A 67,927-nucleotide genomic window follows, 5' to 3' on the forward strand; every position below is an offset into this window, starting at 1 on the left:
CTCCCATCACCATGCTTGAATGTAGGCAAGACACACTTCACTTTGTACTCCTCACCTGGTTGCCGCCACACATGCTTGACACCCTCTGAACCAAATAAGTTTATCTTGGTCCCATCAGACCACAGGATAAGGTTTCAGTAATCCATATCCTTAGTCTGTTTGTCTTCAGCAAACTGTCTGCGGGCTTTCTTGTGCATCATCATCAGAAAAGGCTTCCTTCTGGGATGACAGCCATGCAGACCTATTTGATGCAGTGTATGGTATAAGCTCTGACAGGCTGACCCCCCAGCCCTTCAACCTTTGCAGCAATTCTGGCAGCACTCATACATCTATTTCCCAAAGACAACCTCTGGATACGACGCTGAGCGCATGCACTCAACTTCTTTGGTCAACAATGGCGAGGCCTGTTCCGAGTGGAACCTGTCCTGTTAAACTGGGTCTTGACAATCTTCTTATAGTCTAGGCCAGGGATATGCAATTAGTGGATCTCCAGCTGTTACAGAACTATAAGTTCCATGAGGCATAGCAAAACTTTTAGTTTTGCAACAGCTGGAAGTCTGCTAATTGCATATCCCTGGTCTAGGCCATCTTTATGTAGAGCAACAATTCTTTTTTTCAGATCCTGTTCTTTGCCATGAGGGGCCATGTTGAACTTCCAGTGACCAGTAAGAGCGAAAACACCAAATTTAACACACCTGCTCCCTATTCACACCTGAGACCTTGTAACACTAATGAGTCACATGACAAGGGAGGGAAGATGGCTAAAAGGCCTAACTTTCACTTAGTGGTGTACTCACTTTTGTTGCCAGCGGTTTAGAGATGTGTTGAGCTATTTTGAGGGGACAGCAAATTGACACGTTATACAATCTGTACACTCACTACTTTACATTGTAGCAAAGTGTGATTTATTCAGTGTAGTCACATAAAAAGATAATAAAATACTCACTTTTGTGAGATACTGTAGGTTAGGCTCACCCTTACCAACAGGTTACATGTTACAACCGTATTTAGAGAGGAACAGGTTGTTAATTACCCCCTCACCCTCTAGAGCACATTTAAAATTAGGGAGGCTCTTCGTTTGCTGCTCCTGACGATCACAGCTATGACATATGTGTGTTAGTTGTTGTTTGTACTCATAGAACAGCTCATAAAAAATAGTGCACTTTTTTCTTTTGTTAATCCTACTCTAAAAACACACCAACATTACCTGGCACTAATACGAAAAAAATAAAAAAATAAAACCTGACCCTGAACTTATACACTTACCCTGGCACTGACCTAGATCAATCCTTGACCTAGGTATTTTTTTAAATGTTTTCCTTAATTTATTATAATTTTTTTTTCTTTACTTCTCTCTCTGCAAAGGACAGATAATGATAAAATGCCCCTGTCTTGTCCATTCGCAGAGACAAAAAACACAGGGGGGGGGGGGCAGTCAGAGGCTATCAGGTGAGCCGGAATCATCAGTACCAGGTCCTGAAAGTTATAATGGGGCTCTCAGTCAGACCCCGGTCTCTGTGCTGGGAGCACACCCCCAGCACAAAGGGAGATACGCAAATATGCGGCACCACAGAAAAAAGCCCAGTCCAGTGGTAACGCATATCTGCTTACAGTCGGCTTGATGGGTTAACAAAAGGGAACATACCTCCAGGTTTAAAAATGTAGTGCTGCCACAGGCTTGGGCTTGTCATAACCCTGTAGATTTCTCCATCCACACTGAACAGCCTGGATGAAGCAATCTTCCATGCTGGCTAATGTATTCTGACCAGATGCATTCACTGTTCTGACAATTTGCCACCTGGCTCCAACAAAGCCAAAGCTCAAATTTCAGCCAATTCAGTAGGAATATGCCTGGCACTCCTATGCATCTCTTAAATGATAATGGTAGAGATGGTAAGAGCTCACTAGGGCACAAAATGCGGTCATGTGGCGTATATGCCGACTCCTTCTATACCGTGAAAATTAGGGAGATCTGGAAGTGCTGGTGAAGGGCTTCTTAGTTCTATTCTGGCTGCCAATGGTGGCCATTTAGTATTTTGGCCACCTTTTTAACCCCTTTCTGCCCAGTGTGCCTTAAATAAAGTCTGTGTGGGAACAATCGGCCAAACATGTGACCACTGCAACTGGCTGTCACAGTGGTCACTTGATTGGAAAGCCAGTTCTGTTGACTCCTGATCATTACTACAAAACAAAAGCTGTCTGACAGTTCTGTCACGTCCTGGGAGCACACAGTGATCAATCATCATGGGAAGTGTTGCCGGCCATGGGCGCATGTGTGCAGCACCCGTGTAACACAAGAAGCTTTACATTAAAGCAATTATTCCAACATTTAAAGTGTAATTATGCAAGTTTTTTTTACTAGTGTCTAGTTAGGAAACGGACGGCACTAGTAAAAAACACTTGCATAATTTCACTGGATGTGTGAAAAAGGTACATATGAAAAGTATATTGTGCATCTCAGCAATACAACACATGGATTATTGATAGGACATGCCATAGATTATGTGACAAGCAGCACCAAGATAGTATGCATGGCAGCACAAAACCAAAATGGAAAACTAGCAAACATCTCCCTTTCATACAATACACTCCAAGGCCATTGCCGATATCATACACAGTAGAACACTTTACTACAAGTAAATATATTCAAAATATTATAACAATTACTATAAATCACAAAGCCAGGTAAAACAGATAAATACACAGTTGCTATCCATCAATGCAAACTTTTTTTTATATGACGAAGGTTTCTGGTTCTGTTCAGTTTTGTGCAGTCTAAATCTGTTCAGGAGTTTAAGTTTAGCAGTTCGGTGACAAGACTTTCTGTGTTGCAGCTTCCTGTGTGCTGACTGGACAAGAAAAAGTTGATTGGTGCACTTAATATGCAAATTGAAATGCGGTTCACACTGGAGTGGCTTCAATGCCATCTGACTCCGAAGCCGCCCAGCCCAGCGTGACCTCCATACAACTTCTTTAATAGAAGTCAATGCAAGCATCTCCAAAGTCACCCCCAAGTAGTAGAGGAACCTTTTTCTAAGTCGGAGCGACTTGAGTCGCTCTCATTAGAACAGTTCTATTGCACTACAGGTCGCCCCAGTGTGAACTAGCAAACATTCTCACTGAAAGCCCTAAGCTCAGACAGGAGACAACGACGGGGCAAGAAAAAAAAATAAAAAAGCCAACATTCGGCCCGTGTGCATGTCAGTCTGTCCGACAGAAGCCGGCTTCTGCAGGGCGTGCATGCTGAAAAACGAGCAGCCGACCAACTCCCAATCAGCGATCGATCTGATCCAATGGCGGAGAGCGCTGATTGGAGTGTTCTGTCAGGGTGCTGTCCCCCTGTCAGAACACAAAAGTGCAGCATGGGAGATCGATGAACTAACCTCGCATGGTTAGTACAGCGGCTCGGACAGGTTTCTTTTTGCGTGCAACCCGCTGGGTTGCATTAAAAAAGGACTAATAGTGTGTACCAGGCTTTATTCTCGATCTTAAATATTCCTTTAAAGTAGAGCTGCACAATTAATCGTCAGGAATCACTATCGTGATCTTGACTAAAGTGCTTCACAATTCTATCTATGCAAAGAATTCTCTCTGCTCTTCTGAAGCCACAGCCTTTAAAAGAAAAGAAGAGGAAAAATGGGCAGTCTGCCAAGAATCAAAATATTCTTTATCAGTTGAACTTAAGTATAAACATTGTAACAATTTGTCAATGGAATAGACTGTGTGCAAGTGAAAAAATTCGAACCACTTAAACACTAAACCTTTTTCTGACATTTGTTGGTTTCAAGTTAAAATATATATATATTTTTTGCTAGAAAATGACTTGGAACCCCCAAACACACTTACACTAATATATATATATATATACACACACACATATACATATACACACATACATACAGAGGATAAAATGGTTGTTGTTGAAATATTTTATGTCACACTGTATTTGCGCAGCGGTCTTCCAAATGCAATTTTTTTATTTTTTATTAATTTAATGAATTTAAAAAAAAAAAAAAAAAAAAAAAGAAGAAACACACAACCAGTAAAGTTAGCCCGTTTTTTTGTATAATGTGAAAGATTTTACATTGCGAAAATTGTGAACTTTTTATTCTAAGCAAAAAAATAAATAAATCATGATTCTCATTTTGGCCAGAATCGCGCAGCTCTACTTTAAAGGCACCGTGGGCTTGGTTTAAAATGACCGTTTTGTGCATGATGCTTCTGACAAAGGGCAGGCCATGCCAAATCACCAGTATGGAAGAAAAGAAACCCCAGCTGTTAGTAGCTATAAATACTATTTCTACAAACTTAAAATTGAACTGCTGACTTACTATAAACAGGTACTGACCAGTCCAGGGACCCAGAGCCATCATCACCCAGGCCGGTTCTTTGCTGGTCTTCAGTGTGGGAAGCTGGCTGTGATTTCATACTGGCTCACAGGAGGTTGCAGGTGGGGAGGGGGGGGGGCAAACTTCTGCTTGGATCCAGGTGGGAGCTGGTACCTGTCAAAACTAGGTACCTGCTCCCTGAAAAAAAAAATACTAATATAGTGGGGGGAGGAGGAGGAAAAGTAAAACTTCTGATTCTTTTTGTGAAGTTATGCTTTAAAATGGAAATAAAGGGGGCATGCTCCCTCCCTGGCATCTTCTCCTGTGTCCCGGGCTTTGGCCATCTTGCTTGGCCGGTGTGGGATGATGTCACTCCTGTGCAGGAGCTAGTCAAACCTCCAGACACAGTACTGGCTCAGCCACTGTAAGCATAACATAAACAGCTCATTTTACAGTCCTGGTATTGCTATGAGCAGGCAAGTAGGTAGGTTTTGTTACAGAAGTGACATTGTAGGTCTCTTCACAAAAAACAAACAAAAAACTGCCAACTAGACCACTGTGAGTGCAGGCAAGGACAGGGAGCTTGTCCTACCTCTAAAACAATTTTAAAAATGTATGTAAATACTCTAGGACAGGGATATTCAATTAGCGGACCTCCAGCTCTTGCAGAACTACAAGTCCCATGAGGCATATTAAGACACCGACAGTCATAAAGCATGACACCTAGAGGCAGAGACATGATGGGACTTGTAGTTTTGCAACAGCTGGAGGTCCGCTAATTGCATATCCCTGCTCTACAACTATCATACGACTGCCAATGATGCTCTTATAAACACCCTCTTATGCCATGAACTCCCCATGATAAGCTCCAAGGGGCAGAGCGAAACACATTTATATAAGCCTTACCTGTAGCTACCCAGGATATCTCCTAAACCTTAATGGTTTAGGAGATATCCCTGTATTTGCATGTGCCAACGTCATCGGCACATGCGCACTTATGCAAATTGAAGCAATGGCACGTACGTGACGTAGTTTCAGTTAGACTGTGCCGTTACTGGCGGCTCCTGCGTGCAATAGCGACGTCATCGCGGCTCCGGACAATCACAGCGCCAGAGCCCGTAATACTGGAAGTAACCCCTGGGAGGGATGTCGGTCACCAGAGTGGTAAACGAGGACCGCTGCGGGGGGCTTTGAATTTCGGGTATTTCATAATGAGCTAGTCTTGCAGGGTGTTTTTTTTTGTTTTGTTTTTTAGGGTTTACAACCACTTTAAGAATCGAAATTGCGATCTTTTTCCCTCCCCAATCTTCAAAACAGCATGCCACCATTCTTTTTAACAAGTGCAGAGTTCTCACAGCTGGAAAAAAAAAAAAAAAATCTGGGCAGCCTGCCAAGTTTTATCACATTTACGAAAGGAAAAAAACTCTTAAATGAAGGAAGATTAACCATTTAAAGACCAAACCTTTTCTGACATTTATTGCTTACAAGTAAAAATCGTTATTTTCTGCTAGAAATTACTTGAAAAGCCCAAACATAAAATAATAATAATAATAATAAAATTTAGGCAAAGACCCTAGAGAATAAAAAATAAATAAAAAGAAAATGGTGGTTGTTGCAATATTTTATGTCACGCCATATGTGCGCAGCGGTTTTTAAAATGCATTTTTTTTATAAATACACTTTAACCTCTTCGCGCCCGCCCTATAGCCAAATGACGGCCGTAGAGCAGGCGCTTTCGTCCGGGAGGCCGTCCCTGGACGTCCTGTTTACTTCCGCAATGCGCGCCGCCGCGGGCGCACATCGGGGAAGTTCTGTGTTTGCCATCTCTCAGCGCCGCTCTCCCTCCTCACACAGACAGAGTGTGAGAGGGGAGAGATGAACGGCTGCAGCGGCCTTAAGTGTAAAAAAAAAAAAAAAAAAAAAAAAGAAGGGTTAAAAAAAGTGCCATCCTGCCCCCAGTGCCACATAGTGCCATCTGTCATCAGTGCCACGTGTCATTGTCCTGGTGCTCCAGGGCCTTCAAAAGCGTAATAAGTAGTCAACAAGTTAGATGTGTAATTTATGTTCCTAGAACACATGAAGGCGCTCCCTGCATGTTGGGCCTCTATGTGGCCAGGCTGTGAAAAAGTCCCACACATGTGGTATTGTAATACTCAGGAGGAGTAGCAGAATTTTTTTGGGGATGTCATTTGTGGTATACACATGCCATGTGAGAGAAATAACCTATTACAATGACAATTTTGTGGAAAAAAATAAATTGAAAAATCTTAATTTTGCAAAGAATTGTGGGAAAAAAAAATGACAACATCAAAAAGCTCACCATGCCTCTTACTAAATACCTTGGAATGTCTACTTTCCAAAAAGGGGTCATTTGGGGGATATTTGTACTTTCCTGACTTGTTCGGGTCACAAGAAGCGAGATAGGCCACCAGTACATCAGGTGTGATCAATTTTGTGCGATTCGCACCACAGCTTGTAGACTCTCTAACTTTCACAAAGACCAAATAATATCCACTAATTTGGGTTATTTTTACCAAAGATATGTAGCAGTATAAATTGTGGCCAAAATTTATGAAGAAAAATTAATAATTTGCATAATTCTGTCACAGAAACATGCATATTTTTCAAAATTTTCAGTCTTTTTTCATTTATAGTGCAATAAATAAAAACCCCAGAGGTGATCAAATACCACCAAAAGAAAGCTCTATTTGTGGGAAAAAAAGGACAAAAAATGAATTTGGGTACAGTGTTGCATGACTGAGTAATTGTCATTCAAAATCTGAGAGCACCGAAAGCTGAAAATTGGTCTGGGCAGGAAGGGTGTTTAAGTGCCCAGTAAGCAAGTGGTTAATGAATTTTTTTTTATATATATATATATTTATTATATAAAAAAAAAAATGTGATTCTCATTTTAGGCAGAATCCTGCAGCTAAGATCTGGCTGTAATATGGACTGTTATCTCCCCTGGAAAGTTAGAAGAGATCAGGAGCTCAGCAATCAGCCATCCTGAATGAAGACACCGAAGAGCGCCCCCTGTCTGGCAGGCTGTGCTCTACACCAGGGCGCCCATCTCCCCCCCATTGTACACAGCACATTTGTACTCACGTCACACACACCTCCATAGACATACAACACACCGGCCTATGCCTCCTAACTGCTCAGGGCTGGCACACAATGGCCCGCAATCCGCCCCCCCACCTAGCGGTATCCCATTGTTTACACCGAGCCATGTTGATAAACAGCCCACCCACAAAGCGCAGACAAAAGACTGCAATATACACACTTCATCCTCGGCCCCGTCCCGGAAGCACACGCACGCCGCCCGTTTCTTGTACCCGTCCCGGTCATACGTCCGGGTCTGGCTGTTCTTCAGCTTCATCGCTAGTCCCCCGGATCCGAACGGGCTAAAGGACCTGTGCTGACGTCACGATCAGTTGACTGGCCACATGGGTGGGTGGAGCTAGAGGTCTGTCAGTGGGGAGAGGAGCTGCATCGCCATTGGTCACCGCTAGGATTATTTCCGCTCCTGTACAGGGCACGGCCCCTGTCTGCTGAATACAATGTATATCTTTTGTCTCCGTTCTGCCCTTGTCGTTTATATGTGATTACTTGAGTCTTGGTTGTCTACTAGTGTTTTCTCCTTGCCATTTCTACAAGGCAGCACCTGCAAGCCTGGTTATGGCTGCCTGAGTTAAAGATGGAGAACAGACACTCCCAAGACCTGTCATGGCTGGCAGGAGTACGTGAAAATACCAAAAGGCTTTGCTTGAAACATAAAATGTGACCTGCAACCACTTGCTTCCCCCTATTCTGACGCTTCTCTCCTGCCTGTTACATTTTATTTTTCTGCTAGAAAATTACTTAGAACCCCCAAATAGCATATATATATATTTTAACCACTTGCCGCCCATCATATAGCAATATGATGTCTGTAAAGTGGTTGTGATATCCTGATCAGATGTCATACAACATCGCCAGGATATCAAGCCGATCGTTGTGACACACCGCAACACCAATCTAGTTAAAGAGCCTCTGATGGAGACTCTTTACCACATGATCAGCCATGTCCAATCACAGCTGATCACAGTATCAACAGGAAGAGCCATTGATTGGCTTTTCCTCGCTCGTGTCTGTCAAACGCCAGTAGAGGAGAGCCGATCGGTTCTCCTCTACGAGCACGGCCCTCTGATTCCTCTTGTACAAAATTGTAATGTAACTGTAATCAGCGGATCCTGCTCATTAGAGATTTCTAGATTGTAAGCTCTAACGAGCAGGGCCCTCTGATCCCTCCTGTATTGTAACTGTAGTGTCTTCCCCGATGTAAGGCACTGCACAAACTGTTGGCACTATATAAATCCTGTATAATAATAAAAATTACAATCTAAAAGGGAGGATCAATTTATACAAATGGTAACATCTGTGGGTTTTTTTTGGTAAAAAAAAAAAAAGTCTGGGTTCACATGTTCGGCCACGGGACACAGCGGGGGGGGGGGGGGGGGCACTGTGTCCCCGTTCATCGTTTCAGTTCCAAATGCGGACCTGAAACAGAAACAAAGGGCCCTTCTGCTGTGCGCTCTGCGGCTGCCCCAGAGATGTGTAAACAGATTTAATTGAGAGCCGGTCACAGTCTCCTGTCATGCGAATTGGATGCTGGGAAATCCACATTTAATTTGCATCCGTGTCAACCCAGCCTAATAGATGATGTTACACCAATTAAATAGATACCAAACATGCCACACCTTATGTTAAATAATCCATAGGTGATGCTTTAAAAGCCTTTGCAGGTTTACCAGTTTAGATTTACACAGGAGGTTTGGTGCTCGTGGTGATACCTCACATGTGTGGTGCGATCTCTGTTTACATATGCAGTGGGGAAGGCAGGGGGCTTTAAAAAAAAAAAAAAAAAGTGTGTGTGTGTGCGTATGCGCACACACACAAACAATGGATATGAAATGTCTACACACCCCTGTTAAAATTTCAGGTTTCTGTGATGTAAAAAAATGAGACAAAGATAAATCATCTCAGCGTTTTCCCGCATCGCATGACTCCCGCCGGCAGTTCACACTGCCCTATGCGGACTGCTGGGAGTGTCAATGAAATCTTAATGACACCCCCAGATCCGTCCGCATATCGCAGTGCGATCTGCACACTCGCACAGGAATCGGATCGTATGGTGTGAACACCCATGCGATCCGATTCTGCTGCGGACCAAAAAAAGGGTCCCGTGCGAGTTTGCTGCGGGAGCGATGCGAATTCAGCCATACTATCTGTATGGCTGAACTCGCATCGCTACAGAGATCCGATGTGATTTGCACTGCACATTCAGGCTTTCTAAGGGCGTAAATTTTTGATTTCACGCCTCACTACCTATTACAGTTTTGAAGGCCATAAAATGCCAAGATGGCACAAAACCCCCACAAATGACCCCATTTTAGAAAGTAGACACCCCAAGCTATTTGCTGAGAGGCATTTTGAGTCCATGGAATATTTTATATTTTGCCACAAGTTGCGGGAAAATTACAAACTTTAATTTTTTTTTATTTTTTTTTCACAAAGTTGTCACTAAATGATATATTGCTCACACATGCTATGGGCATATGTGAAATGACACCCCAAAATAAATTCTGCTGCTTCTCCTGAGTACGGGGATACCACATATGTGGGACTTTTTGGGAGCCTAGCCGCGTACGGGGCCCCGAAAGCCAAGAACCGCCTTCAGGTTTTCTAAGGGCGTAAATATTTGACTTCACTCCTCACTACCTATTACAGTTTTGAAGGCCATAAAATGCCAAGATGGCACAAAACCCCCACAAATGACCCCATTTTAGAAAGTAGACACCCCAAGCTATTTGCTGAGAGGCATGTTGAGTCCATGGAATATTTTATATTTTGCCACAAGTTGCGGGAAAATTACAAACTTTTTTTTTTTTTTTTTTTTTCCACAAAGTTGTCACTAAATGATATATTGCTCACGCATGCCATGGGCATATGTGAAATGACACCCCAAAATAAATTCTGCTGCTTCTCCTGAGTACGGGGATACCACATATGTGGGACTTTTTGGGAGCCTAGCCGCGTACGGGGCCCCGAAAACCAAGCACCGCCTTCAGGCTTTTTAAGGGCGTTACAGTTTTGAAGGCCATAAAATGCCAAGATGGCACAAACCCCCCCCCAAATGACCCCATTTTGGAAAGTAGACACCCCTAAATTTAGGGGTACACTAGTGAGACTAGGTAATAAATGGCGGGTGCCCTGAAACTATAAAAAAAATAACTAACCAATCAGCGTCACCTGTAACAGTTATATGGTGATCACTGGTGAAAGGGTTAACTAGGGGGAAATCAGGGGGCTTTATGCGGTAGTATATGGGGGTCCCTGGCGCTATAAAAAGCTGCGGCGAACCTAAATACCTACCTGCCTAACTAGCGTCACCTGTGACACTAATACAGCGATCAGAAAAACGATCGCTTATTAGGCTGGGTTCACACTGGAGCGATGCGGGAACGCCACGAATCCGCGGCGGGTTCCCGCATCGCATGCCTCCCGGCGGCAGTTCACACTGCCCTATGCGAACTGCTGGGAGTGTCAGTGAAATGTTAATGACACCCCCCAGATCAGTTCGCATATCGCAGTGCGATCTGCAAACTCGGATCGCATGGTGTGAACACCCATGCGATCCGATTCTGCTGCGGACCAAAAAAAGGGTCCCGTGCGAGTTTGCGGCGGGTGCGGCGGGTGCGACACGAATTCAGCCATACTATCTGTATGGCTGAACTCGAATCGCACAGAGATCGGATGTGATTTGCACTGCAGTGCGGTGCGAATCACATCCATTCTCATAAACCGCTGCAATGTGAACCCAGCCTTAGTGACACTGGCGACGGGGGGTGATCACGGGGTTAAACCTTTATTGGGGGGGTTAGGGGGGTACCTTAGAACTAAAGGGGGCTAACCCGAACTGCCCTAACAGTTATTACAGTCACAAATGACACCCGCCGGGTGATCAGGGGGTTAAACCTTTATTAGGTAATAAATGGCGGGTGCCCTGAAACTATAAAAAAATAACTAACCAACCAGCGTCACCTGTAACAGTTATATGGTGATCACTGGTGAAAGGGTTAACTAGGGGGCAATCAGGGGGCTTTATGCGGTAGTATATGGGGGTCCCTGGCGCTATAAAAAGCTGCGGCGAACCTAAATACCTACCTGCCTAACTAGCGTCACCTGTGACACTAATACGGCGATCAGAAAAATGATCGCTTATTAGGCTGGGTTCACACTGGAGCGATGCGGAAACGCCACAAATCCGCGGCGGGTTCCCGCATCGCATGCCTCCCGGCGGCAGTTCACACTGCCCTATGCGAACTGCTGGGAGTGTCAGTGAAATATTACTGACACCCCCAGATCAGTTCGCATATCGCAGTGCGATCTGCAAACTCGGATCGCATGGTGTGAACACCCATGCGATCCGATTCTGCTGCGGGCCAAAAAAAGGGTCCCGTGCGAATTTGCGGCGGGTGCGGCGGGTGTGGCGGGTGCGGCGAATGGCTGAACTCGAATCGCACAGAGATCGGATGTGATTTGCACTGCAGTGCGGTGCGAATCACATTCGTTCTCATAAACCGCTGCAATGTGAACCCTGCCTTAGTGACACTGGCGACGGGGGGTGATCACGGGGTTAAACCTTTATTGGGGGGGTTAGGGGGGCACATTAGATCTAAAGGGGGCTAACCCTAACTGCCCTAACAGTTATTACAGTCACAAATGACACCAATGCAAAAAAAAAAAAAAAAAAAAAAAAAAAAAAAAGCAATTGGTGTCACTGTGACTGGGGGGGGCAGGGGTAATTGGGGGGTGATCGGGGGGTAAAGGGGGGGTGTGAGTGTGCCTGGCATGTTCTACTGTGTAGTGTAGTGCTTGTGCAACTCACCGATGCTCTCTCCTCGGTGCCGGAACGAAAACTACCGACACGGAGGAGAGAATACATCACTTCCTCTCCTGTGTTTACATTACAGGAGAGGAAGTGATGTCACCGGACAATTTCATTCGCCGGGAGCGATCGCGAGGGGGTGGCCATGAATGAATGGCCGTCCCCTCGTCCGGGATCGCTCCCGAACGAATACCGACCGCCGCAGGCACCGGGCGGGGGCCCGATCGGGCCCCCGACCCGCGGGAGGCAAGGGACGTACATGTAAGCCCTTATGCCTGCCCGTGCCATTCTGCCGACGTACATCGGCGTGCGGCGGTCGGCAAGTGGTTAAAGTGCCTCTGATTAACCCCAAATAAAGTTCAGCTGTTCTAGTAGGTCTTGGTCATGGAGACTGCCAAGAGGCCTACAGCAACATTAAAGGAGCTGCAGGAATATCTGGCAAGTATGGGCTGTGTGGTACATGCCACAACAATCTCCCGTATTCTTCATATGTCTGGGCTATGGGGTAGAGTGGCAAGACGGAAGCCTTTTCTTATGAAGAAAAACATCCAAGCCCAACTAATTGTTGCAAAAACACATGTGAAGTCTCCCAAAAGCATGTGGGAAAATGTGTTATGGTCTGATGAAACCAAGGTTTAACTTTTTGCCCATAATTCCAAAAGGACACCATACCCACAGTAAAGCACGGTGGTGGCAGCATCATGCTTTGGGGCTGTTTTTCTTCAGCTGGAACAGGGGCCTTAGTCAAGGTAGAGGGAATTATGAACAGTTCCAAATACCAGTCAATAATGGCACAAAACCTTTAGTATTCTGCTAGAAAGCTGAACATGGAGAGAAACTTAATCTTTCAGCATGACAACGACCCAAAGCATACATTCAAATCAACAAAGGAATGGCTTCACCAAAAGAAGATTCAAGTTTTGGAATCGCCCAGACCCAAATCCAATTGAAAATACTGTATATGGAATTTCGGTTTAACTTTAAAATCCTTTTGTTTTTGTAGCAAGCCATAAACAGCAAAGGAAGAGGTGTAAGTTCCCTGGGTCCTATGATGTACTCATGCAACATGGCAACAGGGTAACATGGTAACATGGTAACTGGTCAACAGGCTCCAAACTAGAGATGTGCATGATGGGAAAAATTGTTTTGTTTCGTCTTATTCGTCATGTTACGATTTGTTTTCGGAATTTGTTTTGCATATTAGTTATTTTAAAATTAATTTGAATTCAAAATAGAAATATTTTTCAATAAATTCCATATGGTAAAAAGGTGAAATAAGATGATGATGATTCCTAGGGATGGGATAGGATAAAATAGAACAAATATAGCAGTCTTCCAAAATTCTAATATTCGGAAGATGGATATAATCTATTCCATTGTACCCTATTCTATTCCTTTATTTACTATTCTATTCTTTCATATTGTTTTATTCTATTCTCTAAAGCAACCCAAGTAGGAATTATCATCTAATTTCATTTTTATAACTTACTGTATTTATTGCAATATGTTTATAATTCAGATCATGTTTCATTAGAATTTATTTCGGATTCATTGAAATTCATTACTATTGTGATTCAGAAATTCGGATACATCTGAATAATTAAGATTTTGTAAAAAATTCAAATTTCGGAAGATGGCCATATTATTTCTGTCCTAAACTGTTCTATTTTATTCTATCCTATTCTGTTAAGCAGCCCAAGTAGGAATCATTGTCTTTTTTCCACTTTTATATTTTACTGTATTTATTGTAATATATTTTCAATTTGAATTTATTCAAATTTATATGAGTAATTTGTTTAATTATTAAAATTTATTTCAGATTTGTTGAAATTCATTACTATTGTGATTCAGAAAATAGGATTTTTAAAACAGCTTACCTGTAAAAATCCTTTTCGTTGATGTACATCAGGGGACACAGCGCCATAGTAATAACTATGTGGGTTATATCGGCGTTTCAGGTGCTGGACACTGGCACAAACCTTAAAGGCGTGAACTTCCCACATATAACCCCTCCCATTACTGGGAGTCAGTTTTGTAGCCAAGCAATAAAAGTGTATAAGAAGAAGAAGGGAGGGGCCACTGTGTCCCCTGATGTACAGCAAAGAAAAGGATTTTACAGGTAAGCCGTTTTAAAAATCCCATGTTCTTTTCTTACATCAGGGGACACAGAGCCATAGTAATAACTATGTGGCATGTCCCATAGCAATGGCAACTAAAGGGTAAAGGGGGAGACAGAATCAAGCAAACAGGAGGCCAGAGGACTCATACTGCAGCCTGCAGTGTATGCCATGCCCAAAGGCAATATCCTCATGACCTTTAATATCGATTTCATAAAATCGGATAAACATCTGCACCGAAGACCAAGTTGCAGTCTTACAGATCTGAGCCATAGAGGCCTGATGATGCACCACCCAAGAGGCACTAATTGCCCTGGATGTGTGCGCTCTTAATATGAGAAGGAAGAATTTTCTTCTTTAGGCTGAAGCTTGATCAAACCCATTTAGAAAATAGTGGATCTTGAGGCTGCTTGTCCATATCTTGGACCCTCTGGCAGTACAAACAAAACCTGTGTTTTGCAAACCTGAGCGGTCACCTTTAAATAGATTCTGATTGCTCTTACTACATCAAGAGACTGTAGTGCTTTCTCTTCCCCAGATTAAGGCTTCTGGGGAGAAAGAAGGAAGAATAATATCTTGGTTCAAATGAAAACCTGTTACCACTTTTGGTAAGAATTCAGGATGAGGACATCAAACCACCTCACCCTTATGCATAATGAAATATGGCTCTTACAAGACAGAGCCGTTAATTCCAATACTCTTCTAGCAGAAGAAATAGCAAGCAAAAAAAAAAATCTTTCTTGTCAAAGAACCAAGAGAATTTCTCGTAAGGTTCAAACGGCTGATTTAAGGTGCCTTGATAGGGGGATAAACCATGTTACCTCCTGAATAAGCTATGCACCAAGAGTGGGAAGCAAGAGGCCATAGGAAAAGACATTGACACAGCCTGGATCTGTCTCTTGATAAGAGTCAAGGCCAGCTTAATTTTAGATCCCATATGCATGAATCCTGCCTATTGACATACTTCCTGGGGTGCCAACCCCTGGATCCATACCAAGAAACCTATGCCTTCCAGATTCTATAGTAAGTGATTCTGGAAGCCGGCTTCCTGGCATTAGTCAAAGTAGACACTACTGAATGAGATCACCCAAGATCTTTTATAGAGTGGGATTCAACAGTCAAACCTGTTAAACTCCTAGTACATAAAGTAGGATGAAATACTGGACCTTGTGCAAGAAGGTCTGGCTATAATGGCAGAGTCCAAAGGACTTCTACTGTCCTCTTTATGATCTCGATAAATTAAGATCTTCTGGGACCCGGCTGGGGCCACCAGAATCACCTCCTTCTGTTCCTGCTTAAGCCTGCGGAGAAGGCGCGAAAGTAGCAGAGCTGGAGGAAATGCATAGATCAGTGAGAACTGATCCCCTGGGAAGGCTAATGCGTCTGTTCCGCCTGCTAGCGGACCCCTTGTTTGACAAAGTTGTCGACCTTATTAAAGTGGGGTACCCCCTAAAAAAAAAAAATTAAAAGTCAGCAGCTACAAATACTGCAGCTGCTGGCTTTTAATAATCGGACACTTACCTGCCCCAGGGTCCAGCGATGCGGGGGAACGAAGCCCCCCCCTCGCTCCCCGCTCCGCTCTCGCGGCGCCGTCATGCATACTGTGGGCACCCGGCTGTGGCTTCACAGCCGGGCACCCACTGCGCATGCGCGAGCGGCGCAGGGTGCCGTGATACGCCGTACAGTCAACTGGGACACGTGACAGGTCCCAGGTGAATGTGCGGCGCGAGGGGAAGTGATGTCACCAGCCCGGGCAATGAAGAAGGCAGACTACGAGGGACCCCCTAGCAACCGGTATTTAGAGGTGAGTAAAAAATGTTTTTTTTGCCAATTATTTTTTTTTGATTTTTTTAAAGAATTTTAAGTAGTTTTATTTTTTGGGGGGCAACACCACTTTAATGAATCTGGACCCGAATAGGTCCATGTCCGGAGTACCCCATCTGACATATTGCTAGGAAGATGTCAGGGTGAAGAGATCATTCTCCCGGAAAGAATTGTTGGCGTCTTAAGTAGTACACCTGAAATATTAAAATTGCAGATAGGCAAGGAGTGTTGTGTTCTGCTCAAGCTAGAACATTATTCACCTCTTTTTGGGCTGTATGACTTCTCGTGCCTCTAATTTTCCCTAATCGCCTTTCAGGACAGCCACTATGAGAGTATAAACAATCACTTACCAGTTAGGGTGGGACTACAGCTTGCAAAACCTTTCGCCCAAAGGCCTGCTCACCTGCCGACACCAGGTCCACTCTGTAGTGTTTTACGAAAGTGGAGTAGCTGGACCATGTTGCTGCCCTGCAAATCTGTTCTGGCTTTGCTCCTGCTCTTTCTGCCTGGGAGGCTGCCATAGCTCTTGTAGAGTGTGCTTTAATACCTACTGGGCTTTCTTTCCCTGCAACTGAATAAGCCTGCTCAATGGCTACTCTGAGCCATCTAGCGATAGTGCATCGGGACGCCTTACATCCTTTTCTGGCCCCGGAAAACAAAACAAATAAGGAGTCTGACCTTCTAAATTGCTTGGTCAGCTCCTAACATCCAAATGATGAAATTTCAAATCCTTCTCACCTGAGGGATTGGGACAAAATGAGGGTAAAACTATTTCCTGGCTTCTATGAAAGCCGGATGCCACTTTCGGCAAAAAGGCCAGATCGGTCTTTAAAACTATCCGGTCCGGGAAAATAACACAAAAGGGACACTCCTGGCAGTTGTTACCGCTACCAGAAAAACTGTCTTCAAAGTACGCTCTCTTAGTAAACACTCTTCTAAAGGCTCAAAGGGGGGTCCCATTAAGCTTTGTAAAACTAAGGATAAACCCCATCTCGGAAAAGGCAGACCTGGACTGGTCTCTGTCTAGTCAGGGCTCTAAAGAATCTGACTACCCACGGGTTGGCAGCCAGATGCTTTTCTAAATAAACACTGAGGGCTGACACTTGACCCCTGAGGGTACTAATGGATAAGCCCTTATCTGCCCCACACTGCAAAAATTTCAACACTGCAGAGGAGCTCCATACTTGGAAAGAGCTTCCTATGCACCATTTATTGAAACGTAACCAGACCTTTTCATAGATCTGGCGTGTTTCCTTTTTCCTACTGTCAAGGAGGGTAGAAACTAGCCTCTCTGAAAACCCCTTAGCTTTTAATATACCCTCCTCAGTAGCCAGGCTGCTAACTTTCACTGGTGTACTCGTGGACAGAGGACTGGCCCCTGAGAGAGGAGATCGTCCCGAGGGGGCAAGAATAAGGGAGGTTCCACAGCCAACTGTTTCAGTATTGAGAACCATGCCCTCTTGGGCCAATGCGGTGCCACCAGAATCAGAGATGTGCTTTCCATTTGAAACTTTCTCAGAACTGCTGGCAACAACATCAGAGACGGGAATGCATAGCATGTTCTGAAGTGCCAATTCTGGTTCAAAGCGTCCACCCCTAAAGCTCCCTCTCCTCTTCTCAGGGAGAAAAAACAGGGGGTTTTTGCGTTGCTTTTTGACACGAAAAGGTCCACCTTCAGGAAAAAAAATCTCTTCATTATGAGATTGAAGATCTCCTGGTTGAGAACCCAGTCACCCTCCCTTAGCCTCTTTCGGCTGAGAAAGTCTGCTATAACGTTTTTTTCTCCTCTCAGGAAAACTGCTGAGAGTGAAAGAGTGTAGGTCTCGGCCCAGCTCAGGATCTCTGTTGCTAAAGACAACAGGGCTCCGCTTCTTGTGCCAACCTGCTTGTTTAACAGCTCGTCGTCCTCCCAAGTGCCCTGAGCTAGAAGGGAACCCAAATGTGCCCCCCAAACTTTGCCACTTGCATCTGTGATAACTACCCAAGAAACCGGGATGAGCCACAGACGTCGTTGCAACAGGTTCGTCACTTTTCTCCACCACCAGAGGGATCTCTTTACTTGGAGTGGAACATGTACTAGGGTGTCTAGAGCCTCTTGACTGTGGTCCCACACCCCTAGGACGAAGGTCTGTAGGGGACGAAAGTGTAGTCCCGCCCACTGCACTGCTGGGAGGGTAGATGTAAGTAGACCCAATACTGACATCAGAAACCTTATGGAAAACAGTTGGTTGCTCTCAAGAGAGGCCACCGCTCTGTCCAGCTTTTGCACCTTCTCTCTTGCCAGAAAAACTCTCAACAGTGTTGAGTCCAACAGGAATCCTAAATAGGAGATCTGTTGCGAGGGGATCAGGCTGGACTTTTCCAAGTTTAGTAGCCACCCCAGGTCTGTAAAGACCCTTTTGGTTAGGTCGAGATCCTTGACTAACTGTATTGGGGACGCTGAAAATAAGAGCAGGTCGTCCAGGTAGGCTATTATGAATATCCCCTGGAGCTGAAGAAAGGCCGTGGCTTCTGCCAGGACCTTGGTAAAAATGCGGGGTGATGAGGATAGCCCGAATGGCAGGGCCTGAAACTGAAGGTGTATTGTTTCTCCCCCTAGATCTATGGCAAGGCGTAGAAACTTCTGCGAGGCTTCCGCTATAGGGATGTGTAAATACGCGTCCCTTAGGTCCAAAGATACCATGAAACAGTTGCGGGGTAGAAGAGCCCTTGCTGAAAAGATTGACTCCATGCGTAATCTTTTGTATGCCACTGACCTGGTCAGGGGCTTTAAATTCAGAATTAATCTGAATTTTCCTGAAGGTTTTTTTACTACAAAGACATGAGAATAAAACCCCCTTCCCTCTTCCGCTTTTGGGACTCTGAGAATAACATCCTGATTCTCCAATTCCCTCGGCGCTTCCCGCAAGGCCTTGGCCTTTGCCATGCACCTGGGTAGATGCGTGACAAGGAATATTTGTGGGGGCAGTCTTGAGAATTCCAGGAGGTACCCCCCCTTCTTATCACCCCTAAAATAAATTGATTGGGGGATATTGCCTCCCACTGTGGGAGAAAGGCCCCCAGTCTTCCTCCCACTGTAACTGGAACATCATTGGGTTTTACGGGGCTGGTCAGGAGGGTGAAAAATCGCCCCTCCTCTGTCCCTGCCTTTTGGGGCCAGGTTTTCTTTTTTCCCTCTGGTTTTGGGGTTTCCCTGCACCCTTGCGGACGAAAACCCCTTTTTTGATCGTACGGGGGTTTTCCGCTTAGGAAAAAATGCTTTCCTCTTGTCCGCTGTGCGGTTTAGAACAGTCTCTAGCCCTGGGCCAAAAAGGAGGTCCCCCATCAAAGGTATCCCACACAGTTTTACCTTGGAGGCACTATCCCCTGGCAAAGTCTTTAGCCACAGGGCCCTCCTGGCCGAATTGGCTATAGCCGCTGTTCTGCCTGACATGCGGACAGACTCAGCAGAGGTGTCTGCTATGTATGCAACACCTCGCAGCATAGTAGGGAAGGACAACAGTATGGTTTCCTTATCTGTGCCTGCCTCAATATGTTGTTGGATCTGTGAGAGCCAGTGCTCTAAATTGCGAGCCACTACTGTAACTGCCATTTCAGGCTTTAAATTGCCAATAGCTGAGTCCCACGTTTTTTTAAGCAGAGAGTCAATCCTTTTGTCCATGACATCTGCCAAGGCCCCCATGTCTTCAAACACCAGATCCGTGTGTCTGGAGACCTGGGAGAAGGCGGCATCTAATTTGGGACTTTTATTCTAAATGCATGCTAGGTCCTCTGAAAATGGGAATCTTCTTTTAAGAAATCTAGAAAAGAAGGGCTTTCTCTCAGGATCCTGCCACTCATTTTTAACTGTTTCCATCAGTATCTCGTGTACTGGAAACACCGTTCTCTTTTGTTCCCCTAAACCCAAGTACATTTGGTCATGAAGGGTCAGGGGTTTCTTATCTGCCTGGATACCGAGGGTTGTATAAATCGCCTTTAAGAGGTCCTCTACCTCATCAAGGGATAATTTATATCTGGAGGTTTTCCTGGACCCCCCCGTCCTGGTCCTCCCCCTTTGAACCCTCCTGGGAATCGGAAGAGGAACTGTCTGGAAGTCCCCTTCCTGTCCCTGAAGGGACTGCAACCTCTGTCCCCCCTGTTGTAGCAGGTTGAACCGGAGCAGAACTCTGTGCTAGAGGTGGGGTTGTATCCTGGGGAGCTGGACCCGTGGGAAACTGAAACTTTTGAAACAGGGATCTAAATGGAGAAGGTGGATGAGAGCTCTTTGACTGAAGCTGTTAGTCCTGACTCCTGCTCAGGTTCCCTCTCCTTAACAAGGGAGTCTATACAGTCTCTGCACAACACCTTTGTCCAAGATTCCTCTAAAATGTCCCTACAGGAGGCACACTTCTTTTTAGAGCTATGCGTGGACTTAGTTTTTTACGTAGCTTTCTGAAATATAAGTAAAAAAGGAAAAAACAGAAAGAGAAAAAAGTCATTACAAAGTTCAGGATACAACCCTGGGAGTACACTAGACCCTTCTTTAAATGCAGAGATCTGAGCCTCCCCCCCCTGGCCACCCAGAGGGTCTGCCGCACCCCCATTTATAGGAACCATACATGGGGGGGGCAATCCTAGATAGAGAGTACCCCTCCCCAGGGTGCTCTTACCTTAGGAATGCTGGAGGAGCATCAGCTTCCGACATGACTGTAGGTGGCTGCTTACTACCGAGTCTCACGCTGCCTGTGTGTGCGTTCCCGACTCGTCTCCAGCTTGTGCCCGGCCCTCCTATCAGCTCCACGACCCGGAACCGGAAGTCGGTCGTATTCGAGGTCAAGCCTTCGTTTCCGCCGGATACGACGTCGCCCGTCGTTCGGCCCGCTCGGTTCCAAGAAAAAAAGGCGGTCTGTACCCTTGTACAGGGAAATCCGAACGGCTTGCCAGCTGCGTCCCTGTAGACGGGATAAGAGTCCCCCCACAACCTGAAGCCGCGCTCAACTAGGAAGGGGTGGCAATACCTGGTGAGGTAAGTAAGCCAAACGTCAATTCGAACGGCTTGAACCCACTTTCAGGGTTAACAGGGTTCTTGATGAAAAAAGGCCACAGCCTCCCTGACTGACCGGCCTGGTCCCTGCACAGTGTCTCTCTGCCGGAGGAAACACTAATAACTGAGGTCCAGCAGGAGAAGTGAGAATTTATGGGCTGGCGCAGTGTTTCCAGGGGAAGAGAAGGAGACTATCTCTCATAGTGGCTGTCTTGAAAGACGATTAGGGAAATAATTTTATATTTCAAACCGCAGAAATTTCTGGTAAGCGGGAAACTTTGGCACATGGAGATATGCAACTCCCCTCCTTGCAGGATGGACACAGCCGATCGAATTATGAAAGGATCGGATGTTGAAGTGCCAATTCACATCTCTGAGATATAGAATGGGTCTTACCTCTCTGGCTCTGAGACCTTAAAAGGTTTGCGCAAAAAAAAAAAACCTGTTCCACTAAGGGAATCTCTGAGTGCCAGCTTAACCTTTTCTTTTTTTGTTGTTGTTTTCTCTGGAACCTTAGGAGCATTCTTTGAGAAGATGGACACTCTTGCATAAAGAGCGCCGCATCAGCAGCCCCAAGGACCCCACAGGCAGCACCCAAACAGGACCCGAACCCCAGACCTTCAGATCGAAAGCTGACTGGGCCATCCGGGCTCTTGAAACTCTAGATATAACCTAGAGAAGAAAAATCTCAGAAATCCCTTTGCTCTTAACATTGTTCCTGGCAGACTTTGAGAATCGCAGGACCTTTCCCCTCACCCGAACGAGTGGGGGTGCTCCTTCATGAGAAGGCCTTAGCTTTCTGCTTCATGGGCTTTTTGCCCCCAAGATTCTGGTGCTGCCTCTGGGAACTAAGGCATAGGAGAGGCTGCACGATTAAAGGAGAACTGTTTGAACCTCCTTTTACTGGTAAAGAGAGCTTTACCCCTTTTGGATGTACTTATCCACTCTAAATAGACGTACCCCAAGAAGGGACACAGACTGGCTAAGGGTTTCCCCCTGGTGCTTCGGTTGATCAATATTTCAGCCACGGACCTCTGCAAAAATGCACTAGTCCAAGTATAAGCCATAGGGCTTAAACGATCGAGTCCTTCATAGCATCTTTGAGACACAGTGCATCAAATACACCAGCCCCTTGCCGAGCCTGCTGATCAGGCAGAACTTTCAGGTATCTCACACCTTTTCCTTTACCCCTTGGAGTCCATATTTTCCAATGCATTGGCGTGACACCAAAATAGTGGACATTAATGGACCGAGCTACTCCAATTGCAGCCAGAACTGCAAAAGACCTCGTCTTTAAAAGGAAAATCCAACCTTAACTTGCTGGATCCTTTAACATCAGTGCATTATCCACTGGACATGCGAGACTCTGCTCACTGAAGTAATTGCAGCATTAATAGCTGGAACCCCCCCCCCCCCATTTCTTTCAAAGAAATGTTCCCATTCAGAATACATAGCTATGCATGAATAGGAAAAACATCCCCAGGTGGAGTAGGTTCAAATGAACCCTATTAGAGGTAGATAAATCAAGAGCCTGTGCTGCAGGCAACAAATGGGTTAAGTAAGGGAGTAGACAAACACCTGACTTGTGCAGCTACTCCCTCCCTGTTAGGATCTTCCGAAGAGGAAAAATAAGTATATTCCAATATTTGGGAAGATCTACCTGATCCCCAGCTTCCTGCACCTGAACAAAAGGGCCCAGAGGGCTAGATGGGAATCTTCTATGTGAAGTCCTACTATGGAGAGACATCATAGCAATAATCTTTTAAATGGTATAAGAAAAAACCTGTTTTACCTCTCAGGAAAAGAAGATATTCTTTTGTAAGGGTTTTTAGTTTGTTGTATACCATTAACCCCTTAGAAGCCTAAAGCCGCGTACACACGGGCGGACTGTCTGGCCAACTAAGTCCGTCAGACAATCCGACAGACAGTCCGTCCTACTTTTGAATGAACGGACTTGACCACACACGATGAACAGACAGTCCGTTGAAAGCTTGCGCGATGACGTGTACAGCACGTACGACGGGACTAGAAATATGACGTCCAATACACTGCAATGCAACCTTCGGCCGTGTAAATCCTTTCTGAGCATGCGCCATACTTAGTCCGTCCAACTTGCCTACTCACGAGCGGACTGTCCGCTGAAACCAAAGTTGGACGGACAATATTACGGAAATTCCGAAAGACTTAGTCCGCCAGACTGTCCGCTGAAAAAGTCCGCTGAAGCCCACACACGAGCGGACTGTCCGCTGAAATGTGTTTCAGCGGACTAAGTTGGACAGACAGTCCGCCCATGTGTACGCGGCCTTAGAGTTATTCCTGGTCCCTTTGTCACTCATAGCTTACAGTACAAAGCAGAGGCAGTACCAGCAAAAGAATGTTACACTTGCTAGGCTATAGTACAGTACAAAAGCTGCTATTAGTCCTAGCTATATAGTACAATGTTGTCAACAAAAGGGGGATGCCTGTGTCACCAAACCTGACCAGCAACCACTCTGCTCTGTCGCTCCACCACCAGACTGCAGCTTTTCCTGTATAGCTTAAATGACTTTCTCCACGTGTGGCCGGCGTCTGATGCCGTTTAGCCACGGCCCCCCTTCCTCTTTCAACAGGGAAGAGTGCGAGCGCCGGCATCATGGCGGGCAGCAGCTGGGGGTAAATCATCCACCTGACAAGGACCCGTGACCTGCCCAAAAAAGGGGGGAGGCAGCTGGCTGGCATTAAAAGGATCAAAAACCGCCAATCTCGGGGCCCAGGAAGTGATCAGAACCTCGCTTCATACCTGAGGGTCTGAGCTGGCTTGAACGGAGAGGAGAGTGGAACTTCTGCTGTTTCCAGTGTCAGAATTGTGAGTGCTCAATACAGCCCTCCAGTGGTGACACAGACATGATATGACAACACAATACATGGAAGGAGAGATTTCAGAAGAGGGCTATATTCTTTCTATTCTATCCTGTTCTTTCCTATTCAGCAGCCTATCATAAGTAGGAATAACCATCCTATTTCAATTTAATATCTTACTGTATATACAGTGATAACATGGTTCACAAAATTAATTTGTGAAATGACTCTGGTCGCAAACCAAATTGGTTGTGAACCGAGGCAAATTTTCCCATAGGGTTAAATGTAAATCAGGTTAATCCATTCTGAACTTTTTTTGTGTATAATATATATATATATATATATATATATATATATATATATATATATATATATATATATATATATATACACATATACACACATACACACACACACACACACACACATATACATATATATATATATAGTAAAATTATGAAATGTATCTACAAAAAAAAAAAAGGATTTTAAACATGTATTACATACTGTCCTTTTCATACAGCTGACCTCTTTCATGTATACATCTAAAAAGAAGAAAAAAACAAAACAAACTGTAGCTCCTCTTTAATCCTTGTTTGAAACAATCCCAAACCCCAATTTAAATAACTGATCTAGGGGCCAGAAAACAGCACTGTGCATCCAGGAAAAGCTCATCTGAGGGCATGAAAAAGGTGTAGAATTCATATGAACTGTTTTTCCATGATTTCCAATCAAGTGAGCCCACCTTTATGGTAGTCAGGGGACAGAAACCCCTATCTGAGTGGACAGGTTCATTGCTCTTCTCAATTTGAACATGTCAGAGCAGGGAAGATGGTCGCGGCTTGTGTTCATGAACCAAAGCAAATTTTTGTGAACTCTTCTGTTCGTGAACCGAATTGTTTCGTAAACAGAAGAATTTGTGAACCGAGCTATCACTGTATTGCAAAATGTTTCCATTTCAAATTCATTTTCAAATAATTAATTTTGTTATCATTTATTTCAAATTTGTTACTACTGTGATCCAGAAATTCGGTTACATCTGAATTTCTATGCGCAACAAAACAAACTGCACATGTCTAATACAAACAACAAAACATAACAGGTTAGCACCTCACACAAAACCCTGCAAGACTTACTGACCAAAGGTAGCATCATCAGAGATGTGAAAATCCATTTTGTGAAAGGTATAAGACCAGGTAGCAGCCTTACAAATTTGAACTACTGAAGCCCGATGACAAAAAGCACCAACATGCCTTGTAGAATGAGCCATTACTGAAAATGGGGGAACATTGACATTTAGATTGGAAGCTTAAGAAATAAACTGATGGAGCCATCTAGAAATGCTAAATTTGGAAGCTGCATGATCGTTCCTTGGGCCTTCAGTAAGCACAAATGGAGAATCAGATCAAGAATTTCAGCCCTCAAATTTAAGTAAGTCTTGACTGCACAAACCACATCCAAGGTATTAAGAGCCTTGTCTCCTGCCATCTGAGCGCAATGTCCTGCTTAAAAAAGAATTAAGACACCATCTTAGGTAAAAAGGACAGCAGGGGCCGCAAAATTACCTTGTCGTGGTACGGTTCCTTACAGGTAAAAGGAGCAAATTTTTAACTCTCCAAGCCAGAGTAATGGCAAACACCAGGAAAATAAGATACATTTCAAAGTCAAAAAGGCTAAGGGAATATCCCGTATGAGTTCAAATGGAGACTTCTTCAATACAGAAGTACCAATTTGAGGTCCCACAGAGTCTTAAGTGGTGGATCATAATGTGGGACTCCTTGTACAAAAGGCACACAACAGAAATGTAAATCAATAGGTCTCTGGAAGAGGACTGCTAAGGCCAAAATCCAACCCTTGATCATACTTAAGGCCAGTCCCTAAGAAACGCCAGAATGCAGCCTTCTGGATACGGGAGTAGAAAATTCCTCAGACTTGGTGGTCAGCAGGACTAAAATAATCACATAATGCCAGTGGGCAACAGGAGGTATCCCATCGTTGGCGTCAGCGGGGGCAATGGTGTCCCATCTATGGCGTCAGTGGGGGGGGGGGGGGGGAATCGTGTCCCATCTATGGCGTCAGCGGGGGGGGGGGGGGGGGAATCGTGTCCCATCTATGGCGTCAGCGGGGGGGATCGTGTCCCATCTATGGCGTCAGCGGGGGGGGGGGGGGGGGGAATCGTGTCCCATCTATGGCGTCAGCGGGGGGATCGTGTCCCATCTATGGCGTCAGCGGGGGGGGGGGGATCGTGTCCCATCTATGGCGTCAGCGGGGGGGGGGGGATCGTGTCCCATCTATGGCGTCAGCGGGGGGGGGGGGATCGTGTCCCATCTATGGCGTCAGAGGGGGGGAAATCGTGTCCCATCTATGGCGTCAGAGGGGGGGAAATCGTGTCCCATCTATGGCGTCAGAGGGGGGGGGGATCGTGTCCCATCTATGGCGTCAGCGGGGGGGGGGGGGGGGGATCGTGTCCCATCTATGGCGTCAGAGGGGGGGGGATCGTGTCCCATCTATGGCGTCAGAGGGGGGGAATCGTGTCCCATCTACGGCGTCAGAGGGGGGGAATCGTGTCCCATCTACGGCGTCAGAGGGGGGGAATCGTGTCCCATCTACGGCGTCAGCGGGGGGGAATCGTGTCCCATCTACGGCGTCAGCGGGGGGGAATCGTGTCCCATCTACGGCGTCAGCGGGGGGGAATCGTGTCCCATCTACGGCGTCAGCGGGGAGGACTAGTGTCCCATCTACGGCGTCAGCGGGGAGGACTAGTGTCCCATCTACGGCGTCAGCGGGGAGGACTAGTGTCCCATCTACGGCGTCAGCGGGGAGGACTAGTGTCCCATCTACGGCGTCAGAGGGGGGGAAATCGTGTCCCATCTACGGCGTCAGAGGGGGGGGGGATCGTGTCCCATCTATGGCGTCAGAGGGGGGGGGATCGTGTCCCATCTACGGCGTCAGAGGGGGGGAATCGTGTCCCATCTACGGCGTCAGCGGGGGGGAATCGTGTCCCATCTACGGCGTCAGCGGGGGGGAATCGTGTCCCATCTACGGCGTCAGCGGGGGGGAATCGTGTCCCATCTACGGCGTCAGCGGGGGGGAATCGTGTCCCATCTACGGCGTCAGCGGGGGGGAATCGTGTCCCATCTACGGCGTCAGCGGGGAGGACTAGTGTCCCATCTACGGCGTCAGCGGGGAGGACTAGTGTCCCATCTACGGCGTCAGCGGGGAGGACTAGTGTCCCATCTACGGCGTCAGCGGGGAGGACTAGTGTCCCATCTACGGCGTCAGCGGGGAGGACTAGTGTCCCATCTACGGCGTCAGCGGGGAGGACTAGTGTCCCATCTACGGCGTCAGCGGGGAGGACTAGTGTCCCATCTACGGCGTCAGCGGGGAGGACTAGTGTCCCATCTACGGCGTCAGCGGGGAGGACTAGTGTCCCATCTACGGCGTCAGCGGGGAGGACTAGTGTCCCATCTACGGCGTCAGCGGGGAGGACTAGTGTCCCATCTACGGCGTCAGCGGGGAGGACTAGTGTCCCATCTACGGCGTCAGCGGGGAGGACTAGTGTCCCATCTACGGCGTCAGCGGGGAGGACTAGTGTCCCATCTACGGCGTCAGCGGGGAGGACTAGTGTCCCATCTACGGCGTCAGCGGGGAGGACTAGTGTCCCATCTACGGCGTCAGCGGGGAGGACTAGTGTCCCATCTACGGCGTCAGCGGGGAGGACTAGTGTCCCATCTACGGCGTCTGCGGGGAGGACTAGTGTCCCATCTACGGCGTCAGCGGGGAGGACTAGTGTCCCATCTACGGCGTCAGCGGGGAGGACTAGTGTCCCATCTACGGCGTCAGCGGGGAGGACTAGTGTCCCATCTACGGCGTCAGCGGGGAGGACTAGTGTCCCATCTACGGCGTCAGCGGGGAGGACTAGTGTCCCATCTACGGCGTCAGCGGGGAGGACTAGTGTCCCATCTACGGCGTCAGCGGGGAGGACTAGTGTCCCATCTACGGCGTCAGCGGGGAGGACTAGTGTCCCATCTACGGCGTCAGCGGGGAGGACTAGTGTCCCATCTACGGCGTCAGCGGGGAGGACTAGTGTCCCATCTACGGCGTCAGCGGGGAGGACTAGTGTCCCATCTACGGCGTCAGCGGGGAGGACTAGTGTCCCATCTACGGCGTCAGCGGGGAGGACTAGTGTCCCATCTACGGCGTCAGCGGGGAGGAATAGTGTCCCATCTACGGCGTCAGCGGGGAGGAATAGTGTCCCATCTACGGCGTCAGCGGGGAGGAATAGTGTCCCATCTACGGCGTCAGCGGGGAGGAATAGTGTCCCATCTACGGCGTCAGCGGGGAGGAATAGTGTCCCATCTACGGCGTCAGCGGGGAGGAATAGTGTCGGCATCAGTGGGAGGAATCGTTTTCCATCTATGGTGTCAGTAGGATGAATAGTGCTCCATCTTTGTTTCAGTGTCAGGAATAGTGCGTCATTGGCAGGGAATAGTGCCATAAGGGCCAGATAAATGTAAGCAAAGGCCACAGTTTGGAGACCACTGGTTTAGAAAAATAATTTTCCCTGAAAAGCATTCTAAACTTGTCTATAATCTTCAAAAGTTAGTCAGTAAGATGACCAAACTTAACACAAGCCGTTGTATGGACAGTAATTGTTTTCAGTAGCTGCTTTATTTCTTTCCCCTCATTCTCTTTTCTCAGTTAGGTTTGACATTGCCAATTTGTCAAATTTGCATAACAAATTGCTTTTCACTTATGTGGATTCAAATGAACAGACTTTTCTACTCTAATATATTATGTGCATAAGGACTGAAATGTACTTGTTTTCATTTTTACACAGAAAGAAAACGTAGCATGACTTGGAAAGGACTCAGCATCTGACAGCACTGAAGCATAAAATTTATGCGAACACTTGCTGCTTGACAGGTGAAGCCATATATTCATGTGCTGTGAGCCACAACTTGACATGGCTTGCCAAGTGTATTATTTTTAATTAAATTTGTATATAAAAGCCATATCATTGTATTCCAGAAACTAAGAGCCAGTGTTTCACTAATATGACACCAAAAATGTCAAAGTAATTTATTAGGTACTATGATAAGGACTGTGCCATTATCCAAATGTAGACTTTATAAAGAAAAGAAAAATATTCACTGTCCATTTTCATCAGCTTTGTTGGTAAATACTAAAATGTGTGGAACAGTAAGCCTTTCCATGTAAAATCTTCTGTCATCTGATAAAACTGAAAATTTCCTAGCAAATACTTACCATAATTTTCCTTTCCTAATGGACTCCATGGCATCATGCTCTTGGGTAGCCCCGTCCTCGCTCCCACCCCATAGGACCCCACTCCCATAAATTTTAGGGCTGAGCTGCTCCGTAACTAAGCCTACTCATTACACTAGGAGGGAATTCCTGCTGCCATGGAGTCCATCAGTAAAAGAAAATTACAGTAAGTATTTGATAGGAAATTTTCCCTTTTTCGGACAGAATCCATGGCAGCATACATTTAGGAACTAACTAGCCTAAAAGAAAAAAAATAGGATTTTTGTACTCACCATAAAATCCTTTTCTATGTTCATTGATGGACACAGCTCCAGTAATCGTGAATGCAGGGTTATTACGCCCCCTTCCGGAGAGGACTAGGCAGAACATGTAATACATGTGAAAAACAACAGAACTTTACAGTTCCGCCCAGGGGGCAGTCCCTCTTGTAATAATCCCTTACCCTGCTTCCTGCAGCTCGGTATGTCAACAAGCAGTATAACGTAATCCAATAGGAGCGGAGGGTGCTGTGTCCATCAATGAACTTCAGAGAAAAGGATTTTATGGTGAGTACAAAAATCCTATTTTCTCTGAAGTTCATTGATGGACACAGCTCCAGTAATCTTGACCGTAGGGACGTCCCCAAGCAGTGTCATAACGAGGGGTGGGAACAGTAACATAACTTCACCCACAACCAGAGGTACTCCCTAACAGGGGAGTCACCATCTGAACCAACCGTATCAGAACTTGCGGTCAGGGTATGCATCAGAGTGCATTAACATTCAAAAACAACTTTTCTCTTAACAGAAGAAAAAGTGTAAAATTGCAACATTACATGGCCGCCTGCAAAACTTTGGGGCCAAAGCAAGCATCAGAAGATGCACTTACATCCACTTTGTAGAACTTTGTAAAAGTGTGAACGGACGAAGTCGCCGCCTTACACACTTGAGCGACTGATGCTTGATGTCTGAAAGCCCAAGAGGTCCCAATTGCCCTGGTGGAATGGGCCATGACAGGAAAGGGGGGCACCTGTCCCTTCAAGGTGTAAGAATGGACCTCGATCTGTCTGATCCACCTGGAAATGGTGGACGACGAGACCGCAACCAGCTACCAAAACGAACAGAGAGTCTGACTTCCGGAAGGGAGCCGTGGCAGACAGATATACCCTTAGAGCCCGGACCACCTCCTTGGGATGTGTTGGTTTAGGACACAGAGATGGTAATACAATGTCTTCATTGAGGTGAAAAGCCGAAACCACCTTTAGTAGAAAAGAAGGTTGGGGACGCAACACCACCTTAACCCTGTGGATAACAAGATAAGGTGACTTGCAAGACAAGGCCGCCAGCTCAGAGACCCTCCTGGCTGATGTAATGGCCACTAGGAAGACCACTTTCTGAGAGAGTCAACAAGGGAATTTCCCTGATGTTTTCTAACTGCGGTTTCTGAAGCGCCGATAGCACCAGGTTCAGATTCCACGGAGGCAAGGGTGGACGCACCGGAGGGACTACATGCTGGACCCATGTACAAAAGGTGCTCACTAGAGAGTGAGACGCCAGGGGTCATTGAAAAAGGACAGCCAAGGTTGATATCTGTCCCTTGATGGTCCTTAACCCCTTCCCGCTGAGCGTACGCAGATCTGCGTACTCGGCTTCCGGGGGGTATACCGGGATGATGCCCGCACCTGCAAGCATCATCCCGGTACTGTTTTCTTCAGCAGGCGATCGGCTTTCCAGCCATAACAACCAATGCGGCTAAAAGCCACTCGGCTGTTTTGCCGGAGGAGCGGGAGGGGCCGTCCCCCCTCCCGCCGCCGTTACCGGTGCTCCCGTTCGATCGGGAGCACCGATTCCGTGTGCGATGCCTCCGGCCGCTGGGGAGGAACTGGAATGAAGCCGTAAATCGGCTTCGTTCCAGTCTCCTCATAGTAAACACGGAAGCGACGTCATGACGTCACTTCCCCCGTTTACTCGGCTGCCAATGGCGCTGGTTTTAAAAAATATATACGGTATTCAGAATCGCAGTTTTCGGCGATCTGAATACATTGAAGTGTAAAAGGAGGGGTGGGGGGTCTTTTAGACCCTCGATCCCTCCATAAAGAGTACCTGTCACCACCTATTACTGTCACAAGGGATGTTTACATTCCTTTTAACAGCAATAAAAGTGATCAAATTTTTTTTTTTTTTTAAAACAATTTAGTCATTTTAAAATAAATAAAAAAATAAAAACAAATTTTTTAAAGCGCCCGCCGTCCCCGTGAGCTCGCGAAGCAAAGAAAACGCATACGGAAGTCGCGCCCGCGTATGTAAACGGTGTTCAAATCACACATGTGAGGTATCGCCGCGATCGTCAGAGTGAGAGCAATAATTCTAGCACTAGACCTCCTCTGTACCGCTAACCTGGTAACCGTAAAAAAAAATTTAAATTTTTAGGTATCGTACTTTGTCGTCAATCCACAAGGGCATGCGATTATAAAGTGTGACATGTTTGGTATCTATTTACTCGGCGTAACTATCTTTCACATTATGCAAAAAAATTGGGCTAATTTTACTGTTTTTTTTTTTTAATTCATGAAAGTGTCCCTTTTCCCAAAAAGTTGCGTTTAAAACACCGCAAATACCGTGTGACATAAAATATTGCAACAATCGCCGTTTTATTCTCTGCTAAATAAATATATATAATGTTTGGGGGTTCCAAGTAATTTTCTAGCAAAAAATATGGATTTTAACTTGTAAACACCAAATGCCAAAAATAGGCTTAGTCATGAAAGGGTTAAGGCCAGTTTCTGGTCTACTCCTCATTGTAGGAACAGCAGGATCCTGGAAATGGAATAAGAGCGTGGATGTCACACCATCTCCTCACACATGGAGATATACCATCGTACATGGAAGGCTTATATCTTCCGAGGAGAAGATTTTTGTGCCCTCATAGTTGAAATCACAGAGTCAGACAGGCCTCGGTTCCTTAGCACCTGGCTTTCAACAGTCATGCTGTTAAAACCAGCGACGGTAAAGCAGGATGGAGAATCGGAACTTGAGACAGAAGGTCTTCTCGCATCGGTAACCACCAGGGAGCGTCCACTACCAGGCGTACTAGGTTGGCGTACCAAGGACGCGGAGGCCAATCTGGGGCAATCAGTATTACTGGAATCCCCTCGGCCTCCACTCTGCGGAACAGACGTGGTAACAGTATTAGCGGAGGAAAGGCATAAATCAGCCAGTACTGTTCCCATGCGTCCACCCAAGGATCTCGTCCTGGATGCGAACCTCTGCGCCTTTCGATTGAACCAAGAGATCCACATCTGGTGTGCCCCACCACAGGCAAAGAAGCCTGAACACCTCCGGATGCAACGACCGCTCTCTGGGTCCAGCTGCCAGTTTTATACTCCTGGGATGTATATGGCCGACAGGGCTGGTACATGCCACTCTGCCCACCAAAGGATATGAGTGACCTCCTGTGCTGCAGCCGAGCTTCTTGTTTCTCCTTGATGGTTGACATATGCCACCGCCGCGGCGTTGTCTGACTGGATCTTGATCAGACGCCCTCGAAGTCTCATCGACCGTGTAGAGAGGCATAGCCTGATCGCTCGAAGTTCGAGCATATTGGCAACTTAGATTCCTCCCTCGACCAGAGGCCCTGGGTCGACTGTACTCCCAGTACTCCACCCCAGCCGGTCAGGCTGGCGTCCGTTGTGATCACTGTCAAATGCAGAAGTAGGACGACTTCCCGGACGGAAGGGCTGGAGATCTCAGCCACCAGAGAAGGGAATCCATCACTAACTGGCTCACCTGAACCTGTCGATCCAGGGATAACGGAGATTTGTCCCATTATGTCAATATCTCCTTCTGCAAGACTCTGGTGTGACATTGGGCTTACAGTACCACCTCAAAATGAGGCCACCATGAGGCCAAGGACTCACATGCAGAATCGCAGCGACGACCACCTGCGGTTCATCAACAGCTTCACCGCGGCTCTGAGAGTCTGCAGTTTGTCTGAAGGGAGAAACACTCTCGCTTCCACATAGTCCAGCAGGAAGCTTAGGTACTCCAGGTGCCTGGTCTGCAGACCAGCATTTCAGCCAAATCAGGCGCTACAGCACCACTGCTGAAACTGATGCTCTGGAGAGCAAGGGAAGCGTATCCAGGGCCGCGTCACAGATGTACTTAAGGCCATGCACTAACTGGTCTGCTATTTCCACACAGACAGGAAAGGTCTGCTGCTTCTCCAATTCACAGTGCAATCGTTTTGCCCACTCAGTAAGTGTCTGCAACACTAGTGCTGTGGCCAGTACTGGTCATATCGCTGATCACGCCACCATAAATAGGGAACGGGCCACTGCCTCTGCCTTCCTGTCAGTAGGGTCCTTAAATGCAGGAGTCCCTTCTACCGGGATCGTGGTTACTTTGTTTAACCTGGATACTGGGAGGTCCATGAACGGGGGAGCCGACCATTTCTGAAGAAGGCTCTCCTCAAAAGGGATAACGCACCACCATTCTTTTTGGGACCGAAAAAGGTCCGGTATGGGCTTCCGCATTCCTTGTATACGAACTTATCAAAATAAGTCAGATACGGAAACACCTTAGGTGTACGGGCTGGCTTACAGGACCCAAAAGGGACAGCTACTTCAGCAGAGGATCCTGCTGCGCACAGCTGTGATAAGTGCTCCAACTAGCGCTTTGTCTTGCGCGGACCTGTACGGGGAATCATCCTCACTGTCCGATCGGTCCGGGTCAGCGTTCTCTGACACATCAGAGCAGGGGGCCGCCAGTCACCGCCTCCACCCTGGCAACAAACATTTCAAGGACCACCGACAAAGCGTCCAAAGGCACTGCACCGTTTGCAGACGAGCCCGTTGCAATTGCAGGGAGATCTGGGGAAGAAACACCAGTTTCTGATGCCATGCTGACCCACCCTGTCTGCCACCCTTGGGGACTTAGGGCAAGGTGCTCAATCCCACCCTTGTAGACTGAGGGGCCCCCACCAGAGGACTCATCACCCCGACCGAGTGCTGCGCCATGCTGTTACAGGTGCCTGTGTCCAGTGTCAGCTCCAATGTGTCCAGAGCAAAAAACCATGCTGTTCTGAGGTACAGGGACCAGCGCTGAGGGAAAAAAAACGTGCTGAGGCTACAAAAAAAAATGGCTGCCGGGCGCCCTGTATAAGGGACGATCACAGGGAAAATGGCCGCTGATCATGCTTTCCACAGAGACTCACAGAAAATAGCCGACAAGTAACTGTACACAGAGAATGAACAGAGATAATGGTGGCAGACAGCGCTATGGCGGCAGACAGCGTTATGGTGGCAGCACTTAGAGCCCGCAGACACCACAGACAGACAGCCAGCGCAGCCCCCAATCCAGGATCAGAGCCCACCGGGGGACCCCTGGCTCAGGTACACACGCCGCTCAGCAGCCCAATCATGCAGCATCCCCCACAGAGGGGGGAAGGTTAGGTAGGGACAGGGAGAGAAAAGAGCAGAGGGACCCCTTAATCGACCTCCCAGGGAATGCCCAGTCGCTCAATCCCACCGAGGCAGGAAGAGCTGTACTTACCATCTGGAGGAGCTGGGGAAATCCCATCACAGACCCACGCCCGAGCAGTACGGGGTGGCTGCTGGCCAGGGCACACTGTGACAAAGACATCAGTAGTCCGGTCATATGTGTGCCCCGGAGCATAGCGCTCACCGGCCACCCCTGGAGCCTGAGGGGCATGTTGTGGCCGACCAAGTGTGTAGCAAGGGTCTGCACATGCTCGATGGCTAGGCTGGGGAGACTACAAGGATCTATATTATCCAGCCTGTGTCACCTAGCCGACTGTTTATAGCAGATCACAGGATTTTAAAATCTTGCGCAAAAGGCAAAAATCCTGAAAAAATCACCAGGACCGATGGTCCTGGCAGGGAGCCTAGGTCCTTCAATAGGCAGAAAAAAAAAAAAAACGAGCTGCAGGAAGCAGGCTGCGGGGTTATTAACAGAGGGAACGCCCCCTGGGCAGAACTGTAAACTTCAGTTTTTCACATGTATTACATGTTCTGCCTAGTCCTCTCCTGGAGATGGCGTAATAACCCTACGATCAAGATTACTGGAGCTGTGTCCGTCAATGAACGAAAGAGAAATAAAGGTTTCCAACATAGCACTTAGCCAACAGAAACCTTATGGATAGATACGAACAGTATAAGGAAGTTAACTACACCTCATGAGCCAGAACAGCCTTCAAAAGGAAGGCATGTCATCCCCCTACAAATATTCCTGGATCCCTTTCACAGGGCGTCCACAAAGCCTACACATTCCTGGTCGAGTGTGTTGTCACTGCTTCAGTAGCAATCAGGCCCTAAGCTCTATAAGCCTGGCTAGCTGGAGTGACCCACCCAGCTACGATTCTGGATGCTATCACCATCCCCCTGGTTCTGCTAGAGGAGAGTGACAATATGTCCCAAAACTCTGAGAAAAGCTGTAGCTTGAGAGCATGCTCAAAGTATCCCAATACCCATGGCATGTAACCAGTTATCCATGGTGGTCATGCATACTAGAGGAACAAATCTTTGTTTTCATAGGATACTGAAGATATCCTTAGATTGCCGCTCTGTATGGATATAAACAATACCCATACTAGGCAGAATGCCAACAAGGATCCCTCATGGTAAAAAAAGGCCCAGATCCTGGCAAACCTCCTTCCTGAGGAAAAAAAAGAACCCTTAAAGAGGCTGCCTTCATGACCGAACCTTTACTTAAAACTGGAAAGAGATTCTATCTGGAGCAGAAAACTGTCAAAGGATCCTGATTCTGGCAAACTTCCTAAGGATGTAGCCCTTAGAGAATGACATCATGGCTCAATCCTTACTCCAAATGGAAGAGATGAACAAGGGTGGAGTATTGCACTCTGCGGCAGATCTCATCCAAGAGAAAGGACTGCAATCTGATAACTTTGCATCTTGCATCAAAAGCAGGAACCAAGGGCTGTTTGACCAATAGAGAATTACTTCAATAATTGCCATGGTCTTTAGCAACAGGACCCAAAAAAGTATTTGGATTGGACTGGAGGGAAAGCATATAGCTTCCAAGACCTTTCCTAATCTGTCAAAGCATTCACACCTAGGGCTTGGCCCAGGCCCCTAGGGAAAGCATTCCAGCTTCTAATAGAAAGGAGATGCTAGCAGATCTAACTCTGACATCTTGTCCAGAGATGAAATTCAGTTGGAGGAACCTGTACATAGGAAACCCTTGTTGCCCAGTTGGGCCACAGAATATGGATCCTTCCCAGAAGTTCTGAATGTAGACTCAAAATTAAATGATAGAGAAATTCTACTCTACCCAAATCACAGTCATTTCTACCTCTTATCAGTGGACTGACCCTGTGGGTTCTGGCCTGCCCCCTGCCACAGTGATGTTGTTCAGCTTCGCTGAAGACTAAAAAGCATGCTGTCAGGCGTCAAAAGGAAAAGGGAGCATAAAAGAGCTTGCCAGAAAACCAGAATGTTCAAAAAAACTTCCCAACAGGGGAGATCCACTGGCAATAGCTCTGCAGCACAGATTTATATCTATGCCAGGGCTTTACCTGTCTGTATGTTCAATATCCCCTTTCACGACAGAAAGCCTTCTCCGTTGAGCCGGCCTCAGTATAGGAATGGGAGAGACCATGGTCCTGATCAACAGGCATTGAAACGCTGACAGATGAAGAGAGAGAAGCCAGGATTACCCAGCATCCTATCACCAGTATGCTCGAGTGGCAAAAACAATGTATCTTGAACTGTGATGAATTGAGCCCCCAGATCCACAAGGATTCGCATAGGAGTCAGCTGACCCATTTTGAAAGACTAGCCAGTCAATCTCATAGGGTTCTGGGAACTCCCTCTGTATTCTTGAAAGGGATTGGATAGAAAAAACAACCAGCAGACACGTATGCTGCATAACTTCTTGACCTATGTATAAACAGAGGTATGGCAGAGAAGACAGCTTTGGGAGTTACAAATAGGCATCCCTCCAAGCAACCATAGTACTCATCTTACAATCACATCTGTTGGAATTGGAATTGCCATCCCTACTCCTAGGTAAGGTTAATGAATGGCTAGCAGAACTTGGGGTCAATTCACTGAGTTAAATAGCGGTTAATAAAATAACCGCATGCGGTAACAATTGTGCAGGTGTTCACTCAATTCAGAATTTTGCATTAAATACCGAATGCGGTATTTGTTAGATTTAGCGGTAATTACCGTATTTAATGTAAAAAAAACAAAATGCTGACAATTAAAAATGATGAAGAAAAAAAAAAAAAAAACAGGGTGCCGCCCCCCCCATGCATATGCATGGATTTCAAGGTAAACCCCACTCCAAAGTTAAAAAATAAATAAAAATAAAACGGTGTAGGGTTCCCAACAAAATCCTGTCAGGGCTGGCTTATTTCTTCCTTCTCTGGGCCCCCTGCTCAGCTGTCGGCTAATTGCCAGCTCTCATCTCTCTCCAGTTACCCAGCTGTTCCTAATCCTGCTCTCTGACCTGCCTGCTTAAAGCTGTCCAGCTTACTTCATCTCTGCCTTCACCTTGGTCACATCACAAGAAACCATCTCCTGAGGTTCTGTTTAAAGACTGGCTTGCTGACATCCCTTCTGGCTCCTTATCCTGCTTGCTGTTGCTTCACTTGGATCCCTGACTGATTACCCGATCTGGATATTGAACGCTGGACTGGCTGACTACTCGATCCGGTTACTGGACTCTGGCTAGGCTTTGACTACGCTTACTCTATTTACCTTTTTATTAATAAACAAGTGTGGTTTAATTGTACTTCCGTCTCAGTCTAGTTCATGGTTTCTGACAAATTCATACTAGATCGATAGACCCTTATCCAAGCATGCAGCCCAGCAAGTCAGAAAAGGGGGGGGGGGGGAGCAAGCACCCCCTCCTGAACCATACCAGGCCACATGCCCTCAACATAAGGGGGGTGCTTTGGGGCAGAGGGGGCCATGCCCCCACCACAAAGTACCTTGTCCCCGTGTTGATGGGGACAATGGATTCTTTCCCACAACCATGGCCGGTGGTTGTTGGGGTCTGTGGGCAGGGGGAGGTTATCAGTACTGATCCGCCCCGTGTGAAAGGACCCTTAAATTTATTTGGTATCAGGGCAGCCATCAGAATTTTTTGGGCCCCTTACACAGCTTTAGACCCACCCCCCGAGCCGGACCATCACCATTACCCAGGGCTTGCCCATGGGCCATCCTACCGAATCTGTACACCGGCCACCCCACCTTTAAGCACTCAGCCCCTCCACACATACACCATATATATATGCTTGCCCCCCCCCCCCCCCCCCCCCCAGACACCTGTATATATGTTAGCCCCCTCACACCTGTGTGTGTATATATATATATATATATATGTCAGCCCAGACTCCCACACACCTGCGTTTATATACGTCATATAACCCCCAAACATTGAGCTGTTCTAGTAGGCCTTTGACATTTTCTCAGTCGCATCCTACAGCAAAATCCTTGGTGCGCAGAGAGCTTCGAACTCATCAGAGGGATCTCATTGTTAAAAAGGAATCAATCAATCAGAAGGGTACAAAAGAATTTCCAAGGCATTAGATATGCCATTGAACACATTAAAGACCGTAATCATCAAGGAGAAAATATGGCACAACAGTGACATTACCAAGAACTGGACGTCCCTCCAAAATTGATGAAAAGACAGGAGGAAAATTGGTCAGGGAGGCCTGCAGCAACATTAAAGGAGCTACAGGAATATCTGCCAATTACTGGCTGTGTAGTACATGTGACAACAATCTCCCTTAAGCCCCCTACACACTATCAGATTTTCTGCTGACTTTTTCCTTCAGATTTACCAAAACCATGTAGTACAAGGGCCTTACTGATTGCATACAAATTGAAACTCCTAAGGTTTGACCTCATATTACATGGTTTTGGTAAATCTGAAGGAAAAACTCAGCAGAAAAACTGACTGTGTGTGGGGCTTTATTCTTCATATGTCTGGGCTATGGGATAGAGGGGCAAGACTTTTGTTAAGAAAAACATCCAAGCCTGGTTAAATTTTGCAAAAACACATGTGAAGTCTGCCAAAGGCATGTGGAAAATGTGTTATGGTCTGATGAAACCAAGGTTGAACTTTTTGGCCATAATTCCAAAAGATTTGTTGTTTGGCGCAAGAACACCACACCCACAGTGAAGCATGGTAGTTGCAGTAACATGCTTTGGGGCTGTTTTTCTTCAGCTGGAACAGGGGCGCCTTAGTCAAGGTAGAGGAAATTATGAACAGTTTCAAATACCAGTCAATATTGGCACAAAACCTTCTGGCTTCTGCTAGAAAGCTGAACAAGACGAGGACCTTTATCTTTCAGCATGAACACGACCCAATGCATACATCCAAATCCACAAAGAAACGCCTTCACCAGAAGATGATTAAAGAGGAAGTAACCCCTAATGGGTTTACTTCCTCTTTCATTCCCTGCAAAGCATAATGGACTACTATGCATCGCATAGTCCATTATGTGTCACTTACCTGACACACGAGCCAGCGAAGTCACCGCTGTCCCCTGTAGTCCGGCGTATCCATCTTCTCGGTTGGGTCTCGCAGCTCCGCCACTATCATTCGGCGAAGCCGCGATGACGTCACTCCCGCGCATGCACACGGGAGCCGACATGCTCAGTGCGCATGCGCCGTAGACAGCGGTGCCTGTCTTCGGGCAAATATCTCCTAAACCATATAGGTTTAGGAGTAATTTCTTAGACCTACAGGTAAGCCTTAATCTAGGCTTACCTGTAGGTCAAAGTGTGTTGTAAGGGTTTACAACCACTTTAAAGCTTTGGACTGGCCCAGCCAGAGCCCAGACCTGAATCAGATTGAAAAATCTGTGGTGTGATCCTGAAGATGGCTGTGCACAGGAGATGACCTCATAATGACAGATTTAGAGTGTTTTAGAGTGGCCAAATATTGGCAAGTTGATGGACTCGTACCCAAAAAGACTGAGCGCTGTAATAAAATCAAATATGGTATTCAAACAAAGTACTAGTTTAAGGGTGTGCACACTTATGCAACCATAGTTACATAGTTAGTCAGGTTGAAAAAAGACACAAGTCCATCCAGTTCAACCAAAAAAAATAAAATAAAAATAAATAAAATATACTATACATATATATATATATATATATATATATATTACACACACATACATATACCAGCCCATATACCCAATTCTATACCCACAGTTGATCCAGAGGAAGGCAAAAAACCCCAGCAGAGCATGATCCAATTTGCTAAAGCAGGGGAAAAAATTCCTTCCTGATCCCCCGAGAGGCAATCGGATTTTCCCCGGATCAACTTTACCTATAAATTTTAGTACCCAGTTATATTACGTACACTTAGGAAATAATCCAGGCCTTTCTTAAAGCAATACACTGAGCTGGCCATAACCACCTCTGCAGGGTGTCTATTCCACATTTTCACAGCTCTTACTGTGAAGAAACCTTTCCGTATTTGGAGATGAAATCTCTTCTCCTCTAGACGTAAAGAGTGCCCCCTTGTCCTCTTTGTTGACTTTAAAGTGAATAACTCGACACCAAGTTCCCTATATGGACCCCTTATATATTTGTACATGTTGATCAAATCCCCCCTTAATCTCCTCTTATCAAGAGTGAATAAATTCAGTTCCTCTAATTCTTTCCTCATAGCCGAGTTGCTCCATGCCTCTTATCAGTTACCATATTATGGTAGCTTATTTTTACTTCCTTCCACATAAAAGATTTGTTTGTTGTTCAACTGAGTTGTACAGTTTATAGGTCACATTAAAAAGGTGAACAAAGTTCTAAAAAGATTTATCTTGGTCTCATTTTTTTTCCCCCATCACAGAAACGGGACATTTTAAACAGGGGTGTATAGACTTTTTACAGTGGCCAGTAGGGCGGTGGTTAAAGGCAACATTCAGCTCCAGAACTATGCTTTTAAATCTCCAGTGTTCAAGTGCTAGAGTACAGATAGCTGAACGTGAAATGCCGATTTTCCAGTGACATAAGCCACACACACACACACACTGGACCATCTCTACTTAATACCATGTCATCTTTTAAATTGACAATGAATTTATAAAGATACGCTAGCAAAAAACAAATGCACAAGATTTGTTGTGAAAGAATATAGACATTACTACCACTTTAACAAATGTGTCCCCCATCACGCAGCCCTCCAGTGTTGCACTCTTTGTCCCCAGCAACTCCAATCTTCACCCAGTCTTTCTTCCAGGTTTGCGATCTTCATCCACTTGATTGGCTGTGCCAGGGTGAGGTCACTCCAAAACAGGAGTCACATAACAGCGGCACACAGAGCAGGCCATAAATGTGGTCTGAGCAGCGCATGTGCAGTGGAAGCACTTGTTGACAGGCAGGGAGATTTATGACAGAAGAGACCTCGAAGATCTCTTCTGTAAGAACCCTTTCACACTGAGTCATGGCACTGTTTAAGCGTCGATTTTCAGCCGGGGGCGCTTTTAAAACCCGCTAGCAGCTGAAGGGGTTAAAAACGCTTGTGCTGTATCGCTTCTGAAATGCTGCACATACATTTCAAAAGGACAGGGTGTTTTGAGAGCGCTGGAAATACAGTGCAGGCATGCCTGCAGCAGCCCCTTAACACCCTACTGTAATGGCCAAATCTTGGACCATGTTCACATTCCTTGCCAGAGCAAGGGGTTTTACCATTCAGTTGTTTAGATAAAAAAAAAAAAAATAGGGGGGGTATTATAAAGGATTTGTAAAAACGTATGAATGCTTCTTGTACCAGTTTGAATAAGTAACATAGCATGAGGGGGGAAGAGAATCAAGTACAGTAAACAAGTAGAAGCAATTCAAAATCTGAAATGGTTGCAATTAAAAGTATATAGAGTATTATAGTTAAGGTGACCATAGATGGTTCAAATCTCGGTGCGTTCAGCAGGAACTGGCCAAGATCCAAAATCATGTATGGGTAGGTTAAATGTACCCAAAGTTGATCAACCAATAAACTTGGGTACAACCAGCCTGCCAGATTCTACATAAGATTATTGCTAGCGACTATTATACCTGCTAGTAATAAATGAATATTTTCCTGGCCCCCACCGATATGAGAACACAATGCCCTGGGTGGGATGGGGAAAGCAACACATGGTTACAGGAAAGAAATTCACTCAGTCTATGACCAGCCTTAGCCAGGTTGAAGTAGCGCCAAGTCCATCCAGTTCTACCCACACGCAAATCAAAAAAAGAAAAAAACTCTATACCCAATCCTATACCTACAGTTAATCCAGAGGAAGGCCAAAAAGAAACCCCCAATAAAAGCATGATTCGATTTGCTCCAGCAGGGGAAAGAAAAAAATCCTTCCTACTACCTCAAGAGGCAATCCGATATTATTATCTAGTGCATTCAGCACATTTAAAAAAAAAAAAAAAAAAAAAAAAAAAAAACAATTAATAAATAAATAAAATAAAAAGCCAGAACCAGCTCAAGGGAGTCTTCCACATTTCATAGCTTACTGTGAAGAAGCCTTCTAGTATTTGAAGGTTAACCTCCTGGCTCTTTAAGAGGCTTACAATGCTGGGAGACGGGGCAGGGCTTAGGATCATGTGACCAACGTGATTGGCTGTCACATGATCAGCAATCAAGTACTCTGTTAGCCACCAGTAGCCATGCTGGGAGCAAGCAGGGCACAGCTGTGATTACACCAATTCATACAGATGCGGCTGCTCGGCCCCAAGAGGCTGCATATTTGGGTGTGGACAGTGCCAAGGGGTTAAATCTTCTCTCCAAAGAGTGCCCCCTTGTCCTCTGATGGCCTTAAAGTCAATGACGCTACATAAAGTTCACTATATGAACCACTTTTGTATTTATACATATTGATCATACTTCCCCCCCCCCCCCCCATTAAACCTCAAGAGAATAAAGTCAGTTCTTCTAATCTTTCCTCATAGCTGAGCTCCCCCATGCCTCTTATCAGTTTGGTTGCCCTTCTCTGCACTCTCCCGATATCCTATTTGTGACCTGGTGCCCAAAACTGAATTGCATATTCCAGATGAGGTCTTACTAATAAATTGTATAGGGGCAAAACGATACCGCTCTGGAGTCTATACTCTATTAATACAAGAAAGGATTTTGCATGCTTTGGAAAACAGCTTGGCATTGCATGCTAATAAGCTTATGATCTACCAGAACACCCAGATTCTTTACCATCAATTCGCCCTGTTGTACTCCCGCTAGTGTAAGATGCATGCATATTTTTAGCCCCAGGTGCAAAACTTTACATTTAATCGACATTAATCCTCATTTGCCACATAGGCAACCACTTAAGGCCAGGAAGGATTTACCCCCTAAATGACCAGGCCATTACTTGCAATACTTTTCTGACAATTGCGTGGTCATGCGACATTGTACCCAAACAAAAATTAATGTCCCCCCAAATAGGAGCTTATATTTGATCACTTATTTTTTGCGCCTGAAGGAGAAAAAAAAAAAAAAAAAAAAAAAAAAAAAAAAAAAAAGGTATAGCTTCTACAAAAAACGGGACAGATTTATGGCATTTGAGCAATTTTTAGCAGGACTGCGACATTGCGGCGGACAGATCAGACACTTTTGGGACCAGTGACATTACTACAGTGATCAGAGCTAAAGAGCAGCCACTGATCACTATAAACGGCACTGGCAGGAAAGGGGTTAACACTAAAGGGGGCAATCAAATGGTTAAGTGTGTCCTAGGGAGGGGTTTCTAACTATGGGGGAGTGGATTGACAGGATACATATAGATAGGAACAGACGATCTCACTGAACTCTGCCAGCGTAAAAGCAAATCCCCGTTGTGCTGCTGAGGAGCGATTGTGGGTGGCCAGGTGGACATCGCAGCCACCGGACCCACACATCAGCTCCCTCACTGTGCAGTGGGCTCACGCCCAAACGACATATGGGTACATTTCCCAACACTGTGGGCAGTCCTTAAGCGATTAAACAATCAGGATGTCTCCAATTTACAAGTCAACCTCAATGCAAAGGATGTTATTCCACTGCATCATTCATACACCGGTTTCCTGTGAATGACTTTAATTACAATTACCGTCAGCCTTTGTGGCTGATGGATAGCGTTTCCAAATGCACTGTGAGGTTACTGATGAGCAGCCTCAGTTTACTCACAAGCCTTGCAAGCTTGTAGACAGCTAGCTGCATGATCCACCGATTATGGGGTGCAATGCTTTCCAGGCTTCTTTGGGGAAAGTCATAAATATGTTTTTCCTGCAAAAATATGTGCATTTATTATTTTTCTCCCAAAAGAATCCCAATGCTGAACCTTGGGAAACACCATTAATAACCTTAAACCAGAGCATGAATCAATAATTACTCTCTGAATAGGGTTTTAGCCAGTTTTCTATCCATTTCACTCGTCACTCTACTTTTTAACTGAGGTTTCCAAAGCTTTTACCTTACACGCTTCACAATTATAAAAAAAAAAAAATAAATAAAAAATAAAAATAAATACTCCAAACAGCAATTACAAAAAAAAAAAAAAAAAAAGAAGTGCCAAAATAAGTGGTGTCTCAAAAATTTATTCACAAATGAAATTTGATGTGCATCACTGGGGGGGCTGCTGTCCACGACCACGTCCAAATCCTCCTCTCTAAACAAAAAAGAAGTAAAAATTTAATTAGTTTAAAACAGAAGGGTACATTACACAAGGCCATGCTTGATTTGTTGAATAGTTTACTTACGAACTGGAATTCTGTAGCTGCTCCAGCACCAGCCTCAGCCTTTTTGTCAGAACCAGCTGTAATAAAGAAATGAAAGTGAGAAATTAGGAACAGGGCTAGTTTTAGGTAGGGGCAAAAATACAAATGCCTGATGATCTGACAGAAATCCAGTGAAATCAAATTGCTGATTTTCATGCAGCCATCGAATTTGAGTGAACAGGCATGTTGGAAAGTTGCTGAAAAATGCATGATTGTCTAATCAATGATGGGCGAATTGTGCGAGAAATAATTGGGGGGAAAAAAAAAAAAAAAAAAAAAAAAAAAAAAAAAAATGCGCATGAGCACAATAAAAATTCCAATAAAAGCATAATCCCAACCATTACATTTTCTGTAGCAACATGGGGGTGAAAATGAAGACTTGGTCGCATTTCAAAGTCAAAATGGCACCATAGAATCACCAAATTTCTAATTTCAAAAGAAAATTAGTTCAGAATTAGACCCATGTATGGCTTGCATTAGGTTACTGCACTGAACTGACAATGCTTTTAACATCTACATATTATGAAGATGCTAAGGTTCCAGCAGGGAACTGCTCAAGCACAGCCGTTTATGATTTCCTGTGCAGCAAGTGGCATAGTTGTCAGCATATTTCTGTATTATCAGTGTTTTTAAAGCGATTAAACATGAGGAAATTTGCATGCCCTGCATGGATGTAATAAATATGTGGTTTATGTAATTTTACCCAGACATACAGCCATGGCCAAAAGTTGAGAATGGCACAAATATTACTTTTCACAAAGTCTGTTTCAGTGTTTAGATTTTTTTTTGTCAGATGTTACTATAGTATACTGAAGTATAATTACAAGCATTTCATAAGTGTCAAAGGCTTTTGACAATTACATTAAGACTCATGCAAAGACTCAATTCAATATTTTCAGTGTTGACGACCCCTTTTCAAGACCTATGCAATTCGCCCTGGCATGCTGGGAATCAACTTCTGGGCCACATCCTGAATAATAGTAGTCCATTCTTGCATAATCAATGCTTGGAGTTTGCCAGAATTTGTGGGGGTTTTTGGTTCACCTGCCTCTTGAGGATTAACCACAAATTCTCTATAGGATTAAGGTCTGGAGTTTCTTGGCCATGGACCCAAGATTTAGATGTTTTGTTCCCCAAGCCACTTAGTTATGGCTAATTCCCTATGGCAAGGTGCTACACCATGTTGCAAAAGGCATTGTTCCTCACCAAACTGTTCTTGGATGGTTTAGAGAAGTTGCTCTTGGAGGATGTTTTTGTTCCATTCTTTATGCATGGCTGTGAGTCCACTCATTTGGGTGAGAACCAACCCCACACATGGTCTCAGGATGCTTTACTGTTGGCATGACAGGACTGATGGTAGCACTCACCTTTTCTTCTCCAAACAGGGTTTTCCCAGATGCCCCAAAACTGAAAGGGGATTCAGAGAAAATGACTTTACCCCAGTCCTCAGCAGTCCAATCCCTATACCTTTTGCAGACTATCAGTCTATCCCCAATGTTTTCCTGGAGAGAAGTGGCTTCTTTGCTGCCCTTGACATCAGGCCACCCTCCAAGTGTCTTCGACTCACTGTGTATACAGATGCACTCACTACTGTCTGCTGCCATTTGAGCAAGCTCTGCACTGGTAGTGCCCCAATCCCACAGCTGTATCAACTGTAGGAGATGGTCCTGTGGCTTGCTGGACTTTCTTGGGCACCCTAAAGCCCCCCCTTCACAAATGTAGAGAAAAGGTTTCATGGGATGAAGTTAATTTTCATGGCTGATTAATCTAATCACTCTTCATAACATTCTGGAGTATATGGAAATTGACATCATAAAAAAACTGAGGCAGTGGACTTTGACAATTATTACGTTTTCACAGTCTCAAAACTTTTGGCCACAGCTGTACACCTACCACAAGGGAAAAAATAAAAATAAAAAAGTTACATTATGGGTAGACTACCATTTGGGGGGGGGGATTTTTTGCTTATGTCACACCCAAAATACTGGTATAACAACATGTTGCCAAAGGTGGACTTAGCCACACACTTACGTGGAGCGGCACTGCGTCTGTAGGTATCTCTATCTGTCTCACCACGGGACAAGCGGGCAGGTCGTTCACCCTCTAAACCTAAAAAGAAAATCAGTGGTAAGAAACATGCAACCATCACCTTTAACAAAGTAAATGCCTGGTTCTGATAAATAATCACCAGTGTGGAAGGAGACTATAATGCATCTGACTTTCCAAAAAATTAAAATAAAAATAAAAAAACACCCACACAACCCCTACCAAAGTGGGAGGGCAGTTTTAAAAAAAAAAAAACCACCACATCAATTACGCACATATATTAGGTCAACCTGCGTTGACATACAAAGCAAACTGAATTTGCAGAGTGCTAACCATCTGACAATGTACACAGACATGCATTTCGATTGAGTTTAAAGTGCATCAGCAATGACATCACGTTACTCACAGAAAATGTGAAATTATCGCTAATCTGACATGTGTAACCCCATTGGAAAAGCCTTCACAAACCTCTTTTATTTCTGACTATTGTTCTGCACTTTGTGCTGCGTCACGATCAAGATTCTCACAGGCCCAACCTATAAGTGGACCTCACCAGACCTACAACCTTGGTAAACAGTACTGGAAAGAATTCAAAAACACCTGTAACAATTAATTGGTCATCTCCTCTAGGGATAGGATTATTCACTTAAAGCTTTCACCACAGCCATTTCACTCCAGCCAGACTGCATAGGCTGGGCCTAGTCCTTTGGCATAACTGTTTTGAGGCTGTTGGGCAACTGCCGACTTTTTGCATTGTGTGTGGAACTGCCCTGTCATCTTGGCTTTCTGGTCTGAGAGAGTAACATTTCTGCTGCTTTGGGTTTACAGAATTCTACATCCTAAAAACTGTTTACTTGGGAAGATAAAATGTTTGTTATGTACCCCCCCCTTTTTTTTGCGTAAAAGTAAAAACAAGGTAATCCTACTGACATGGGAGAGTAATTCTACTCTCTCCATAGACACCTGGAAGAGATAATGGGCGATTACCATTAACAGGATGACATTTAGGCTGGGTTTACACCTATGCGAATTGGATGCAGCGAAATCTGCATCCAATTTGGATGACATGAGATTGTGACCGGCTCTCCAAGAAGCCAGTTCACATATTGCCGTTGCAGCTGCGGAGCGGCTTGCACAGGAACGCTGTGCATCCTTGGCTCTGTTTCAGGGCCAAATTCAGCCCGATTCATCCCTGAAACTGAGAATGGGGACACACCAGACCCCTGTTGCGAGCCACAGCCATCGGAGGTGTGAACCCAAACTCAAACTCAGGAAGAAACCACAGACCTTTGATGGTGTATGCAATCATTGGGTTTAAAGTCCCATTACCTCTGCAGATCCAGGATAGTAATAGCATTTTTACTCTTCTGCATAGCTTACTCTGACAGATGCTGTTTGTGGTACCCCGTACGCAACTGCGATTGTATTATTATTATAAGGCTATACTTGAATATAAGAGTATTGTTTTCCACTAGGGTTCAATTTAGCGGTTGTGTGCGTGTTCTGTCTCTTCCTCTCTTTAAACTGTCTGGAAAACTCAAATTTTACTTTTTTGTAAAAAGGAGGGCTGTGCCATCTAAACAGGAACAAAAAAAGTAACTGAACTCAAAAGATTTTCTATGTTACAGTGAAAATGTAAAAAAGGTTATTCGTGCCCAAGCAGTGCTTTAAATAAAGTGTACCTTTGGTCAGGAAAAATAGCAGCGCACTTTCGAATACGTGTGCGCGTCTAGGCACCCGTGTCTACAGCCTCCTAGCAATTTATCTGCAGCGTGAGATTAAAGTGGTTGTAAACCCTTACAAACCACTTTGGCCTACAGGTAAGCCTAGATTAAGGCTTACCTGTAGGTCCAAGAAATATCTCCTAAACCTATACGGTTTAGGAGATATTTGCCCGAAGACAGGCACCGGAGTGACGTCATCGTGGCTTCGCCGAATGACAGCGGCGGAGCTGCGAGACCCCACCGAGAAGATGGATGCGCCGGACTACAGGGGACAGTGGTGACATCGCTGGCTCCTGTGTCAGGTAAGTGACACATAATGGACTACTATGCGATGCATAGTAGTCCATTATGCTTTACCTTTGCAGGGAATGAAAGAGGAAGTATACCCATCAGGGTTTACTTCCTCTTTAAGCCACTGCTACCCCTGACTGCTAGTCCCACCAGATTTGGATAGAGGATATGGCAATGTCCCTGCTTAGCACTCTGCTTACTGGAGGCTGAGCTGATCAAGTAAAGCTCTGCCTCTACAAAGATGGTCACCCCCCACAAAAAGACAGTGCCGAGCAAGGCATGGTAAGTCAGTAATAGGAGAGAACACAAGTAATGCTGGTGGATTAGTCCCTTGCCCTGCAGTCTACAGGACAGGACTGCAGGGCAACATACAGAATACTCTCTTCCCCATCAGAAAAGGGGTGGGAGCATTTTGTAGTCAACAGAGATGGCTGGGGACCATGTAACTGATAAAGAGTGTGGCACAGGCAGATAGCACAGAGTTTACAGAAATCAACTTAGAACATGACAAAAAAAAAAAAAAAAAAAAAAAAAACACCAAATTAAAATTAATTAGCCACTTGCCGACCGCCGCACGACGATGTACGTCCTATTTTTGAAGAGGGATATCTCGGTAACGGCAGCAGCTGCTGCCACAACCGAGATATCCATCTCTTCAGGCGGCGCTCGGCTGTACGATAACGGTGGTCTCCGCAGCGGATTCGCCGCGAGATCACCGCTATCGGCGGCGGGAGAGGTGCCACCCCCCCTCCCGCCGCTTACCGGAGCCGTCGGTAGCGGCGGAGGCGATCGGGTCCTTCCGTCTGCTGGGCATAGAGAAAAGTAAGGCTAAGATGGCCCCCACTCGTCTCTATACCATAGGAGGGCGGAAGCGACGTCAAAACGTCACTTCCGCCCATACCTCTTAAAGGTATATTTTTTTTTTTTAATGTCAGATTTTCTTTTTTTTTTTGTTGCATTTTAGCCCAAATATGAGATCTGAGGACCTTTTGACCCCAGATCTCATATTTAAGAGGACCTGTCATGCTTTTTTCTATTACAAGGGATGTTTACATTCCTTGTAATAGGAATAAAAGTGATCCATTTTTTTTTTTTTTTTTAAAGTGTAAAAATAAAATAAATTAAAATAAATAAGAAAAAAAAAAATTTTTTTTTAAAACACCCCGTTACGACGAGCTTGCGCACAGAAGCGAGCGCATACGTGAGTAGCGCCCGCATATGAAAACGGTGGTCAAACCACATATGTGAGGTATCACCTCGATCGGTAGAGCGAGAGCAATAATTCTAGCCCTATACCTCCTCTGTAACTCAAAAAATGCAACCTGTAGAATTTTTTAAATGTCGCTTATGGAGATTTTTGAGGCTAAAAGTTTGACGCCATTCCACGAGCGGGCGCAATTTTGAAGCGTGACATGTTGGGTATCAATTTACTCGGCATACCATTATCTTTCACAGTATAAAAAAAATTGGGCTAATTTTACTGTTGTCTTTTTTATTCAAAAAAGTGAATTTTTTCCAAAAAAAAGTGCGCTTCTAAGACCGCTGCGCAAATACGGTGTGAAAAAAAGTATTTCAATGACCGCCATTTTATTCTCTAGGGTGTTAGAAAAAAAACAATATAAAATGTTTGGGGGTTCTAAGTAATTTTCTAGCAAAAAAAACTGTTTTAAACATGGAAACACCAAGTCCGAAAAAGAGGCCTGGTCCTTAAGTGGTTAGATTGGATTAAAAAGGTCAAATAAACTTGCTAGTTCATGCAAAACAGTTCAACCTGAACATTCTTTATTCAAACTCATCTTAAAACCAAGTTAATTTCTAGGCACGCCCTTTCATAATGTGCTAATATGCATACTAGCACATAATGCTTGCATCTTGCAGAGGGAATATTTTTTTTTTTAAGTTTAGTAACGATTTAAATAGTTGTGTCATCTGCGCATACATACATACATACATATATCTCCAGACAGAGACAAGCAATGTTCTTTACACGCTTATCTTTAATGTTTCCATTAGTTTGTTAGAACTACAGTAACCCCCCACCCGTTATGAAGGGGGAAAAAAATAAAAAAAAAACGCCATCTCGAATGACTGGTAAGCTGCAATATTAAATTTTTTGTTCTTGGGTCTAGATGCACTATAATTATATATATATATATATATATATATATATATATATATATATATATATATATATATATATATATATATATATATATATATATATATATATATATATAAAAATTTTTATAAAGCCAGCAGCTACAAATATTGCAGCTGCTGACTTTTAATAAATTGACACTTACCTGTCCCAGGGTGCAGCGATGTCGGCGGCAGATGACGAGCAATCACTCGGCTGTGTGTTTCGCAGAACACAATGGGGGGGGGTTGGGGGGAATGGAGGGATCAGATGAGCGGAACTTCCACTTCAGGGTGGAGGTCCGCTTTAATCAGGTTTCATGACCCTTGGACTATCACGGTATATGTTGAAATTCAAAGACCCTGCTGCTCAACCCTTGCATTTTAGTGCATGCATTGTACCCATTTTCACCTACATTAGCAGGCTAACTAGCATTCTATCCATTACCTTTAGGTCGTGGTCTGCCTGTCTCAGGACGACTCCTTCTTAGAGTTGCAGGAACAATCTCTGGAGGAAGGTGTAGGAAATCCCGCAAGTACTGGATGCCCTCATTTGTCAAGTACCAGTAAAAGTGACGCCAAGCAAACTGCTCCTTCACATATCCTCGAGACTTCAAAGACTACAAGAAGAAAAAAAAAAAAACCCCAGTAGGGATGAGTAATTAAAAAATTTAGGCATTTTGAAACTACACACACAAAAAAAAAAAAAAAAAAAAAAAAAAAAAAAAAAAAAAAAAAGGTATAAAAAAATCATTCACAATATTACTGATGAGGGAAAACGGCTTTTAGTAGAATTGCAAATGTGTAAGGTCTTGCTTCACACGCAATCTTGACAACTATTATGACGAACACAAAAGGTTTACACATGTTCTAAGAAGATTTACCCCTCGCTTACCTGCATAGCCTTCATGACATGGAGGTTAGGTACATTCTTGTCTGCCAACTCAGGATGCTTTGGCATATGCACATCCTTCTTGGCCACCATAACTCCCTCCTTAAACAGGAGCTCGTAGATGGCAATACGGTTTTTCTTGGGCATCAACATCTAAAAAAGGGAGAGAACACACAGAAAAATCAAACTTCTGAAAGGGTCTTAAATTATTAGCACTGCATAAATATGAAAAGTAACCACTGCAATAAGTAGACCTGTGTAGCCTCATTTACAGTAAACTGATCACGAGAGACTGTCTCTTAACACCTTCCTGCCCAGACCAATTTTGAGCTTTCAGCGCTGTTGCACTTTAAGGCTGGGTTCACACCGCTGCGGGGGGAGAACCGGATGTGATTCGCACAGCAAATCACATCCGATCTCCGTAGCGCTGCGAGTTCAGCCATACAGATAGTATGGCTGAACTCGCAGCGGTCCCGCAGCAAACTCGCACGGGACCCTTTTTTGGGTCCGCAACGGAATCGGATCGCATGGGGGTTCACACCATGCGATGCGATTCCTGTGCGAGTCGGCAGATCGCACTGCGATATGCCGACGGATCTGGGGGTGTCATTAACATAACATTGACACCCCCAGCCGTCCGCATAGGGCAGTGTGAACTGCCGGCGGGAGGTATGCGATGCGGGAAAACGCCACGGATTCGCGGCGTTCCCGCATCGCAGCAATGTGAACCTAGCCTAAATGGCAATTGCGCGGTCATGCTACACTGTACCCAAATTACATTTTTATCATTTTTTTTCCCCACAAATAGAGCTTTCTTTTGGTGGTATTTGATCACCTCTGCGGTTTTAATTTTTTGCTAAACAAATAAAAAAATAGCGCAAATTTTGAAAAAAAAAAATGTTTTTTTTGTGTTTCAAAACTCTGTAAATAAGTAAGTTTTCTCCTTCACTGATGGGCACCGATGAGGTGGCATTGATGGACACTGATATGTGGCACTTATAGGCGGCATTATATACTGTACTAATGGATGCCAGTGCCAAACAATAATGCATGCCAGTGATGCCCATTGTGGGCACTGATTGTCATCCATTGTAGGCACTGACTGGCATCCACTGTGGTCTAGGGTGGCATACCTTGTGCTTGGTATCCCTGGTGGTGTGATTGGACACGGCTGATAACGTGGTAGAGTCTCCGTCGGAGGCTCTTTACCTAGATCGTAGTTGCGGGGTGTCAGACCCCCGCAACAACGATCACTACGATTCACGCCCCCGGGGGCGCGCAGCGGCTCAAAATCCTGATCACATCATATGACGTCCGGTCAGGATTTTGAAACCACTATGCCGCCGTGCTTTTGTTATAGGGCGGGCGGAAAGTGGTTAAATACTGGTTGCCTGCTCTGTCAAAGCACCGACAAATACGTTAAAGGGTAAGTTCATTGCACTCAGGACCACCAGATTGCAGGTTCAACCTCAAGCTCCTGCAGACTCTCAGGATAGCCGTCTGCCTGTACCTCTGATATGGGCATGTGGTTACCTGAAAGCAGAAAAGGTCAACGAACCACCAGAGCACTAACCGGCACCCTGGCAGTTCATTGAGAACTAACCACAAGGGCTGACTGTACTAGTCTATACATTCAAAGAAAACTGTGAATGAATGACACAGCCACATGGGAGGAGCTAGCTTCAATTTGTGACAGCAGGTGCAGGCAAAAGACCCCCCTGCCTGCTGTCACAGGGAGGGGGAGGGATCGGCCGTGCAGATGGAGAAGGTAAACATATCCACAAGTATGCAGACACAGGGATTGATAAGTCATTATCTGCATATATATATATATACTTTAAGCAAGTCAATTAAAATGTTGGAATGATGGGCAACTTGTAGTTTTATAAGAAAACAGACCCAACAGATTTACCCTGACAGATATGCCATCCAATTGGCATGACAGGATAATTTTTTTTTTTTTATCTGAAAGAGATGGTTGTAGGTGCAATGTAAAAGTCTAGAAATTAGATAAATTTTGGAGAATCTTGTGCTAGTGGGATTTTTTTTCTTTCAAAGCACAGGCAGCTGTCTGATTGGATGCAGCTGCTGTTCAGCTGACAATTTACCAACCCCCTTCTTCCACTGCTCAACTGAAGGATATCAGGAAAGATTGTGTCAACAGGACCAACAGTTCAAATTTACACTAGTACATCTGGAACTAGACAAAATCCAAACAGTGTATAACCAGATAAGGATGCTGGCCCTTACATGACAATCATGTACACCCTGGATCCTGTGTACTGACCTGACTATGGATCGATTCACACCATTGCGGAGCAGTAGTACATGCTAAATTGCACCATTTCTGTACAGTTCTGGTGTGGTAGCAGCTCATTTAACGGAGTGGAGTGGTGTGAAGAGGCCCTTTATTTGTCCCCCACACAACTCGGCACCACTGATGTCCCTTGCATTGGCACAATGTACCATCAGTGAGGGGAAACTTGTTTTGTACTTGACTGAACAACTCGGGCCTAGGGCAGAGTTATAAAAATATTGCTCACGCTCTGCTTTCTAACACATTTTAAGACCACCTAACATATGTGCGGCAATAAAAGGGTAGGGTTTAAAGTGACTGTAAAGTCTCTTTATATAAAAATTAGAGATGCAGCGATACCACTTTAACGAGTGCCGATTTTTTTTTTTTTTAACTCACGAATACCAATTACCGATACCCATTTTCAGCATTTAGGGGGATCAAGATTAGGAGAAACAAAGATGGGGGTACCCATTAGCATGCTGTGTAAAATCACCACCTGGATGAGACCAAGTGATGAAGAAACATCACTCAGCACTGCTGGTCCCACATGTCGGAGGACCATGCTGTCATTTTTCATACGCCTCTTCCAACCCATGTCCCCGTCCTACTGTAGTCCATACAACAGTGGCCGCGGTTCCCCAACTCATAAGACCAATAAGAAGGGACTATCACAAAGGGGGGGGGGGGGGGGGAGAACTGTTCCAAAGTAGTAGAAACAAGGATAAATCCAAGGCAGATAAACAATTTATTAAAAAAAAAAAAAAAAAAAAAAAAAAAAAAATCATCATAGTCAGATAATTGTGTACATGGTAACAATAGATGCTTGGAGAAAATAATGGTGGAAATGAGCAGGAGTGTTCTAGAACCCACATAGGTGGTAAAGTCCATGGATGGATGGCTCAGCCCCTGGATCTCCTGAGGGGGTCTCAACAAGGGACAGAGTTGGCGACACCCAAAGGAGACACATACAGACTCAGGAGGGACGTCAGATGCTAGCGGAAGCGCTCTGCAAAACATACAGTGGGGGCACAGGAAATCTGGAGACCAAGCAACCAGAAAAAAAAAAAAAAAAAAAAAAAAAAAAGTGTTAGACACAGGATAACTATAATCCAAACTGGGAAGCCTACTTGGTCCAGGGCTACATCACCAAATGACCTGAAGGGGTTAAACCCCAAAACATGTAGTCCTGGACTGAGTCAACATCCTCCCAGTTTGGATTATCGATATCCTGTGTCTAACACCTTTTTCTGGCTGCACGGTGCACTCACAGTGTATATCTTTCGCAGAATCACTTCCGCCAGCATCTGATGTCCCCTCTTAGTCTGTGCGGGGCTCCACCGGCCTGTGAGCGGTCTCTTCTTCAGGTCTCCCTGGCTCCATCCCTTGTCATGACCCCTCAGGAGATTCAGGGGCCGAGCCATTCGACTTTGCAGTGTGCACCTTACCATCTATGTGAGTTATTTAATGCTTCTGTACCACTGGTGCCAGCTGTCCCCGGTTTTGTTTACATTAATCTGTCAGCAGGGAACAAATGAAGGCGCCATCAGTTGTTAAGGACGCAGCGGCCCTGCTCCTTAACAACCGATAATGGCTGCATTCTTCTGTGTATATTTCAGTTGTCAGCAGAATGCCACTGACAGCTTAAAAAAAAAAAAAAAAAATCAATACCTGCTGGCTCTGTTATAAGTACCTGTGCATTTGCATGTGTATTAAAGAGGAAGTAAACCCTGATGCGTTTACTTCCTCTTTCATTCCCTGTAAAGGCAAAGCATAATGGACTACTATGCATCGCATAGTAGTCCATTATGTGTCACTTACCTGACACAGGAGCCAGTGAAGTCACCGCTGTCCCCTGTAGTTCCGAGCGTCCATCTTCTTGGTGGGTCTCCGTGGGTATCGCTGCTCCGGCGCTGTGATTCGCCGGAGCAGCGACGACATCACTCCCGCGCATGCGCACGAGAGCCGAGACTCGCGGCATTGCCGGCATCGACAATGCCCCGCTCAGTGCACCGCTGTCTACGGCGCATGTGCCGTAGATAGCGGTGCCCGTCTTCGGGCAAATATCTCCTAAACCGTATAGGTTTGGGAGATATTTCTTGGACCGACAGGTAAGCCTTAATCTAGGCTTACCTGTAGGTCAAAGTGGTTTGTAAGGGTTTACAACCACTTTAATACTCAGACAAATGCTTAGTATTGGCAGATACAACTATCCAGACAACCCTGATAAAAATAACAAACATATTATAGAAGCCCTGACCCTCTTCTTGGGTCCCTCTTCTGTGCTCCTGGCCCCTCCCTCCTGCTGAGTGCCCCCACAGCAAGCAGCTTGCTATGGGGCACCCAAACCGAGCTGCAGCTTCATGTGTCCATCCAGACATGGAGCACTGGTTCAGCCCCACCCTCTCTCCTGACCGACTCTAAAATGACAGCAGCAGGAGCCAATGGCGCTGCTGTGTCTCAGCCAATCAGGAGGGAGAGTCATTGACAGCTGAAGAATGTGTGCAGATCGCTGGATAGAGATGGGACTCAGGTAAGTATAAGGGGTGCTGGGGTGGCTGCTGCACACAGGCTTTTTACCTACTGCCTTTACAAGCACTTAAACACTCACATGACACACATTCTTCACTAAGCAGCCAGCATTTCTGGGCTGAGTGTTCACTTCCAAGACAGAAGCTGAGCGATAAAATACAGCTCATGGTCCCTATTAAAATGATTGGATGCTGGTGAGACCAGCTCCCAATCAGGTGACAGCCTGTAACTTACTTGACTGATCTATCCTGTACCCCAACATCCAGAACTTTAAGGAACGCCAGGGTAGATAGAAAAGGGTTAAAGCAAGAATGGCTTTGGACAGAGGAAGGCTTACACGGTTCATTTAAAAATCCTTGAAATATTTAATTTGACAGATAGTAACCGACGGTTAAAAAACGGCCATTTTGCTGCATTTACATTTTTTTTTCCATCAAATTAAAAATGCCTTTAAACAGAACAGGGCTAAACGCGAGTTACCATGTGTACAAGCGTTTCAAATGCCTCTGAACATAAATCCTGAATGCATTTTTTTTTTTTGCTTTCCAAAAAATGCTTCTAAACTCAACTGCCTAGAAACGCCCCCGTGTACATGTACTAAGATAACAGGGAGAATTTACAGGAGCTGAAGAAAAAAAAAAAAAAAAAAAACACGCCCAACTGCTCCTAAACGTCTGTTTACCAGCAGCAGGGTAAATGAAGCCTTAGATTTATAAGGCATCCGGTATTTTTGCTCTTCCATAGGGGAGACTACCCTTCACTCCCTGCCCCATAATCAAAACAGGAAGTGAGGGAAACCACTGGTAGTCCAATGGAGGTTTTCCTCTATTTTGGTTCTAGGGTTGTACACCCTCATGTTTTTCACCTTGAAAAACCACCTGGCAGTCTCCGCCCCCCCCCCCCCCCATTTTACTTACCTGAGCCCCTTCATCTCTAAAGCGGGGACGCGCTGTCCCTCTCTCCACAGGGTCTTGGCTCTTGATTGGATAGATTGATAGCAGCACAGCCATTTGCTCCCGCTGCTGCCAATCAAATGCAATGAAGTGGGAGCCGGGGCAGAGCCTGGCATTCGTTTCCGTGGACGCAAATGCTGGACTCGGGAGCGCTCCCGCAAGGAAGCCCCCCTCGGGGGACTGCTTCTCTGAGGCACGAGAGCCTCCAAGGGACCACAGAAGAGGATGTTCAGGGTCACAAAACGAGCTGCACAGTGGAGGCAGGTGTGACATGTTTGGAATTTTAAATAAATAAAAAAGATCCTTTACAATCACTTTAATAACACTTATCAGGATCTTAGGGATGAACTAAAGCTACTTTTACAATTGTTTAAATTGAATGAATGACGTGCTTCTCATGCCCAACATATCTAACAGGTTCTCTTGCATGCTTTCTAAAGCCTAATAAAGATCATACAACTTGCTGGGAGAACAGCTCTCTATGCACCCCATATACCCCCACTATAGACTGTACACACTCACCACTACACTACAGTCTGCACACACATTCCCTCACTAAAATAAACAAAGCCCTCGGCGGAGGATGAAGCTGTAGCAGTAGAGCTGAACACATAGAGTACAATGCAGCCAGCAGAGCCAGGAAGCCGCCTGTGGACAGAGCAACGAGTAGGCCGCACCAGACGCCCGAGCCCCACCACCGCTATGCTCACTGAACACAGCTCGTACTACTCAGGGACGCACAATATACAGCGCCTCTGTTCCTTCTCAACACCTTCTACTATACGCGGGGGCACCCGACCTGTACGGTGAGCGGATGGCCGAGAAACACAACGGATTCCAAATACGCCGGTAGTCGCTCACCTTTGCAGCTTTCTCGGCAGCCGAGCAGGAAAGGAAAGAGCATGCGCAGAGCGAGCTACTTCCCTCTGTCCGTAGGACCCCAACTGGGATGTCCAAAGCACTGCCTGACTAAAAAATCATATCGTGTTTACATTGTGTGCGAAAGTTCATTACTGGCTATTGCATACTAAACTATATATTATACTAAACCTATAACTATAAGGTTCAATCATTCACTTTTCTTCAAATTTAACAGGAAAGCTGTGTTTGTGAATAACGAAATATTCCAGCCAATCGTAGTTGGTTATTACTTGGTTGGGACCTGTTGCACTGTCAGAGGGCTAAAAAACACAATTATTAACAGTAATAAGCTATAACATCTTTCTATTTATATCTAGATAGAAATATATATCTATATATAGGAAAAAAAAAAAAATATATATATATATATATATATATATATAAAATAAAAAAATTATAGAGATATATATATATATTTAATAAAAAAAATATAGATAGAGATCTCTCTCTCTCTATTATTTATTTATATTATATATATATATATATATATATTTTTTTTTTTAAATCTTTCATTAACCACTTTAGCCCCGAAAGATTTTCCCCCTTAATGACCAGTGACCAGGCAATTTTTTTACGATATGGCACTGTGTCGATATAACTGACAATTGTGTGTGTGTGATGCTGTGACCCTGCCCCCCCCCCCCACCAAATATAGCTTTCTTTTTTTGGTATTTGATCACCTCTGCTGTTTTTATTTTTTGTGCTATAAACAAAAAAAAGGCTGGCAATTTGGAAAGAAAAAAAATATTTTTTACTTTTTGCTATAATAAATATTCAACCAAAAAATGAAAAAATTCTTCATTATGTATTCTTCTACATATTTATAAAAATAAGTGTATATTGATTGGTTTGCGCAAAAGTTATAGCATCTACAAAATAGGGGATAGATTTATGACATTTTTATTATAATTTTTTTTTGTACCATTAATAGCAATGATCTGCGATTTTTAACAGAACTGCGACATTGCGGCAGACAGATCGGACACTTTTTTGGGACCGTTGACATTTATGCACTGATTACTGTATAAATGACACTGGCAAGGAAGGGGTTAAACACTAGGGGGGCAATCAAGGGGTTAAATATGTTCCCTGGGGGGTGTTTCTAACTGTGGGGGGAGGGGACTGACTAGGAGTACAGAGAGATTGCTTTTACTGATCATTAGGAACAGATGATCACTCTGTAATTCCCTGTCAGAACTGGGATCTGTTTGTTTACATTGACAGATCCCTGTTCTGGCTCTCTGTGGAGCGATCGTGGGTGGCCGGCGGACATCGCGCATCAGATCCCCTGTTGTATAGCTGTTAAAGGGACAGAAGTACAGCTATGAGGATTTGCAGGAACAAGCCGACCTGCCACATTATAATGACAATGCCTGGTTGGCAAGCGGTTCAAGCACCTACTATACCTTAGCCCCATTGGTCCAACACTTGCATAGTCCCTCACCACAGGAGTTAAGTTATCCCAGAACAGAGGCAGCATCTCAGAATGTATATTCAGATGAACATGTAGATTCTATAAATGACTGCAAGCAAGCAGTTTTATATTATTTCAAAAGAGACATTGCATGTATAGCCAAGTGCTAGCATAATGTACCTTCTTAAACCACTTCAGCCCCAGAAGGTTTTACCCCCTTCATGACCAGGCCATTTTTTGTGATACGGCACTGCGCTAATTGTGTGGGTGTGCGATGCTGTGCCCAAATAAAATTGATGTCTTTTTTTCCCCACAAATAGAGCTTTCTTTTGGTGCGATTTAATTTTTTTGCGCTATAAACAAACAAAAAAAAAAAGACAATTTAACCACTTGCCTACTTGGCACTTAAACACCCCTCCTGCCCAGACAAATTTTCAGCTTTCGAAGCTTTCACACTTTGAATAACAATTACTCAGTCATGTAACACTGTACCCAAATAAATTTTTTGTCCTTTTTTCCCACAAATAGAGCTTTCTTTTGGTGGTATTTGATCACCTCTGGGTTTTTTATTTTTTGCGCTATAAATGAAAAAATAACGACAATTTTGAAAAAAAAAAAACATTTTTCTTTGTTTCTGTGATAAAATTTTGCAAATTATTAATTTTTCTTCATAAATTTTGGCCACAATTTATACTGCTTACATATCTTTGGTAAAAATAACCCAAATTAGTGGATATTATTTGGTCTTTTTTGAAAGTTAGAGAGTCTACAAGCTGCAAATCACACAAGATTGATCACACCTGATGTACTGGTGGCCGATCTAATTTCTTGTGACCCGAACAAGCCAGGAAAGTACAAATACCCCCCATATGACCAATGACATTCCAAGGTATTTAGTAAGAGGAATGGTGAGCTTTTTGATGTTGTCATTTTTTTCAAACAATTCTTTGCAAAATGAAGATTTTTTATTTTATTTTAAATTTTTTCCACAAAATTGTCATTGTAATAGGTTATTTCTCTCAGGTGGCATGTGTATACCACAAATAATGCCCCAAAATAAATTCTGCTACTCCTCCTGAGTATTACGATATCACATGTGTGGGACTTTTCCACAGCCTGGCCACATAGAGAGGCCCAACATGCAGGGAGCACCATCACATGTTCTAGGAGCATAAATTACACATCTAACTTGTTGACTATCTATTACACTTTTGAAGGCCCTGGATCACCAGGACAAGGACACGTGAAACTCACATGGCACTGATGACAGATGGCACTGATACGTGGCACTGATGACAGATGCCACTGATACGTGGCACTGATGACAAGTGACACTGACAGATGCCACTAATATGTGGCACTGATGACAGATGGCACTTATACGTGACACATGGCACTAATACTAATATAGATGGCAAAATATTTTTATATAGGAGATGGTCAGAGACTGGGGACATGGTACAGGAGATGGTCAGTGACTGGGGACGTGGTACAGGAGATGGTCAGAGACTGGGGACGTGGTACAGGAGATGGTCAGACTGGGGATGTGGTACAGGAGATGGTCAGATACTGGGGACGTGGTACAGGAGATGGTGGGAGACAGAGGACATGGTACAGAAGATTGGTCAGAGACAGAGGACGTGGAACATTAGATGGTCAGAGACAGAGGACGTGGTACAGGAGATGGTCAGAGACCGAGGACGTGGTACAGGAGATGGTCAGAGACTGCACACGATACAACAGATCAATTCAGCCTCACCAGTGCCTGTCAGATGCAGCCAGCCAGTGTGCCCCTTGCAGCCAGAGTGTCCCAGTGCAGCCAGAGTGCCCCATTGCAGCCAGCCTGTGAAGGGAAGAGAGGAGAGCCGCCTCCGCTGCCTGTTTGATCACAGCGCCGTCACACACAGCCCCTCCCCCTTGTCCGGGCACTTTGATAGACAGATCATTCGTCCAATCCTGCGGGTGATTTGTCTATCAAAGTGCCTGGTCAAGGGGGAGGGGCTGTATGTGACGGCGCGTGGCCAGGAACACACAGCTATTGAAATGAAGCTGTGATGTTCCCGATCAAACAGGGGGCAGAGGTGGCTCTCCTGCGCTATAGGACACCCCCATGATGGGCAGCACCAGGGGAGTGGTGCGGAGCCCCGCCCCCACCCAGGTCACGCCCCATTTTTGGTTCCACTAAACGGCTGTTTTTCTCTTTCGGCAAATTGCCAGTGCATCCCTAATTTTTTTTACATTTTTTTTACACTAACCGCTGCAGAGATGTATTTGAGTACCTGTCACAGTCAATAAGAAGACCCGAGTACCTGTCCCAGTCCATCAAAGTACCCGAGTATCTGTCACGGCCCATCAGAGTACCCGAGTACCTGTCACGGTCCATCAGAGTACCTGAGTACTTGTCACGGTCCATCAGAGTACCCGAGTACTTGTCACTGTCCATCAGAGTACCTGAGTACCTGTCATGGTTCATCCGAGTACCCGAGTACCTGTCACAGTCCATCTGAGTACCCGAGTACCTGTCACGGTTCATCCGAGTACCCGAGTACCTGTCACAGCCCATCTGAGTACCCGAGTATCTGTCCCAGTCCATCTGAGTACCCGAGTACCTGTCTTAGTCCATCTGAGTACCTGAGTACCTGTTACAGTTCATCCGAGTACCTGTCCCAGTCCATCTGAGTATCCGAGTACCTGTCCCAGTCCATCTGAGTACCCGAGTACCTGTCCCAGTCCATCTGAGTACCCGAGTACCTGTCACAGTCCATCTTATAAATTGACAACTTTGTGTAAAAAAAAAAAAAAAATGCGTTTTCATTTTTTTCCACATATTCCAAAAACTTCTGGAAAAAAAATGAACCGTTCAAAAGACTCATTATGCCTCACAGATTATACGTTGGGGTGTTTGCTTTCCAAAATGGTGTCATTTTATGGGAAATTCCATTGTCCTGGTACTCCAGGGCCTTCAAAAGTGTAATAGGTGGTTGAGAAATGAGATGCGTCATTTTTGCTCGTAGAACGTCTGAAGGTACTACTTCCATATTGGTGCTCTGTATGTGGCCAGGCTGTGCAAAAGTCTCACATATGTGGTATCGTCATACTCGGGAAGAGTAGCAGAATGTATTTTGGGGTGTAATTTGTTGTATGCATATGCTGTGTGTGAGAAATAACCTGATAATATGACAATTTTGTAAAAAAAAATCTTCATATTGCAAAGAATTGTGGGACAAAATGACAACTTAAAAAAAACTCACCATGCTAACCACCTCAATACAGTGCACTTACACCTCCTTCCTGACCAGACCAATTTTAAGCTTTAAGCGCTCTCACAGTTTGAATGACAATTACTCAGTCATAAAAGTGAACAGTAAGTCCTGCGCAAATCTGTCAAAAGTCCTATATAAAGTGCTAAGTGCTAATGAAATATAAATAAATGTAAACCCAAAACTTAAAATATATAGAAAGCCGGCAAAATACAGAAGTCCATATGGTGGATATCAACATCTAATTCACTGGCACCAGTAGTGAAAACGCAGGTAAAAGCAGTATTATACAATCCAGGGGTTAAAGGCTCTCAGAACTCTCACCTCCAAGTGTAGAAAAATAGGCACATCAAACCAGGCAGACCACCTCCACTTTCGTTCCCAGCCACCAGGGGGTCCTCAGCTACAGCCAACTAGGAAGCAATGATCTCCACACTGGGCCACAAGGGGGCCATATAATGCATGTAGACTGTACTGTTGTTACGAGGAAGGTATCCACAGGGGTGTGCAGCGAAAATATATTCTTTCGGCTGACTGCGAAAAACCCGTCCTGACTGAGGAAAATGACAAAGACTCTAATTTCCAGGAATCGGTAATCACTCCCAATTCTTCCGCAGTGCTTTCTGAGTCGAGGATTGGATATTACTACTCGGATCGAATGAGTGTTAAATAATTCTCGCAGAAAAACGAATGTGTTGGGTGCACAAAGGTTAAATTAGATGAGTTCAGTATGTGGTGAAAATCGCTAGTCCTGGAGTCTCATAAATGTCTTCCCTTTGCAGCCTGGGGCACTGGTGTGATCTTACAGGGATCCAGAGAATGCTGGGAACCAGGAGGCAGGAAACAAGAAGCAGCTGATCGTGACTTCACAGGAACAGGAAATGTGATTATTCACAGTGGCAAGGAAGGGTAATGCATTTCGAAGCTACAGCTTCTTCATCAGACCTGATTTTTTTTTTTTTTTTACAAAATTGTCATATTATCAGGTTATTTCTCACACACAGCATATGCATACAACAAATTACCCCCCAAAATACATTCTGCTACTCATCCCGAGTATGGCGATACCACGTGTGAGACTTTTGCACAGCCTGGCCACATACAGAGGACCAAAATTGAAGTAGTACCTTCAGGCGTTCTAGGAGCATAAATTACACTTCTCATTTCATTCCTACTTATCACACTTTTGAAGGTCCTTGAGCACCAGTCCAGTGGAATTACCCACAAAAAGACCCCATTTTGTAAAACAAACACCCAACGTATATTCTATGAAGCATGGGCTGCAAATTGGTACTCGGGTACTCTGATGGGCTGGAGACAGGTACTCGGGTAACTTGATGAGCTGCAGACAGGTACTCGGGTACTCTGATGGCCTGGTGACAGGTACTCGGTTACTCTGATGGCCTGGTATTTGGGTATTATGAAGGGCAGTGACAGGTACTCAGGTACTCATATGGACTGTGACAGGTACTCGGGTACTCATATGGGCTGTGACAGGTACTCGGGTACTCATATGGGCTGTGACAGGTACTCGGATACTTATATGGGCTGTGACAGGTACGCGGATACTCATATGGGCTGTGACAGGTACTCGGGTACTCATATGGGCTGTGACAGGTACTCGGGTACTCATATGGGCTGTGACAGGTACTCGGGTACTCATATGGGCTGTGACAGGTACTCGGGTACTCATATGGGCTGTGACAGGTACTCGGGTACTCTGATGGACTGTGACAGGTACTTTTATGGGTGGTGACAGGTCCTCTTTATTTGGGGGGCAATCAGTGTGTGTTGGTGTATACTGTAGGCGGTAACGAGATGTTACCGCAATCTCCTTCTCACACATGATCGGTGTGTGAGGAGAAGAACACGGTAACATCTCGTTACCGCGGTTTGTTGACATTTACTAATAGGCTGTGAAAGGATCACAGCTGATCACGTGGTAAACAGCCGCTGACCAATGGCTGTTTACCATCGTTGGTGACGAGCGGTGTCTTGGTGACACGCCACCACCGACAGCACAGGGCTGCGCGCACACGATCGCATGCATGCCCTGTTTAAATGGGATCACGTCATAGGACGTCCTCCCAGAACAAGAGCCGTACCGTCCCGCCGTCATATGATGATGGGCGGTAGGCTAGTGGTTAATCACCACAGGGTTTTTTATTTTTTGCTAAACAAACGGAAAAAGCCAGAAAAAAAAAAATATTTCAGTGTGAGGAAAGAAAAGTTGATAACTGGCTTGTGTGGCTTACGTAATCAGCTGTCATTGGAAACAGCGGATCATGTGTGTAAAAGGACGCTGTGATTGCCCATTTACCCCGATCTGTGATCGACGGAGTCTGAAGGACTCGGCGGTCACAGAGCGCACCACCTGTAATAGACGCCCCCACAGAAAAGTGAGCAGCCATTCAGCTATAGCACAGGTGGGAAGGGGTTACAGAAAGGAGGCTGAAACAGGCTCTGTAAAGTGGTTGGTGGCACAAAAAGTCCCAGTGTGACTACTCACACAGCCTCTATAGATACTTCATTTTGTCTACCATTGGCCATCATTGATTAGAAAGAAGGAGACACTGCCAAACAGAGTGGGAAATATAGTTTTGGTATATAGAATAATATTATACCACTGCGGAAAGTACAGCTCCAAATAAGCTTTGCGGTAAAAGGCGAGGAGCGAAGCAATGAGGAGGAATGCCTTGAGAAAGTGTTTGGTCTTAGTGGTCAGACAGGAGTAGAGGAAGGATGCAGAGATCTGAGCATGGAGTCTGGAAGGTTTTCATGTCCTGCAGTAGACATGACACTTCTGCGGAGGAGTGGCTGGGATTGGCTATCTGATCTGAGAGAAACTGTCAGCTTTCCCCATAATCACCATTACCTCAAGGAGAGGAAGGCAGCCACGTTTAACAATCAGCAATATCTCAGAGAAACTGTCAGTCTCACCCACAGCCACCGTTACCTCAGAGAGGGAACGGCTGCCATCTTTAACAATCAGAAACATCTCAGAAGAGAGGCTGGGATTGGTAATCTGATACCCATTAATATAGGAGCGCTGGCAGCCTCAGGCAAGCTACTGGATCTGAGTTAAGAAGCTGTTAGATACACCTGTGGCCACTATTATCCCACAGAAAGGATGGCAGCCATCTTTTTTGATAAATCTTTTTATTGAAGAAGTCATGACATACATCAGAAACAGCGGGTACATATAACGTGTTACAAACAAGCCATTACAAGTGCAGTACAATGTCTAATAAACCATCAGTAATAATTGTTAAGAAAATCTAACATAGTTCTTCTCATTGGGGATACGAAGGCTTCCACATCACGATCCGTGTGATCCATAACCAGGTCTGGAAAGGTGATAACCGGAATGTGTCAGATAAAGTTAAATGAAAACATTGGAAGAATAACCGAACTGTTTAATAATTGGTTGCCGTACCCCTGAATTGCTCTATCGTAAGTGTCTGAAATGTTACATCTAATATATGATGACCAGCATCATAACATAAGGGGAAGGAGGGGGGGTAGAAAAGGAAAGGGGAGGACAGGTGTACTTTAGTGTGTAAGGAATAATGCCTAATCCGATCACATCCTATAAAGACCATAGAGGCATCAAGTAGCAACGACTTGCTGAGTATTTCGTTAATCTACCATATACCGTTTGTAATCATCGGTTGTTTGGAAGTGTTTCCAACATGCCCAGGTGTTAGTGAACTTAGGAGATGTGTCAAGGATTCGATGCGTGAGTTCTTCCATGTCCATTATTCTGTTTACTCTATGTAACCAATCCTTGACACAGGGGATCGTAGTTGACTTCCAATGAACTGGGATGCACATCCTGGCTGCATTAACTAAGTGTATTACAACTGACTTCCTGTAATGGCGCTGAGATAAGGACGTATGATGAAGTAAGTATTGGGATGGTGTAAAATCTAGTGTGAAAGTCGTTATATTAGAAATAGCTTGGTGGATCGTCTGCCAATACAAACGAAGTGCTGGGCATTCCCACCAGATATGTAGGAGGGTTCCCGGAGTCTCGCCACATCTCCAGCAAGCTGGAGAAACCGAAGGGTAGAAGGAATGCAGAATATCAGGGGTTCTATACCATCGGGAATAGAGCTTAAAACCATTTTCCTGCACTGATACATTCCTAGAACCTTTGTGAACATTTATTAGTATCCGTTCCCAATCGTCTGGTGTTAGGTCTATACCCGTGTCTCTCACCCATTTAGAGCGCAATGATGTCACTGAATCGTTCGTAGTAGGAAAGAAAGCAGAGTAGAGTTCTGAAACCAGATGTCTTTGTGGAGTCGTTTCAGTGCAAAGTTGTTCAAACGGGGTCAGATCTCTGCACCACGTAGTGGCTGGATGGCAGCCATCTTTAACAGTCAGCAACCTCTC

General features: G+C 45.1%; 2 protein-coding genes across 2 annotated transcripts in view; both read right to left on the bottom strand.

Annotated features, from left to right (window-relative positions):
• The window catches only part of NUDT3 (nudix hydrolase 3), a 69,500-nt gene extending 61,724 nt beyond the window's left edge, over positions 1-7,776 (bottom strand). Inside the window, exon 1 of the mRNA XM_077481419.1 lies at positions 7,612-7,776. Within this exon, the coding sequence (XP_077337545.1) occupies positions 7,612-7,707 (96 nt within the window). The 5' untranslated portion in view covers positions 7,708-7,776. The remainder of the gene's footprint in view (positions 1-7,611) is intronic.
• A 37,092-nt stretch (positions 7,777-44,868) lies between these two features.
• RPS10 (ribosomal protein S10) lies at positions 44,869-58,942 on the bottom strand. Its single transcript, XM_077481418.1, has 6 exons — positions 58,796-58,942; positions 52,157-52,306; positions 51,710-51,881; positions 47,096-47,173; positions 45,047-45,102; positions 44,869-44,955 (listed from the first exon to the last, which is right to left on the bottom strand). Exons 2-6 carry the CDS (start codon positions 52,304-52,306, stop codon positions 44,911-44,913), a joined length of 501 nt encoding a protein of 166 aa, XP_077337544.1. The 5' UTR covers positions 58,796-58,942; the 3' UTR covers positions 44,869-44,910.
• Between the last annotated feature and the right edge of the window lie 8,985 nt (positions 58,943-67,927).

This window comes from Lithobates pipiens, unplaced genomic scaffold (genome assembly GCF_037356315.1).
Source record: "Lithobates pipiens isolate NorthernLeopardFrog02 unplaced genomic scaffold, aLitPip1_a1.2 Scaffold_16, whole genome shotgun sequence".
Taxonomy (NCBI): Eukaryota; Metazoa; Chordata; class Amphibia; order Anura; family Ranidae; genus Lithobates; species Lithobates pipiens.

What these genes read in the sequence shown, in the direction of transcription:
- RPS10 (XM_077481418.1), bottom strand. Translation starts at nt 52,306, where the DNA reads ATGTTGATGCCCAAGAAAAACCGTATTGCCATCTACGAGCTCCTGTTT. An exon ending in AGGCAGACCACGACCTAAAG is followed by an intron (nt 47,174 to 51,709) that starts GTAATGGATAGA and finishes TTTTCTTTTTAG; the next exon opens with GTTTAGAGGGTGAACGACCT. An exon ending in CAGCTACAGAATTCCAGTTC is followed by an intron (nt 44,956 to 45,046) that starts GTAAGTAAACTA and finishes TTTTTTGTTTAG; the next exon opens with AGAGGAGGATTTGGACGTGG.